At 38.5% G+C, this 72,089-nt stretch overlaps 1 protein-coding gene across 1 annotated transcript; it reads left to right on the forward strand.

Annotated features, from left to right (window-relative positions):
• Positions 1 to 4,936: 4,936 nt before the first annotated feature.
• On the forward strand, positions 4,937 to 43,685 carry EMC2 (ER membrane protein complex subunit 2). The gene is made up of 11 exons (XM_039548321.1): positions 4,937 to 4,991; positions 11,291 to 11,404; positions 12,047 to 12,111; positions 16,348 to 16,433; positions 19,268 to 19,325; positions 30,204 to 30,289; positions 30,461 to 30,520; positions 32,848 to 32,929; positions 34,047 to 34,157; positions 35,028 to 35,132; positions 40,969 to 43,685. The coding sequence occupies exons 1-11, from the start codon at positions 4,952 to 4,954 to the stop codon at positions 41,053 to 41,055; spliced, it is 894 nt and encodes a 297-aa protein (XP_039404255.1). The 5' UTR covers positions 4,937 to 4,951; the 3' UTR covers positions 41,056 to 43,685.
• Positions 43,686 to 72,089: the final 28,404 nt, after the last annotated feature.

Consider the following 72,089-nt stretch of genomic DNA (forward strand, 5'->3'; position numbering starts at 1 on the left):
TTAGATAAGTTACATGAGCTCCCTGTATTTTGATTTCCTCATCTCTAATTTTGAGATGAGAAACATGTATACAAAATCTGGTTATTTTCCTCAGTATGAGGTGATGCCTTGCTCAAGGAACAGCATGGAAGTAATTTCTGCCTCTGCTGAAGCAAGAATGTATTATGTACCAGTGACAAACTGTCACCATCATTTTGCCTTGGCAGGTAGAATAACTGGTTCCTCTATCTTTCTTTTTAAGGATAAAAACACAAATCACTTTAGCCATGAATAAAACATGCTGCCCTACAAAGAGATAACTTCCTCTCCAAATCCGGTGGTTGTCCAGACAAAATCATCTCAGGAACACCACAAAAATAATGAGATGTAGCTGAACACAAGGAGAGAAATTGAGAAAGGGAACAAAGTTAATAAATAAGGATGGGGGAAAGCACAGGAGAATTCCTTGTGAGACAGACATGCGGTTCAGAAATGAGAAGATTTTTAAACGGTCAGGATGTCAGGAGGGCGTTAAAGAAACATTCCGAGAGCAGACTTCAGCCCAGGGAGAGTACTCTAACTCCCTTAACTTCAGTACAATTTATTTCAAGTCAGTCAAAAAAGACCCCAAATGTATATGACACACTACTGCAGCTATGAGGAGATGAGTAACTGGGAGATGGGAGGTGAATGCAGGACGGGAGGTGAATGCAGGACGGAACATCTGACCCTCTTTGACAGCTGCCTGCACTGTCCCCACCATCCTTGAAGGAAATCCATGGGACGTGCACAGCTGCAGACCCCCAGTCCCGAGCCCCCCCCTCTGTCTCTCCCCAGCTGGCGGGTCGGGAGCTGGCACGCCTGCTGGCCCGGGAGAGGGGATTTCTCAGGTCCCGCCGCTGCTCGTCCTCTTTTCTTGTGCAGGAGAGAAGCACCCGTCCCCGCCGCCACACAGGCAAGGCATTTCTTTCTTCTGCTCTGCCCTCGGAGGGGCATTGCCGCTTGCAAGCACGGCTTCCCGAGCCCTGCTGAGGAGAGCGGGGCACGGCCGGGGCAGTGGGACAGAACTCGGCCGAGGGCTGCGGCAGCCGGGCCGTGTGCTGAGCCCAGACCGCTCCCTCCCGCACCGGGCAGCGCTGCGCGGGCACGGCCACGCTCCGGCCGCCTCCCGGCGGGGCTGGCCCGGTTCCTGGCATCCACCGGGAGGGAAAGGAGCTGCCCCGGCCTGATGTCCCTCCTCACCTCCCGCCTGACCCCGTCAAAGGCTTCTTCTTACTGCAAATTGGCTCACTTTAGCTATAGGAAACAGCTTCTAGGAACAAATTTCAGCCTCGGCAACATATTACAATTAATGAATTCTTACACTTACTTAATGCCCACAGGCACAGTTAAGACTCTGCAAAAGTATTCATTAAATACGCAGACAGGTGTATGTAGGAGACCAGTTTCAAGCTTGTGTACACTCAGCTGTAAACACGAACTTTGAAACATACACTACTTTACTCTGTGGAATCAGAAACTTGGATCTGTAATGTTTGTTCACCTCACTGCCATTTTAGACTCAGTCTCAGAAGGCTCTCAGGGTACGGTTTAGAGTATCAAGCCATAGAGGAATTGTTGTTTGACTTCTTAAGGATTGTTAAATTTGTCAGTTCATCAAGATGATTTATATTTCTTTTCCCCAGCTTTCCAAAAGTGTCCCCTCTTTGCCTTTTTTCATGACATGCTGAGTGATGTGATTCTGGCATGTTTTACATTTGTGATTGTCAATAGCCAGGAAAATGTATAGCCTAAGGTTAAAAAACATCCTCTGGCTGTGGTCTCCTCTTGTTCTTTAGCTTAGGAGTCAGAAATTTTAAATTGACTGTAAATACTAATGCTGCATTTAAAAATTAAGAATGATACTACTTTGCTATGTATGTTCCAATATATAATATTTTGTGCTGGTCAAAATGATATGAAAAAGCCTCAAATTTTTCAAGATTACTGAAAAAAAATTTATATGCCTTTTCTTACTGTGGTGATGCTGTGATAAAACCTAAAAGTATGTTAAAATATTCTCCTGTATATATTACCCATCATAGTAAAGCAAATGTATTAATTTATTTTCTTAACTGATTTTTTTCACTTTGGTAAGTTTTAAATTTGATGTAAGAAAATATCTGAAGCTCTAACATTAATAAATGAATGTCGAATAGGATCAGACTTTTCTCCTATGTCATACTTACTTGAAGGATGCCACCGTTGTTACACTGCTAAACTAACCCCCCAACATTACTGAACTAAAATAGGTCCTAGATCCTATTTATTAGGTGAAAAGACCAAATGTCTCTATATGTCCCATATCTCATGCAGAGGACACAGACTTCCATACTTTGCTATATTGGTAAACTGCAAATTAAATTACTATGTTTTTCTTCCTTACCAGGTATCGCTTGTCTGAGCAGCAATTCTGACTGGATTATTACTAAACTGACTGATTTGTTTCATAATAAAAGAGAGAGGATTTTTTAATAGCACACAGAGCAATAACAAAAAAAATTTTTTTCATTTTCATTTTGTTAAATGTAGAATTAGCTGTGGTACCTACAAAAAGTAGGTGGTAAGTTTTCTGCACTTTTAAATAATGCCCTCAACCAACCTGTGCATTTACAGCTTATTATGTGAGATTGGGATCACTACCTTCCCACTTAGTTCCTGCAGAAGTGGCAGGAAATAACAGAAGAGCAGAAAATGACAGATCCAGAAAAGAGATTTCACATGACTATTCCCTTTTTAGAGCATTTTAAGCTTTATTAACAAAACACTTTAAACTTTGAATTAAGTGATGAAGCTCCTTGGCATTAGAAAACAGCTTTCAAAACCACTGTTTTAGTTTCCAAGAAGCAAAAGCTTAATACCAAAAACATTTCTGTTTCCAACTATAACAGTATCTGGCATAATATGATATTGTAACAGTAATTCCTGTCTCTTGGTGAGTGTGGATGGCTTTCTGCTCCACAGTAAGAGCAGAGGTATGCAGTGGAAGGGTCAGCTTTGAGCTTGGCAGAACACAGCATATGTGATTTTAGGCAAGTCGTTCGAAACCACGTCCAAGAAAGGCAGCAGGCAACACTTACAGTGTGTAACTTCAGGACCTGGTCTCCTCTTACAGTTCAGGTGAAGGACTGCACGTCCTGGAAGGAATCCAGCATAACTGGGGAACTGTCTAAATCTAGCTAGGAGAGGGATCAGAGTTATCACTGAGAACAGTAACTGGACTGAGTGCCTGTGGTGGACCATCTCCTGCCTCTTGCCAAGACAAAGCTGTGGGCAGGTGAACAAGCACAGAGCTAGATGTGCAGGGAACAGAAAGTCCAAACCCCTCCCAAATGCTTCAAATACACATTTCTGAATTTTCAGATCCTTCAGCATTAGATAACAGCTGGTGGGGCTTTTAAAAGGATCAAAATTTTGGATTTATACGCTTTAAAGTTCTGTCTGTCCCACATTAGGAGTTCCAGCAGCACTGAACTCTCCAAGTTAATTTTTCTTTTTACTTCAGCCATATCAGTGTTACCCATAATGTGCAGAGCAGGTGTGTACTAAATTCTTTATGCATGTGGATCATAATCATTCCGTATTCATTCCTTTACTCGTAGAACAAGAATATCAGTTCCCTACTCACATACTATGAGAATAAATATATAAATGTTTTTGGAAGTGTTCAGATAATACAGGCACTGGCAATTTAAAATTAGATGGAAGTACAGCTATGCTATACAAGGTCTAAACAATATAGTCACTTAGAAGACCAAAAACCACTTTAGAGGGAAGAAAAATCAGGCACCTCCTGTCTTTCTAGACCACCATTTGAATTCCAGTTGAGGCGTCTTAGCTGTCAAAATTGCGATATGTAATTACACTGCAGATAGTATTAAGAATTAGTAGTTTATTCTAGTCAGAGGAGAAACATAAATACAGAAAGCTTTCTTGATACTAAGGTTCATTTGTTGATGGAGCTAGGGGATTAATTTTGAGTATGAAGTCTGAGGGATTTCCCATAAAAGATCTTGTCAGAATTAAACATCAGACAATTAAGTTTCTGGTGATATTTTCCAAAACCCAGTTTCTTTAGCATACATTAAGTTAAAAATCCGTAACTTTTTTTTTTTTTTAAGTATCTTCAGCAGAGCTACATCTATTTCTTAACAACTATACAGTATTGAAATCTAGAGCCTTATTTACTAAGAAACACTTCATCTGCAGAGCAGAAGCTGTGATGCCAGAAGTGGAGAGGACAAAGAGGTGAGTACAGCTGGCTCACTCCTCTCTGTCCAGCCCCTCAGGGCTTCTCCGACTCACGGTCAGAAATTTATCGCTGTGGTGGTTCACTGCCCATGGGGCGTCTGAGGCACAGGCAGATAACCCTTGACGGTTCATGCCCCCCTCCAGGTTCCCGGGGGCTTACACTGAACCCAAACCACACCAGGCACCTCTTCGCCCGGCGTGTGTTGAAGGTGTACAACCTCACGCCATGCGAACTGGTCCCGGACAGTTTATGCGGATGTAACACAGGAGATTAACCTGCAGCCCTTAGTGGCACCTGCACTCTGAGGTTTGAACCCAGCTGCCCGCGGGCGGCACAGGCACGGAGCACCGCGGACTGGCGATCACGCGTGTCCCCGTCGCTGCACTCCCGACGCGAGCAAGGACGAGCAGAGCCCAAAGGCCTGGCGGGACAGGCGCCGGCTGCCTGACGCTCCGGCCCTTCGGGGACTCCTCCAGCGGGGCGAGGCTCTTTCTGGCCGCAGCGACGATGACGGAGGGGTCGGAAGGGCCCCGCGGCGACCCCGGCAGAGCTGCGGGCGCTGCCGGCGTCAGGCGCCTCACGCCATCCCCGGGCGCTGCCCCGCGGGCCGGCCCCGCTCCGCCCTCCCGCCAATGACGGCCGGGGCCGTCACCGCGCTGCGTCACGGGGGCGGCCGCCAAGATGGCGAAGGTGTCGGAGATGTACGACGTGACTTGGGAAGGTAACGCCGCGCAGCCGGCGGTCCCCGCCCGGGGCAGGGGCCGTGCCCGGCCCGACCGGCCCCCGGCCGCGGGGAGGGGGCGGCGCTCCCGGAGCCCGTCAGCGCGGCGGGCCCGGGCCGGCGCCGGGCGACCGTACCCAGGCCCGGGGAACAGGGGCGAGGGGCGGCGGTTCTAGCGGCCGCCGGACTCCTCGGGCTGTGGGCGGCCGGGCCGCAGAAGCGGCGAGCTGCGCTCGGCCCCTCGGTGCCCGCAGGTCTCCGGCCGGTGACGCTGCCCCGGTGCGCGGTGGGCCAGCCCCGCCTCGCCTCCCCTCGGCTCCCCGTGCCTCCGCTCCGCGGGGACGGACCCCGCGTCCCCAGGGCGCGGCGGCTGCGCTGCCGTTTCCCGGCCTTCCCCCCATGGTACAGCGCTTACCAGGAATAATGGTCTCTTGGCAGGGTCAGCAGTTTGTGCCATAGTTCATATTTTGGTGGACTGAAAATTACGTGATATTTTCGTAAAACTCGATCACAAGCGTTTGTGGGGAAACTCCAAGAACTTCTGAAGTGACAAAAGTTTTTGAAAATCCTGCCCCTCAGGTCTTAATAGCTTTCGCGTCTGTTCGATCATAATGGTGATTTATTTTTCATACATCAACGCTGTCTGAGCTTTACTCGACATTCTCAGTGGTTCTTCTTTCATAACCAGTATTCACATGTGAGCTCAAGACAGCATTCAAGCCCCTTTCAGTCTCCTGTCAAGAATAAATGAATGGTTTATAATAATAATTTTGGCCATAAAGGGGGAACCTTTAGCTATATACCAGGCGTTACAAACATTATACTGTAGAGAAGATAATGCAGAGAGAAGTGGTGTGATCTTTGGTTTTCATTTCGTTACTGCTAATCTGTGAAGAAATAATTGAGTAGTAGAATAATTCCTCAGTCATGAATTGTTGCTTAGTTTGGTTTTGTAGCTAACAGGAGGAATATTGCATGGGATGTATTTTAGCAGAAGCCAGTAAATTGCCTATTGAAATAGCTCCCATGCTGTCTTTCCTGTACCTTTTTCTGTAGGATTGAAGCAAAACAAAATGGAATTTCAAAAATTCAGTTTTTGGCTCAAATTGCATTAATCTCAGGAAAAATTTTAGCTGTTATTGAAGAAAATAGTGCTGTAAGTGAATTAATAAGGATGAAGAAGTGGGCTTGCTTGCCAGTGTGTCGGGAAGTCAGTTAATTTTACTTTGATATTTGGTTGTATCACCATGATGTCATTAGACTGATTGGGAAAACCTTGATTGACCATTCTTTTATATCTTTTGAATGAAGCTGTAGTACTTGTGAAGCTCATCTTGGATGGAGATCATATGGATCATTACTGGTGTTACTAGATTTTCACAGAAGTTGCCTTAAACCACCTTGTGTTGAAAAATTGTCCAGTTTTTATTTTTCTTGAGCAGATGTTACAAAACTGGGATTTAGGGGTTTTTTTTCCTGTTGTTCTTGAGTATCAGTGACTGGAAAGAGAAATGAGCTTTTTCACAGGGTGGGTAACATGCACTGTGAACATGTTTCTGTACATTTAGCCCTAGATTGTTTTGGCCCAGGGCATTGCAGAGTTTATGTTTATGCTCTAACATAGAGGCCAGGTGTAGGATACTCAAGCTTACTGCTTCTGGATGTGGCTAATTCATACTGAGGTGAGCTTCCTGCTCTTAGAAATAACCTCCATATTCTGTTTCCAAGAGTTCTGATTGACATTTGTGGCATTGTGCTAGGTGTAGAGTGGGTGGGGTTGAATGAGAAACTTTGGAGGACCAGCTGGTGAGTTTTATCATTTCAACTTCTCAGTTGTGTACATCCAAATGAAAGTCTGGTGTATGTTGGTACAAGAGATTGTCTCCACTTTAGAAGCACACATTCGAAAAATTCTGTATTTTTTTTCTCTATTTTAAGAGACAAAAAATAAGGTGAAAATGGAGTCCTGCCACAGACCATGCGAGGACTCTTCTTAAAGAAGACAACTTTTCTCTTTTTTTCTGTGTGAGCTTTAACAGGTCCTGGTGCAATAAAGCTTTTCATAGGTGAGGTGATCTCAGCAGTGTTGTCACCTAGTTCCTAGCAAAGAACTTGAACACAGTTCTAGGAATTTTATGTAGCTCATTTTGAATCTTTCTAAAATGCCTTATTTCTGTGAAACCGAGTGTATGGTTGATATGTCCGTTATATACCCAGGCCTTTCTAAACAAGACATTTTATACTTACATATTGCTCAAAGACGAATCTGTGGTTCAAAGTTAGAAAAGAAGAACTACATGAAACAAATGAAATAGTTTGTACCTTGCTTTGCTTTTAACTCAGGTTCTTTGAGACAGAGGTAGGAGTTTAACCATAGTTAAGTGTTGTTAGGTACTTGCGTGGTACAGGTGGTTAGGAAAGATAACTGAAAATAGCTGTGTTTTCCAGCGTGGGAGCTGTTGTTTTTATTTTTTCTTTCTTTACTTTGTTGCTGTGTCTCAGGCTTTAAAGTGTACTTGGAAATCTGTGTAGCAGGAAAACATCCCATTTAACTTCATGGTCTTGATCAATGGGCTCAGATGATCCAATACCACAGGGTGCTGTGGTATTGAAAGACAAGCTTATATGTTCTTATGTAACATATTTTGCAGTAAAGCTTATTTACTTGAGACAAAGATAATATGTTGCTCCTTTTTTTTTTGATACTGTTACTAATTATCCTATAGAAAATGGCATATTTCCTGATTCCTTCATATGTAAAAGAATTGGAAACTATGTGGAGTGACAGGAAGCCAAGAACTGCAGGTGTAACAAAGGATCATAATGTATTAGGTTTGGACATCACTTGGTACCAGGATATGTGCAGCCTCTTACTAGGTGGTTCTTAAGCTATGTAGAACTTCATAGAATAAATATTTATATTTTCAGTGATACATTAAAGATGATTTTGTGCCATGAGTGGAAATATTAAAAAAAGCAAACACCTCTGTAACTTCATTTTAGGAGCAAGTTTTGGAGTTAACCTCTATGTGCAAAATTAGCATGATCTGCAAACAGGCAGCAGTTCAAGACCTCTTAAAATAACAATTGACTTTCACAGAAAATGCATCTGACATTGTCAGAATTGGACAGAAAAACCAGGTTTTCTTTTCTTACCCTTGCACAGCAGCTTAATGGCATTAACACATCACACCCTGCTAAAGTGAAGCAGTGACTTCAGGCTGTCATTCCCCAAGATTTTGGGGATCTTTGAGTGCTGTCACAGCAACTCTCGTTTCAGTCAATAATTCTCTTCAGTAGATATCATGAAAAAATGAAAAAGAGAAATATGGCATATTCTCTAAAATTAGCTTTCTTTTGATATAAATTGAAAAAGTGAAAAAAGTATTTTCTAAGATTTTTATAAGCTCTGAATGCCTCTTGCTTAAGTTCTTTGTAACATTAAATTAGTAATGCTACTGTATTAAAAATTGTACTGTTCCAATAGTGACATTTAAAAGTTTTTGTTACCGTGTTCATGTGAGACTTTTCTCAAGGAACTCTGTGTCATTTTTGAAAATATCATAAAATGCTTTATAAGATGAAGTTTTAACTGTGTATATGTAAGGCCATTTTCTTGCAAATGTGTGTATCTGGGAACGTGTTGTATACAAAAAGAGAGAAAATTCCTATTGAATTTAAAAACCGAGCACTTCCATCTTTAATGTCTCTAGTCATTGAAGTCCACTTTAGGTGACAAACTCCCTTTCTGTGACTAAGAAACTGAATTCATATTTAGTTTGCATGGAAAGACTGTAGGAAATAGAAAACAGTCTTAAGATTTTATCTCCATGATAATCTATGTGCAGTTAACTGATTTTTGATGTGGTTTTGTTGTGTTCTGTTCTGTCTTTGCTTTCTTTTAGCTATTCCTAATTTTCAGTTGTAATCAAAGGGTCAGATCAGTTTACTCTGGGTTTCATATATGGATTTATGGGATTACAGCAGGCAAAGGTGAGATGCTGGGGGTTTTTTTAAATTGAGGCCCTTTTGACAGCAGAGTTGCCAGGGTTAGAGGCAGCATCTGCAGCACTCAGCTATGACACCTGTGCCTCTGCCTGCACCTGCCAGATGAGAGTGCACAGAGGTGGGCTGTGCATGAAGATTTCGTGTCTGTAACAGAGAATCAATATACAAATGAGCTCTGGAAATATAATGGCTGCGGGGTCCCTGACTGACTGCCGTGGTAGCAGCTATATGCCAAGGTCACATTTTGGAGTCTGAAATGTCTGTCTGCCCCAAAGTGGTAATTTCCTTCATTTCATCAGGGGCTTTTAGATACCAAGGACTTGAAAACTATGATCCAATTCATCAGTGCAAGTGTAGGTAATTATAGGAGGATTACTTCATATCTGGTTGCTCAGGCCAAATGAGCTGACACTTTACCGGACACAAAAATAAAACACAGGTTGTGTCTCTTGGCTTGCAGTAGACTTCTTGCATGGTTTTAGGAAACAGCAGACATTGTCCCAGCTGCCTCTGTTCCTTTGAACTTGTAATGCTTTTGATCTACATGTGCCAAGCCTGCCAATTTAGAAGAACCCAAGTCTAAAACGAATGTATCAGTTGCTCAGCACCAGCCTATATGTGACAGGAGAAATTGTAATTAAACTTAGACATTTCTTTACCTTGTTTTTTTCTTCTAAAATTGCTAATTGCTCCTGCCCAGCCTTGTATTACATCTCCAAGACTTTTAAGTTATTATTATCTGACTCTTTTGATAGATTTCTTAGTAAAAAATTGATTTGACTAAGAAAATGTAATGTTTTGTTTATGTTTGACAGTTTTTAAAAACCTTATGTAATTTTACTGCACTTCTTAGTGTTTTCTTTCTTCTACCTTCTACATAAAATCAGTATTTCTAAAATTAATAAATCTTTCATTCATCAGCTGACATTCTATTCTTTGTCCTACAGGTTTTTTTCCATTGCTGTGAATGTTGAGCTTGTGTGATGAATGGTAGATGTACCTTCTGTTAATAAATAATTCAAACACTATTCCATTTGGAATCACACTGAAATGAAGGCATTGATAATTTCCAAGTAAATGAGTGGGTGGAAATCAGACAGCTTATTTATTTTCAGGCATTTAGCTTGTCAGCTTTTGTGAATGTTTGTGCACGCTCACATTCTTGCCGTCTAACGTTGAATTTCCAGGGACCATCATATGTCTAGAACCATTTAACTTTGTCCATGCATATGAAATGTAACCCTGTGGTGGTTTTGGTTGAATTTCAAAACACAAAATGTAGCACAATAACAGTCCTATGAGCAATCTGAGATCACTTCAGGTAGATGGAACAACTTTCAGTGCTTAATTTTTAACTGTCATTTATGTTAACTCTGTGTTTTGAAGTGCAAGAAAAACTGACAGTGTTTAGATCTATCGCTGTATTTGTTTTTCCAGCTGTTGTAAAGTTTTAAAAAAATATTAGCAACAGTTATCCTGGTACCTTCTTATTAGTAAAGCCACTATCTAGTAATGAAAACTATTTTCCTTCAGTTTTCTCCACATTTGTTCTTGTGTATAGAACATCTACACATATATAAATGTTTATATATATAAAATTGCATTCTTAGCAATTTCCTGATCTAGAAGATAAATAAAGCTCAGGCAAGGTAACTTCTAGTTGACTTGAAGAAAATGCCTGCTCTCCTCTTAAATGTACTCTTGAAACAAAAATCCTAATGCTAAAATAACAGTCTTTTCTATCTTGCCTAGGTAAACAGTGATATTTTTTTGGACACTTCCCTGGTATAGAAAGCCTTCACATTCATGTCTACCTTTCTTGAAGCTCCTTTCTCTAGGAGTGTGTCACTTCCTTTCAGAGTGGAAGTTTTAATGTTTTTTCTAAAATTTCAAGCGAAAATTTATCCACCTGTAGCAGAAATGCAGTTTTAGTGTTGTTTGTGAATGTGTGAAACTACTTGGGAGAAATCTCTTGTAGCCTATTCTACCTAACAATGGATAAATTTTATTATTTATTGGATAACTAGGTATACATTTTTTTACTGCATGTGTTACTGTCCTGAGGGATTGCAAACTTAGAAGTTGAACTGATTATTTTAGAGTATGAGTGCAGTTTGGGTAATGAGGCTTCAGAGATCTGTTCTCTGTAGTTTTTTAGTATTAGAAGTAACTTTCTTAGCTCTGTTGCTCTTTAAAACCATTCTTCATATGTGTATCTTATCTATCATATGCACATTCAAATTCCATTACTATCTGGAAATTTCAATTTTTTTACTCCCCTTTGCCCACAGATATGCGTGACAAAATGAGGAAATGGAGGGAAGAAAACTACCGAAACAGTGAACAGATAGTGGATGTTGGAGAAGAGTTAATTAATGAATATGCATCTAAACTTGGAGATGACAGTAAGTAAACAACCATTATTTTAAAAGTTTCATTGTCTGATTTGGTTTTCTTTTTTCAGTCTCTATTTTATTTAACAGCCTTTGTGTTGTCTTTCAGTATGTGCTGATGTTGATGAAATATATATTACTTTCTTAGTCTAATAGGCTTCCAGAATTCCAAGAGTTTATTTCTTTCCCAAAAGTGGGCTGCAGTGAAAACAGCTGTAAAAATTACCTGTTAGAACTGTTAACTTGCTGTACTAGTATTTAGATTGCAATGCAAAAACTTCATGTGCAGCTGTTACTTAGATGTTACTTGCCTGATTTTCTGTTCTTCAACACTGTGACAGAAATTGAAGCAAGTCTTCATGGGGATCTGGCTAGAATATGGCAGTTTTGTTGGGAAAAACAGAATTAGAGCTTTTTTGTCTTTCAAGATGTCAGAAAATACTTCGGCACTAAAAGCACTAAATTGCTTAAATATGTTTTTAATTAATTCCAGCAGTTTCTTAATTTGTCCCTGTTTCAGATGTGATTCATGAGAGTAGATGGGGAAAAATCTACAGACAGAATTAATTAATCCTGTTTACATGATAGGTGCTTCCTATTGTCTTAAACAAACTCCAAACCAATTATCTGCATTTATTGTCTCTTTGTGTCCAGTTTGGATAATTTATGAACAGGTGATGATTGCTGCCCTGGACTGCAGTCGAGATGATTTGGCATTGGTAAGTTTTCAAGTTGACTTTTCTTTCACACTGTATGTTTTCATCCTGGGTGTCTCTTCCAAATAGGTTTTTGGACAGTTACAGGATATTCTGAACTCCATAGCTTGGACTGGTAGAAAGAGTATCTGTCAAGAAATACACAGCTGTGAAGGAACTGCCGCCATCTACCTCCTCTAAGGCATAACTTCTGTTTATACAGATCACATCTCTTCCAATAGCCATGAAAATATTTACAGCTACTCTGGTATGGGCTAAAGGTCAAGAATAATATTAAAGTTGCCATATTGTACAGAGAATGTTTGTTTATTGAAAAACTCCCAAATTATATTGGTTTTCTGAATGTTTTGAGGTAAAATGACCCATCTTACATATCATATTATATGTCGTGTTGGCTACCATCAAAGAAAGTCATTGACATATTGGAGCAGATCTTCAACATGAATAAGAAGCTGGACTGCATAATGTATAAGGAAAGGCTGGGAGATCTGTGTTAAGTCTTGGAAAAGTCAAGAAGGGATTTTTGAATATGTACTGATGGGAAGGAAAGTAGAAAGAAGGTGGGCACATTTTCATAGATGTGCAGCAAAAGACAAGTGTGGGGTGTAAGCTGCAACAAAGGAAATTCCATTTATGTATTAGGACAAACTTTGTGAATGCTTTGTGACAACTGGCACATTGAAGCTGTGGAATCTCCTTTGGAAATGCTTAAAAATAGATTGGGATATGGCCCTGCACTCCCTTGGAAACTGGCTCTGTTTTGAGTGGGGATTTGGAGCAGGTGAACTCCAAGGGTCCGTTGCAATCCAAGTTATTTGGTGATTGTTGATAAAAATATTGTTAATGGATATTTGAGTTTTATTAATTTGGATGTAAATTTATTTGAATGATACAAATAACAATTGAGATAGAATTAGCTTATTTTGAACTGTAACTTGTTCGTTAGATTAAAAACAAAAAAAGCCACTGAAACAAAACAACCCAGTCAGCTTAGCTACTTCTTTAAAGACAACAACAGGAAAAGGCAAAAGTGTGTCTTGCAGGAAAATTTTAATAATCTTTTCACCCCTCCTTCAGAAAACAGAAGAAAACAGAGGCTTGTCTTGCACCCTGAAAGCCATCAAGCTTGAGCTTATTCTACGTAAAAAGCCATTTTCAAGGCCCCAGGTCTTTCACAGCAATTACTTCTCCAGTGCCTTGTTCTCTGTCAGATGACAAAATACCTCATAAGATCTTTGAGCTTCATGTGATGTCATTTGGGTAAAACGTAATGCAACGGGACAGACTAGAGGATGTGGTTGGGAGAAGGGCAGTTTGAAAGCAGGCAGAACTAGACAGGGTTATCTGGCATCCCATATATATGATATATATGATAAAGTGGAATATGCTGGAAAATACAGTACAAGACTTTGAACCTGTGACCCCACTGAACTTCCTTCTCTTTTGTCCCTCAGAAGAAAATACTCTTGTAGTATAGCTGTTTGTTTAAACAAAACCAAATAGACTTACTGTTTAAATAAATACATGATTAAATAAATACTGATTTATATGTAAAACAGATTTAGTCTTTATTTTCAGGGTCTTTTAAAGAAGACTTTCACAAAATTGTTGACGGAGCCAGTGTTGAAAGATAAGTTGTGAAACACTATTTGTTTGTACTAACCCTGGCAGGGAGTTTAAATTTCAGTGTCTGTGCCCTTTAAGGAATAGTGTGGGGGAATGCAACATTTTATATGCAGCTCAGAAACAAGATTAAAATCATAGGAGGAAACTTAGAGTTATTTTTTATTTTTTAATTTGATTGATTTATCATAAGTCATTAATTCAAACAGGTCGACATCATTTGTGGCATTTTACCACAGCTGTAGCTCCAAAGTAGACAAACAGCTTTAGAACTTCTGGTATTTTAGCAGTGAGCTTTTGACAGCTGTGATGCATTTTTCTTAGGGGGAGAGGTCTCATCTACTCCAAATGAGAAGCTGAGGTAGTTTTCAGAAGCATTTCTCTGTCTTTTGTTTTTTTCTTTTTCTTTCCTCTATTTATTACTTTGTCCTTTCCATCCTGCACAAAAAGCCCATGTGTAGTCCATGCCCCTGCTGCAACCAGCCAGTTGGTTCACACAGGTGGTTTAGTGCAGTCACCTGTTGTTGGCAGCATTTGAATTACCAGTGTTTTACCTGCTGAAGTCCAGGTTTATATTTCTCTGCCTTTGTCTGATATTTAAAAAGTCAGAAAGCAAATTAAGTGCAAGCTGAAGTTTCACATGCAAATTATGTTTGCCGTTGTAACTGAGAGAATTCTGAGAGAATGTCGCAAGTAGAGTATTGACGTGGTGCAAAACCAGTTCTCAATAAAATAAATGATTATGGGGATTACAAGTTCCATTTAAAGAGGACATTCAATGCTGCTGAGTCCAGAACATTTTGAAGATACAGCTGCTGTAATTTATTCTTGTGCTTTTGGTTTTATCAGTGTTACAGTGAGTTGTTTGTGACTTTCTTACAACTTTTCCTGTCACTTTGTTGTGTCCAATAGCTTAATCTACATGAGCTTATTTTGGCCCTCTGGCAGTGTTTGGTTGAGTAATGATTGTGTAGTGAGATCTAATGTGAACAGTTCTGGTCTTGTATTACTCCTGCACTTGAGCACTACTTTCATATTGTCAATGAGGATTTTTCAGATGTCAAAGTCCTCCTGCAGAATATGTAATTTTTTTATTATAAGTGTTACAATTTTTGTTGTTTGTGGAGAAGAACAGTACATGTATTTATAAAAATCACTATCCTTCGGGATCCACTGATCACTGGACCACAGGATGGATTTATTGTATTTTTTTTTAAAGTCTACAAGGTTGTCTGGGTTTTAAAAGCTGGAGTGAATCTACTTTTCTTGAGTTTTATGTAAATTTTCCTGCCTCTTAAGAATGGTCAGATTAATTCAGATGTCATGTAACATGCTGCTAAGTACATGTAGTTTTTTGTGACTAGAGGAACAGCAGTTCACCTAGACATCACTCAAGAGTGCCAGTAAACTATTTCTGTACTAAACCTGAGTCTTTCTATCTGAAATTGCAATGTAAGGATCTTGGTTCATTGCAAATTAAGTTGGTTGTGATGAAAATAGTCTGTTCTTGCTTGAGGCTAAGCATTACAACTTTGGTTACTGTTGCTTTTCTCTCTTCCTTTTCTATTTTTTAGCATCTATGAGAGATGTAAATATTCCCCTTGAATGTGCTTTAGCAACCTGTTTATCTACAGAAACAAAGAGGGATCCTACTAATTGTTACTGATTTGTACTTTTTCCTTTGACCTGTGGATGTGATGAGATGGAATAGATTATGTAGATAGGCCTCTACTAGAACCTTATGTCTGAAGAACAAGTTTCTAAGTTGAGTTGCATAAATAAGTGCCTAGAAGAGGAGGATTCAGTGTGAAGCTTTTAACGTGATGCACTCCACTGGTCTGTTTGAGAGCCTGTGGACTATCCTGCCTCCCACTGTTACGAGTCAGCTACAAACTCTGAAATGCTGTTTAGGCACATTCAAGATATGGTTACGAGTTAGTTTGCTCTGGGGAAGTTGTGACTCAGTCCCTTTTCGAAACATCCTCTGCTAATCTGGAGAAATCTGCCTGTGATGAATTCTTTTTATCCAGCCCAGGTGCCTCATTGATTTCAGGAGTTAAAAACTATGCCTGTTCTGCCAGCAGGCTGTACCCAAGCCAGTGGCAAACATTTTCTTTGGATTTCAGAGTTTTATTTTAAAAATAAATGCAGAGCATTGTATTAGCATAGTTTGTTCCATTGTGAAATATCCATTTATTAAAAAAGTATCACTTAAGCTCTTACTGTCTTTATTTTGTTTTTTTTTACTGTCTTGTGTTACTATGTGGCAACTAAATAGAATTCAAGTTTTAATGGTATCAGAGCTGTTTTAGTACATGAGTGTAATTTTCAGGGCAAATAACTATTCCCAAGGGGACTTGACAGTCTAGTGCCCTGTATGGAAGATACTTAAAATTAGTCTTCTAACAGACAGAATTTCAGTTTCTGACCTTGTTTTTATCAATTCATTTTATTGCTTATTTCAGAAATTGGTATTTACTTTTATTCAGAACTGGCATGCCAGGTTATTGAATTATCAGCCAAGGCCTTATTTTTTTTTTTTTTTTCTATTTTGTCTTCTTCTAGTTTCTGTGTAGATAATTATATTCACAATAGGTTTTGTGGTTCTTTGTGTAGTTTTGTCTTCAGGAGCTCAGGCGGCAGTTTCCTGGGAGCCACAGAGTTAAACGGTTAACTGGAATGCGATTTGAAGCTATGGAAAGGTAAAACCTGAATTTGAAAAAAACATACTTTCTGTCTGGAAAAATGTTTGCTCTTTCTTAAAAAAGATTTCAGCCATTACAGAATGGCGAAATAATGCTGGGCAGTTTCTTTATAGGAAGTAACAGTGTGCATGATCATATTAAGATTTTTAGACACTTGTGTTGCATTTTTGCGGGTACTATGCAGTGTTTCATTTTTGCAATCTTCCCATCAGAGATCAAAGATCAGAAGGATCTCTTACTTGACAGCAGAAGTCATTATACAGTAGAACACCGCACAGTTTTTTGGCAGATTCTGTGAGGTGTAAGTTTCATCTCACAGAAGCAGGGGAGCATACGAAAATCAGTGCCAGCATTTTTTTTGCCGTAATTGTTCTATACTCCTGATTACTGCAGGGTGCAGCTCTTTACTCTTGTTTTCTGAGCGTGGGGAAATGAACTTAAAAAGGATTAAATCTACAGAGTTTGTTATAGAAAAAAAAAATCAAAAAACATATGGAATAGAATGGCAGAACATAAAAATCAGACTGACTTTCTTGAAATATCCTATAGAAGGGTTATAGGGTACTAAGTTTAACAGAAATTACTAAAATAATGAACAGATTAAAACTTTGCAGCTTTCCAAATGAATGACCTCAGGGCTTGAGAATGAACTTTATTGTACACGTTTCTCCTTGGATACATCTGTATTGTCAACATTCTGTTTGATAGCACTTGGGTGTTGAGAATGACTTCCAGGGACTTTGAATGATAGAAAATCTGTTCCGTGCCACATTTTGCATACAAAGTTGGTGAGTTTGGAGCCTTTGGGCCATATTGATAAAAAGGAATTGGAAGTACACCCTAAATGGGTTTTGAAAAGCTACTTACTTAGCATATGTTCTTCATCCATTACATTCTTGCAAAATTAGCTTTGAAAGTGGTATTTAATAGGAAACACTGATAAATGTCTGTTGCTTGGATCGAGAATGAATAAATGGACTCCATTCACAGGAGCTGTCTCAGGGCAACCAGATGCTCTGTGTTTCGCACTCACTTTATATAAAATACACATTCTTGAAGAATTTCCATTAAACCTAGCTCTCTTGTCTTCATTTTATATAGGGTAGGAAGACAGTGAGAGAATGGCAGCAGTTCTTCCCCCTTCCTGAAACCTATTCAGAAGTACAATAGATCATAATTCAGTTCAGGCTTATGTGACTACATTAAAGATGTTATTGCATGGGAACTGATCTTTGTGGGAGATGACTGCTGCACAAACATTATGTGTGGTTTCAGCAATGAAGCACTATTGAGCCATAGTTTTCTGAAAGTGCTCATGAAAATTCTTGACAAAACGTCTCTGTCAGGTCAGATCCTTGAGATTAGAGTATCAGGGAGCAGAGAAATTAATAAAAGCTGGTTTCATGTCCATAGGTTTTCTCTAGAAGTCAGAGAAGAAAGAAGCTTCAGCTTGGGGTTGTTTTAAACAGGAGCCCCTGTGCAGGTGCTCTAAGCCATGCCATGGAGGAGCCTGTCTCTCCACTGACTATAAAGGAAGTCTAGGAAGATTTAGGCTGGAGGCATCATGTTTTCAATTGAAGTGAACTTCTTATTAAATTTTAGGACTTGTAGGATCTAGGGAGGATTCTGCTTTCCCCAACAGGAAGAGGAAACAGTGAAGAACATCCCCATAGAATGAGACAGCCCTGTACACACTTGCTAGTAAAAAGAATAATGTTCTGGAAGTTCACCCTGTGAAGCTGGGATTATGGCCATCAGTCAGTTTTTTAAAATGCATTTGACAAAGCAGCAAGTAACAGAGAACAAAAATACAGCGTTTTACAGTACATCTGCTCAAGTCTATAGCAGCCACCTTCTACTCGTTTCTGGTTTTGTGCTTCCTTTCGCACTAGTTCCTATACCTTGTGGCAGCTGGTCTGGACAGCTGAGCTATGATAATGTCAGCAGTGCTTAGGGAACAGTGAGAGGATGTAAATGTGTGTCTAAGGTGATGTCTAAGGAATGTGGAGCATCAAAAATCAATCAGCAGTATCTCTGAAAAGCTACATGTCAAACTCCACATGAAGACACAGTGTATGCCCTAGTTCTGTGGTGATAGCACAACGGCTGTGTAGTGAAATATGGTTTGAATTACTTCCTTTGTTTGGGCCATGTACACAGCTGACTGAATGCACAGATCTGTTTCCCAGAAGGTTTGAAGTGCTCACAGCACCTGAAGTAACCTGTTTCAAGCATAGTTCAGATCGCAGAGTTAATTGATAAATAAATAATAAAAAGTGGGAAATGGTGGAAAACATTTTCTTTCAAGATTTATGTTACAGTCTGGGGTAGAATCCTATAGGAATCTTTCCAGTTTGCTGTATGCAGCTGTTCATATAAAGTCACAACAGAAGAAACTTTACATGAAGTTCTAAGTTAAAACAATGAAGTGAAATGTCATTATTTTGGATGGCTTTTCAAATTTTGGAGTTTCTGTTTCTTGCGAGATGTGAAAGGGGGAGTAAGAGATGTGATGGTTGGACCTATCAGGTATAGATAAAGAGAGAACAGACAGGAGAGTAAGATACTGGGTGTAAAATACCTAAGTTGTTGCTGAAACGGTATTCCATGAAGCAATTCCCATATGTTTTTCTTAATTGGTGACATACAATACTGCTGTTGATACTTAGCACTCACTCAAAAGAATTTTGTGTAAATATAGTTTGCTTATTATATGTATATTATATTTCAGTTTAAAAAAATGCAGGAGGGTTATTAACTATTGCAAGAAGAGTCAAAAAGTCAGAAGTTCTGTCTTAACAGAAATAAATATGACTGATTTCTTTGAACAGGTATGAAGATGCTATCCAGTTATATGATAGAATTTTACAAGAAGATTCAACTAACACAGTAAGTTTAAAAGATAATTCTAAACTGCAGTGATGTGTTGTTTGAAACTGTGACTATATTTTCTGTGTTTCAGTGTGGAAAAATGTGTGTCTATATTACTGTGTTTTTTTCCTTTAGTTTTCTGTTAAAATAACCAATGTTACCTTCATTTCCTGGTGGGAAGATGTGATATAATACCTTCTTAAACAAGGATTTTAGGAGACAGATTATAACTAGCAATCTTTCCAGAAGTCTTAGTAGTGTTTAGAGTTGGGCCTTTGCACTCTTTCATTTCCCAGAGTATTCAGTATTTAAAAGAGTAATATAGTTTGCCATGTGTCTTCTATGTTCCTAATGCATAGTCTTGCTTAAGGATTAACTATTAATACACTCAGGTAGTGCTTCAATAGCAGTTATTTTGATGTATGTCTGGGACACTTTACTAGCTCTTGAATCAAAATGCGTAAAGCATGCCAGTTGTATAAAACAAAATCTGAGACAGACTGTACTGTTCTTCTAAGCATTTTTGGAATACTGTTTGTGAAAGCCACTGTGAGCTATTAGCTGCCAAAATAAAAGTCTAGAGAAACTTGTAGCAATATATTTTCATGGATTTTTTTTTTCCCACAAGGATAAAACTTGAAATATGAAGAAACTGTGGAGTTTCAGATTCTTGTATGACATACATATTTATTGGACAGTTAATAAATTATTATTAATCATTGTGGGTATAAGTGTTACTTGGTTTTGAGGAGCTGTCTATTGGGTAAACTGTGTAAATGTAATACTAATCGGCTATTGCAGATGTTTTGGCAATCTCAGGTAAATCTTCCTAGGTGTGTGTTGAACCTCTGCCTTTCTTTGGTCAGCTTATTTGATGAGGTCTGCTATTCAGGGGGGGAAAACCCACAGAAACACAGATAACTGGGATTAACTAGGCTATGCCAGAGCTGGATATAGATCAAGTGCCATCCCTTAAACTAAGTAAACCATTAAAAAACCCCACAAAACAAATTAAAAAGCAAGCAGTAACAATAAAAAACACCCCAAACCACTAGAAAGTTATTTTCGAGGCAACACATCTGGAAACAATACCAAGTTAAGCACTTGGACACAGTGGTAGGTTAAAGTCTGTCTGTTAGCAGCGATAGAACTCAACAGATCTTTTGCAAGGGTAAAAAGAACTATTGCAGTTCTTCACTCTTCTTTTTCACTCTCCCTGAAGAAGTAGAAGCTTGAGCTCAAGAAGTTTTGAGCACAAGCATAGGTGTCCCCAGTAAATGGTGGATTTTATCTGTGCATGGCCCAAAGAGTTTCAGAGACACTAAGTCTTCAGAATCATGTAGAACCAATATGGAACCCATTTGCAGTGAAGTCACAGAACGGGTCACCTTGGTGCGTGTTTTATGACCTTTTTCTGAAAAGTGAAAAATGGAGCACCGTATTACAGTGACTTTTATGGACCACAGATCTTCGAAGCGTGCATTTTTGGCAGTTCTACTCTTCAGCTATCTCAGCATAGCTAACAGCATCTGAGTGGTTTGTTGGATGACTTTATAAAACGATATATTTAAATAAGTGAAATGCGTGATTATTTCTTTGTTTGGATTTCTTCCGTAACCAAATCATAAAGATTATCCATAAAGTTGTAATAGTTAGAAGCATAAGCTGTAAATATTAGAACAGTTGTGTGGTTGGATTTTTTAAGATCTGATAATAGAATTGGAGAATGTTAAATGCAAAGGAAAAGCTCCTTGCTATATAGCTGTAGAATTGGTTGAGTAAGGCTTGCATGTCAAGAGTGAAAGTTAAGTAAAAAGTTTTGATAAATTGTCATGTGCAGATTTCTACGTGTCATTTACCTGTTAATTATTTCCATGCACACATGTGGCTGCTGTAGGAAAATATTTCAAGATTTTAGAAAAGCAACTGTTGCTGAGTTTGTCTTGGCACTCACCTTGCTTTATAGAAATTTCTTCTGTCTGCTGACACATGGAGTTGCTTATATACATTGAATGTTTTGGCAAGTGCTTTAAGTGAAACATAGACATTTGTTCACACAAATAATGTAAAAATCATGCCTTGCACTGACTGATCAAAAAGTAGCATGGAAAAAGATTTTTCCAAAAAATTACTTCCTTTAGACACATAGCAGAATTTTCCATTCTAAAAAGTAAAATTTGAACTCACATTATGTAATGGACATTTCCACTTTCATCTGAGGTTTTGTTGCATGCAAAGCACTGAAATTAAGGTAACAGTAATTATTTTATTTGATTTCTTATGATAGAATTCAAAATAGTCTTTATTTTTAAAATATGATCATCTCTAAGTTTTATCTCACTCTGCTCTTACTTGCTGAAAAAGATAACTCATTTGACAATGGAACAATGTTAATGTCACCTCAGAAATTTTGTGTCATTTTTCAAAGCATGTAGATGTTGAGTAATAGTCACTTTCTAAAGACTTTAATGATTAAAATGTGGCTCGTGAAATGCATAACTTGCATACATTTCAATAGGGTAAGAATTGGAATCTTTTCCGTTCTGGTCTATTTTGATTGAAGTCATGGCATGTTAGAGGTCAAGCTGACAGATTACTTTTATTGAGGCTGCGTAGTATTTTCTATCACAGGGCTCTTTTTATTAATTAAAATTTCATGTAGTGTCCAGTTAAAAATGTTGATAGTGATGCTGAACAGTTACTGATTTGTTTGTAGGTTTTCAGATAAAATGCTTGTTCTGTTTCTCTGAACAAAATAAAAGAGATTCATTGGTTTTTTAGTGGTGTTGGTAGAGAGGACTTTTTTGTTTGTTTTTGCTCTTTATGTATTTTGTTGATAAATCCTTATCATGCTCTGCTTTGGAGGAAAGCCTTCTAGGTAGACAATTTTTCTTCAGTTGGGCACTTCTTGAGGTGGTCTGCCCAGCAGTGCAGAGAAGATTGTTGATGAGAAAGGAAACTGAGTTCATGTGATCAAGACTTAGATTGGTGTCTAACCCACTCCACTGTCATCCTAGTGCACCAGCAGTTTCTCCTGATTATTCAGCTCAACCATCAAGAAGATTGCAGAGCACTTGGTCAACACCAGGGAAAAGTGAGATAAGGCACAAAGTTCTGCCTTAATTCTAATCCACAGAAAATCTGGTGTCTTTATTAGGATAATTTGTCAGCCGTTTTTCTTTCCACTTTTTCAACCAAGCTTTTCATGCAAGACACTCTGTATGCTTCCTTAGCTTCGGACATGTGGATAGTCTCATTAACTTCTTGGGTTTTGTAATATAATTGTGTGAATGAATAATTAAAATTTTCGTCGTAAGACAGTGTTCTGATCAACTTTACTGTTATGGGAGTGGGCAGGGACAAGTGTATGTGTATGGTCACGTGAAGTTAGCATATGGTCACATGAAGTTGCCCTTTCTCTTACTGTTTTGAGATGCTTTTTGTAGATGAGCTGGACGTACTTCAGAAGAGACACAGGAGGTTCAAGACCTCTGGGAACCCAGAATACTAGAAAGATTCAGAGCAAAATCATAGTACTTAGTATCATGTAAATAGGCAGCAATTATATACCATGAATATCTGAGTTCATCTCTTTCTGTGATTGTGCATTACTACCATCTGGACAGTATAGGTAACCCTTCTTTCCCCACCTCCTTGTCTACACTAAATAAGATGACAATAACGAGTGCTGAATTGGAGCATTGCTTATCTGTTTATCATCTGAACTGTGATATTTCCTTAAAACTGCTGCAGCAGCTGTGAATTCATTTTTAACAGAGACCTGTGAAGATCTTGCAGCTTTGTACATTCATCTACAGGATGCTCTGAGTTGCAAAAAGGAAAACTGCTCACCAAATGAAACATCTAGTGGGGAGAATTTTCTGAGGTGACATGGATGTTTCATTAAATATATTGGCAGCACTGCCAGGAAAGACAGAGCTAGACCTAAACTTAGGTGTGTACAGTAGTAGTTTTTAAGGGAATCGAGAAAGATAGCTTGGCACTGTCTGACGCAGGATGGAGCTCGTGAGAGGTGTGAAAAACTGCAGCTGCTACTTTGGTTAGTTCCCAACGAAAACTGATGGGTAAGCTGGAAATGCACTATGTGGTCCTAAAAGTACGGGTTTTTTGCTTTTGACGGAGCGTCATTTACCATTGCAGGGTTTTTTTGCTTCTTGTTCAGTTGTGATCAGTGAAGAGAGCAGAGTGCATTCCATTTTTCCCATGTTTTGTGAGTGTAGCACTTCCAAATGTTGATGGAGATTTTGTATCTTGAAATTAAGTATTTGAGACATAAGAACAGCTGTACTGCAGTTGTGGCAAAAGTCCGTTTTACTTGTCCTGTGTCTGACTTTGACTTATTGCAGATCCAGAGGTGTGTAAGACCAGGGCAATGACAGTTTGCTGTGGTCTGTTCTGCCACTTTCTTTTCATCTTCATGTTGCGGATTTCCTGTGCCAGAAGTGATAACTCTGTTTTTAATGGCTCTTCATGAAATTTCTGCATAGATTTATTTTAAATTTGTTTAAGTTTGCCATGCCTACATCTACAACATAATTGAGAAATTAAATTTTGTAATTGATTAATGGATTGGGCAAATCTCCTGGGTTTTTTTCATTCCCACACCTTCAATCTAACAATTTTATTTAATGCCTCTGAATTTGTCTGTTACTGTCAGCAGTTGTTTTCACCTTATTAATACTCATGACTTTAGGGATCTTTTGCACTTTTTTCCCCTCTAAACTAACAAGTCCTAATGTGCAGCAATTCTTGTTGCCATTCTGTGCCTTTAACTCTGCTGCTGTTCTGAGTGTCAGTTCTGTGTTTTTTCCTTTATTTGGGTGAGAAATGAGAGGACAGAACAGCAGTCAGTAATGCAAGAGCATTATGAACTTAAAACCAACAAAATGATGCCACAGATGTGTCTTTTCTGTATTCTTTTCTGTATTCATTTCTGTATTCTTTTCTGATAATTCCAGTATCACCGTATTTTCAGTTTTGGGTTTTGGAGCAGGGTTTTTAGATTTTTTTAAGATGGCTTCTGAACACTGAACTGATGTTTTATAGAACTGTTTATTGCAAGTCCAGTATCTCCCTCTTAACTGGATAAACTCAGCTTTTTTGTGTACATTAAGTTAGTATTGTTTGACCCTATATGCAGCCAGTTATGTAGATTAAGTTTCAGGGTTTGTTTTATTGTGCTGATAAAAGTATTTATTATGATTCATTATTTTGAATGCTATTTTTTGCTGTTGTCTTTTGTTCTTTATACTTAAAAAACTCCTTATCGACATTTAACTTTACATCACTATTAATTCCCTTGTTAGATCACTTATCAGGAGTGCTAATTAGTAGTTTTTAGTACAGGTGATTCTGGGATTCTCAGTGCAGAGAGCCCTTTCCTTTTTTACTTATTTATCCATCCCCTATTAGACTGTGGTAACTCTAGTTTCCTTCAGAGCTTTCAGCTTCAGGGTGAGACATCTTGTTGAAATTATTTTTTAAGTCAAAGATGACTTTTACATGGATCTTTATTCATCTACACTTAGTGACTCCTTGAAGAACTCCAGTAGATTAGGGAAGCCTTACTTTCCTCTGTGTAAACTGTTCTTACTTTTTGTTGGTATATAGCATTTTTCCTGTTTGCCAGTTCCAGGCTTTAGCTTTTCAGCCTTTACAGCTTCTACCAATTTGCTCCATGCTGGTGTTAGTCTTTATAGGTTGTTTATTGGGTTCCCCCAGAATTCTGTAACAAGTCATGTTTTGCTTTGACATTATCCCTAAAGGAGCAGCTTCAACCCAGTGGCTCTGTGCCTGCATAGGTTTGCAAGACTTAACTGTCTTTCGTAACTGACTTTGAAAAAAAGTCTGAATTCTGGTAAGAATACGTTCTTTATTGTGGTTGTTTTTGATTACGTGCTATTTTTTGACATCTGTGTAATTTTTTCCGTGCATCTTTGTTGTAGTTGTTTACACTTGTTTTGATTTGCATATTGCAATTTCAAGAAAAATGTTTCAATGTATCAAACTCTTAGACCAAATGCACATTTTCTAAAATATTAAAAAGAGAGAAAAATTTCTTTTTAAAATGAAAAGTATCATTTGTTTAATGCTGTAGTAGTTATAAAGATAAGAAGTTGTTCCTTTCCTAGGGGTGTTAATCCCTGAAAATTCTCTTACTAGTACTTTCTTTGCAACCATGAAATTTAGAACAATGTTAGACTCTCTTTTGGTATGTTCTACTAATGAAATGCAGAAGTTGATAAATGTTCAAGTCTTCGCTTCATTTTGAGTCTACTTAATGCTAATTAAAAAGAATCATGACAAATGGACGATTAGTTCTTATGCCAGATTAGGAATTTTTAGTCTTTCAAAGAAATACCTTAGAAAGGTTCACTCCTTAACAAATTTGTACATACTGAAGTACTTTTGTCCAGACGATACTGTTTCTGTAAAGTATTACTTTAAGATGCTTGTATGTTTCAATTAAGAATTGTGGATTTATAGAATTAGCCAATAACCATTCTAGAGTTTTGCTTTAAACTCTGGAAAATTGATGGGGGAAATCCATGTCATAGTATCTGCGCGGTCAAACACTGCAGATCTTGTTACAGCACTGGAGGTTTTGCCTTTTCCTTTTTACTTAAGGTGGAAGGAGAAAGAAGATTGAGTTAGTTTTTGTATGAGGCTTGTTCTAGAAAGCCTTACTGTTGTGATGTGAAGAACTGAAATGTACTCTCTAAATGCTATTTTTTAAATCTTTATCAAGGTAATTGTTTGTGCCTATTTTAGTGGGCTTCTTAGACTTCAAAATAATTTTAAGTCCCTGTAGTTAAAAATAAATTTCTCAAGAATATTCTTGGTTGCCTTGAAATTAATAATTCAACAGATTTGTACTCTGCATTTTGCAGTTTTTTAGTATCTTGCAGTAGGTCCCTTAAAAGTGAGTTTGTATTTTGATATGTGAGGTTTTTGGTAAAAAGGACCTTTAACATAATAAAACATGAAATTGCCTGGTTTTCTTTTATCAGCTGGTTGTAAGGCAGGTAATAAATTGGAAGTATGATATAAATGCTAGGTAAAGCTTCTGTAGAATTGGTGTGAGTCTGGCTTTACTTAACAAGTAACTATTTTTGTATGCTAAAGTGGTTATTAGTGTTCGTTGTGGTTCTGTGCAGTAAGGCATTTTGTTTAATTCGTATGGAAATAAAGAAAAATTGATCCTATGAGTGTAAATTGTCATTAATTATACTGCTGTCCTCCGGATGCTCGGGAAACTGTGTGAGCCCCAGCTCACAGAGCAGCACTTAAGTTGACTCACACAGTGAGCTCATGGGCAGTATAAATGAGAACAAGAATTAGAAGTTTGCAGCACACAAACAGGCCCATGTTTTGGTTGTAATGCAGACCTTTTTGTATATATTTTTCTTAACGTACTGACTACTGGAATTACTGAATTTTACTTTTATTTACAAAACCTGATAGACTTTATGATTCAAAGAAAAACTAGGAAGTCAGGTGGGAAAGTAGTTTGTGAATACCATTAAAATTAAAAGCAGTAGTAGTATGTTTTCATGTCTATATTTTTTCACCTGTCATATCATGACTGTGAATCACTTCAGATCTACTGAACACTCTGTGCATATCTCTTGGCTTTATGATTTTATTCAGGTGATGGAAAAAGTTAGAATTTGCTTTAAAAAAACACTACATCCTCACTGAATTCTTTGCAGTCATTTTAAAAAGACTTTCAGAAATTCTGTGCTACTAAACAATGTTTTGTTCTTCCTCAGGATGTCACCACTGCTTTGAGTGGCTGAGCCTCTCTTTTGTAAACTCAGGGTTTTCTGTAAATAAACTTAGCTCCCAGCATTTCTGAGGGTGAAGAGAGTGCAGATTCCAAACCCAGGTGCTGCTATATTTTTGGTGATAAAAAAAGGGAAGTTTTAAATACCGTTTTTCCTATGTAAAAGTGTAATTTTGAAGAAATTTCATGGGATTTGGTGCAGAAGGGAGCTTCTGTCAAATGTATATGTAATTCATTTAATACCTAAGTACTACCACCAGAATATGTTAATTATGTCTAATGCTTTTGTCCTTGTTATTAGATTGCATTAGATTACATGTTTGCTGTAGGTAAACATCAGCTTCTATTTGGGACTAGAAATAGTTGTAGCTTTTCATAAATGAATGTCTTGAGGCTTCTTTGATTTATGTTACTTGGAAGTGCTGTGGTTAAGAAATAAAGCAGCCATGGAAAATGTGTTTCCAGACTCTTTTGGAGGACTGACTTGGATGCAATTGAAGGAGTTGCATTAGAAACAAAGAGGAGAGTGACTTATGTAGACTGTTCCTGTTTGCCATTGCAAATTAAGTTGTCATATGCATTGATTGATTTTATACGTTTAATAGATTATTTTAGTTCTCAAGGGTTTACTTTAATCAGGCTCTTGATTTCTTTAAATTTTGAAAATAACTGAGTTGTTAATCCAACAGCTACGTTTAAAAAGCTACATTTATAAAGTCAGTAGTCTGTTACCTGCAAAAACCCTTCTGTCTTGGTTGGCTGTATGAATGCTTGATGCATTCCTTTGGCTGTGCATGCTGTTATCCCCACTTTCCCTTTTTTCATGTTTCAGGCTCAGTGGGCAGGTCACTGGGCTGTGTATAATGACAGCTTTGGGTAGTGGGTTAACTCTGCCCTGGTGTTCCCACCATAGCAAGGGGGTGACCTGCTTTACAAACGCTTTGAGAGCTCCATAAAACGTCACAGCGAACAATCACCGGGGTTTTGGTTAGGGTTTTTTTGGTTGTTACTCTATGGTTTTGTTTGTAATAGCAGCATGATAAGCATGTGGGATTATTCTTTTTGAATTTAAAGAAAATAAGTTTAATTATGCTGTTACCTTTATTTTTTTAAAAAGCAAAAATAAAATAGAGTGTTACTGTTACAGTGGTAAATGTGTCAGCAGTTAAAATTTCCAGTTATGGCTTTTAGCCAGATGTCGCCCAGTAAAAGTAGAATGGTGTATGTAACTTCACAGGTTGCAGTTTGACAAAGAAGCAGTGGAAGCCACACTGCTTGTGTTCTAATTTGGCCCCTGATGAATGTTCTTTCTGCCTGTGTCTTACGTTTAATCAGAAAAGTCAAATACTTTTTTCCTCACTTGAGTTATTTTCACTGAATTTTCATTGAATACGTGTTTGTGAGGGAGATAAAGGAGATTAATTAAAAGGAAAGAATGAACTTCATGTCAAAAGCATTTCTACCTTTTCTGTTTTGATGCTTGAGCTAGTTTATCCCTCTCTTCTTTGGGAAGCAATTGATTAGTTCAATTGGTGATTAAAGTCTAAAAAATTATTTAGGAGAGTATTTATGTTTAAAATGATGTAAATATACAAGAACTCTTGCAGAGCATATGTGACTGTGAACTTGGGTACATCATGAATAAATTAATTTCAGAGCTATCTGAAATTCAAAGATTAAAATTGTTTAAGATTTTGTTGAAAAGTTGTCTGTTCATGTGCTGTCAAGGCTTCTGAAAGGTGATACCCAACTGTATAAACTCTTTATAAGATATGAAATAGGATGAGAGCTATGAAGGGAGTAAGCAGTGGGACTTAATTACCAGAAAAGTGTGCTTTATACTTTTGGTCATTATTATCTCATGGAGAAATGGCATACAAGAGTGTGTGTACAGGCAGACATCATGTACACTAGACCATCTGTTGTGTCATTTCTGATCACAGTGGTTGTGATCACTCAAGAGCACAGGGATTAGAGGTGAGGAAGGAGGCTGATGGCGTTCCTTCTTTAAGTTATGTTATGCTGGAATTGTATTTTTCTTTTGTTCTCTCAGATTTCTAATCTGATGACTTTCAGGGTGGCTGAGGTGTGCTGTTTGCTGCCAGCTGGGAAGATTCCTTTGTTCTGAATCACACCTCAAGTGTATGTTGATACTCAGTTGGTTTGAGCATGGTGCTGATAACATCAAGGTCACAGGTTCGACACCTGTGTAGACCATTCTAGTAAGAGTTGGACTCGATGAGCTCCTTGTTGGTCCCTTCCAGCTCAGAATAATCTGTAGGATTGACGACACCTACAGGCCTGAAAACTGTAACCAGCATCATTCAGAAGCTGGAATATTGGATTGAAGTACAGAATAATCAACTATTACAATCCTGTATATCTTATCTGCTTCTGGTCTCTAACAACTTCTGTGTACTTCAAAATTTAAATACATTATAATTCTTACAACTCATTTTTATATTGTTTAAATTGAAATACTTTTCTACCCACATATCAAAGTACTGCTCAGATTTTGCCATTGAATTGACTATTTTGTATTCCCTTTACATTGCAGAGCCTACTTTGTGCTCCAAGAATGATGAGAGACTTGTTTAGGAAATTGTTGTGTATTTAGCATTAGTTAAAGATGGCATTCAGCACTCCAACAAGAATATTTTTTAATGGCTGAAAGCCATACTTAAACAGAGTACAACTAAGATGCATCTGTGAGATTTTCTAGGACTCAGTCACCATTTCTCCTCTATAGTCATGGATCTTGTGAATGACAAGGTGGGGTCATTGGAACGGCTGAAGATTAGCATCCCCTGCTGTTTTGTAATTATCAGAATCTGGACAGTCATTTATTTGAATGAAATAATGCATACAGTTTGTGCCTCCAAAGAAAAGCATACATAATGCGATTGTAAGAAGAGGTTTTCAATCTCTCAGTGGGATGTCATAGGGTATGTTTATAAACTTCAACCTAGCAGTGTCTCTGCAGTGGAATTCCACTGGTATTGAGATAATAATTTGCACAGTCAAATTGCTTTCCTTACAAAAACCCAGGGAATTATGAGGCCTAATCCTTTATTAATGTCAACCCATAGGCAGCAAGAAAGCGTAAGATTGCCATTCGAAAAGCCCAGGGGAAAAATCTCGAGGCCATCCGAGAGCTGAATGAGTATCTGGAACAGTGAGTGTCTTGCAAGAATACGGAATGTGTTTTTGCCATTCTGATAAATCTTTTTAATTAAAATGGAATTTGCATTTAATTTACGCTTTTGCTTCAGTGCTAGTCATTTGCAGAATCCCTTGCACATTCTTTCTTTTTTTTCTTTTTTCCTCTCTTGTCGTCTCTGTACAGATTTGTTGGTGACCAAGAAGCTTGGCATGAACTTGCAGAACTTTACATCAATGAACATGAGTAAGTTGTTTGCTAAGTCCACATAAAAACTGTTAATTTGAAACCCACTCTGTGTAAGTCAAAAACCTCAGTGATTTTTTTTTTTTTAAGGACTAGTGATACAAAGTATGCTGTCTCATTTCCAACATGACAGGCCTCAACTGGAAATAATTACCAAGCTTACGTGGCTACCAAATACTTTAAGAAGGCATTTGATTTTCAAACAGAAAGAGTTTACTTAATTACCTGTGTGTTTCAGTAAGTTTTAAAATCTGATGTTTAAAAAAGTGGTTTGAGTGCAGCAGGGAACAGCACTTACTTCCCATCTTTTTTTTTGTTCAAGTGATGTATTTTACTTGTTAGAGATGGTAAATTCTTTACTTCTAAAATCAATTGATCACAGCAACTGATATTCCAATTTTCTTTTAGCCTACCTCTCCCAGAACTTTTAGTAACCTTTAAAAAAAACTCCACAAAGCAAAACATGGATCCAGAGTTGGAGGCATCTGGTCGCCTGGGTACAAAACCCAGTGCGATCAAGAATGCTGAATGTTGTAGTAACTTGCTTATTGGAATTTAATGTTTTTGTTAGCTTTTTTTATTGCTGTAGTGACAGGAGGAAATCCCAGTGTGAGAGGATTAGCTCCAAGCCTTAGTGCAAGTTTTCTAATATCACAGCATTAATTCAAACCTCCACCCAAAGGCATATCTTTTTTTTCCCCTCTTTCTTTAGTTCTTCAGCCCAGCCTGAATTATATCACATTGTTTCCTTCTTTCCTTTTCAGAGGGTAGTAGAAGAATCAAATTGTCAATGAAGAAATAGCTGTTCTCACTGTGAGGGAAAAGTTGTTCCCCAGTCACCTCTCTTTGCACCCCATTCTCAAAGAAAATAGTTATTAAATTCCTTTAAATGATGACTTCAGAAATAATCTAGAATTTTGATACCTGGATTTCCATTTGTTCGGGGAAATCTACCAGCCACTTTTCCAAGAAAACAGCTACTAAAAAAAAATTAGCTAGAAAGATACTTAAGCTTGTCAGATCTGTCAGTACGAAAGTGAATGAGAGAGTGGTGCAGACATACGTATTCCATTATTGGGTTGGGGTTTTTTTGCTATAATCTTTATTATGAAATTGTGCAGTAAACTCCAAGAAAGGAATTACTTTTCCTTGTATTTGTCTTGGTCTATAATTCCAATAAAAAGCAGTATGTAGAAATTCAGTTCATGGAAGGAATTCACAGTGCTCACTGTACTTCTATGAGCATCATTATTATTGATAACAGGGAAAAATTGGGCTTGTGAAATCACCATGCTCTCATTGTTCATAAACACACTTAGATGTACAAGGTTTACGCAGTCCTCAGTTCTACCCTGTTCTGCAATGAGGATTCTGGCTTCTGCTTTTGGAGAATGAGGTGGCTGCCCTTTTATCTCCAAATTGATAATTGTTATAGATACACAACTGTCATAATATGCATTAGAGAAAACCACAGCGTATTATTTTAGGATACAAGATTTTACAGATAATATGGTTTAATATGGTCTCATAATTGCTAAATTGCTTTTACTGCGATATTAGGTATCTACCCACACTGTCCTTATAAACCTTGTGTCTCTGAATTTTGGAATCCTATCACGTAAACTAGTGGTATCGTGTATCTCTAGACGATGCAAATTGTGCAGAAAATTCTATTATTTGAAAGATCATGAAGCCGAGATTCTTCTCAATAAACCTGCATTTTGAGCTTGACTTCTTAATTCTTTCTGAAAGCTTTCAGAAAAAAAGCCTCAAGGACTAGCCTTTTCTTTTCAAATGATAAGGATTTGCCCATTTGGACAGGTCTGATGCCATTTTCCTACATAGATTTGATCTGTTTGAGTTTTAGAACTGTTCTTAGTATGATTTTTTTGATCTCAGTTCTGTGGCTGACTGTTGTCAGGTAAAGTTAATTGACAGTGTAAATGCTATGGTCTGTAGTTGGGTTTATGAATCCTCAGGTAGCTGAATTTTCTTAGGAAAAAAATGAATTATTTTGTAGTCTCAGCTCAGTATCTTACAGTACCTAATACCTGTTTCTGCTCATCACGCTGATAAGAAATGGCACTTACTAATAAGAGAGAAGTATATTAAATACTCTTCGTGAGCTGTTCCTTATATACCTAGACTATTAGATTTTGTGTATTTTGTCTTGGTTCTAAACATCATTTTAAAATGAAACATTTTTATTAATTGTGAATTGTGATTTTATGGGGGGAAAAGTAAGACTTTTATTGTGCTGTAAAAAAACGGAAGCGAAGAGCTGTGTACTCTTGTTTCATTTTATCACTGTTTTTTGTATTCCTCAGCTATGCAAAGGCAGCCTTCTGCTTAGAGGAGCTTATGATGACTAATCCACACAACCACTTATATTGTCAGCAATATGCTGAAGTAGGTATTTCAGAAAAATCGATTATGTTTTATTACATTTTCTGTTTTTATGTTACAGAAGTGGTGAAAATGGTTTCTTTAATTTTTCCCTAAGAGATTTAAAAGAGTACACGGAGAATGTTAACATCTCATAGACCTGAATATGTTTTGAAAACTGTGTTTTCTTACTCAGTGTGACTAAGCTAAATATAAGAGTTAGGGCAGGAATTATTGAAGATAAAAGCTAATTTTAATTGAACTCTTCTTGTTGAAGTTTTTATGCGCTTTTCAAATTAAGTGCATGAGAAGTTAAATTTTTCTACAGCAGTGCTTCCTAGGTGGTTATGATATATTGCCTGTTACTGTGGACTCAGATCTTGAAATCCACATTCCAAATTCTGCCTGAAAGGAGCACTGGGGGAAGAGAGGTAAAAACTAGAGGTAAATTTAGAAGTTTTAGCTCAAGGCTTTAGCCATTTGAATTTATCTTTTTTTTCCAGATTATATTTTTTTTTCCTAAATTGTACTGTTAACTGCTTAGAATGGGTTTAATTTGTTTAGTTAACGTGGATAAAATTGGGTTGACATTAAAACTTGAAAGCCTTAGTAGCTTTCTCATAGAAAGACTTCGAGGCATATTTTGTTGATCTAATATCTGGAAAAATGAATGGAAAAACAGTGGAGTAATACTCTAAACTTTGTGTGCTATTTTGAATACATAATGAAAGGCATTGTGTTGTTTTGTGTACTGGTTTCATGCGTGCTGTGGAAACATACTGTCAGTATGGATTTCTGGTAGTCAGAATTTAGATTTAAATTTGTGCTGCTTTTCATAAGAGACTATCCCAAGGTTTCAAGTATTTATAGGTGAAAAGTAATCACTCTTTAATCTTGTAGCAATACATTAATTAACTTAATGCTGGGGTTTTTTCTCCTATAGTTAAATATTTTAAAATGTATATATTGCGAAGAACTTGAATTTCTCCCAGGCCAGTATTTGGCCTTTGATAGGACTCAACCTGATTTGAAATGTCATGTGAAACAAACTTGGAGTGAATTTTTGTAATATCATTGCTTCAGAGTGAATTCCTGAGGTATGAATGACATGCAAGTTTCAGGAGCTTATAATTTTTTACAGGTTAAATACACTCAGGGGGGGCTTGAAAACCTTGAGCTATCAAGAAAGTATTTTGCACAAGCACTGAAGCTTAACAACAGAAATATGAGAGCTCTATTTGGACTTTATATGGTAAGCATGATTATATATTTTCCATGTTATCATTTTGAATTATCCTTTGCCATTTGCTGTTTTGTTTTTTCCCCCTGTTGTTTTAACTTAATAGCTCAGATTATTAACACTGTTTTAAAATACGAAGTATTTTATGTACATTTGGAGTATGGACAATTTTGTGCCAGTAAGTACTCCTTACTTGAAGTGCTCTTAACCTTTAAGTCTTGCCTGTATTTTCGAAAGAATTATAATTATTGGCACAGGAAGGTAATTTCTTGAAAAAGGATTTAAAGACATGCTCCTGTCTAGAGGATGATGAACTGCTGAAGAATACCAGCACAGTAGCATTGATTCCTTGCACAGTGCATTTATTTATATAAGTAAAAAACTCTCTTTGGTTCTTAAAGTAATATTTTTTATTCTTTCAGGTAAAAGTGGACATACTTTATGTAGAGTCTTACCTGCTTTTAAAATGTGTTTTCTGATGCTACAGGGAAAAATGTCATGTTTTTAATGGCAATTTGGACATACAAGTGATGTATTTTATATTGTCTATGGTAACAAATTGAATGCGGAAAACTAATTCATAACTCTCAGTTTAGGAAAAGCAAATTAGATTAGATGATCATGTCCAAGTCTAGTTCTTAACTCAATACACAACTGAACTGAAGTTTAATGTAGCTTTAAATAGAACAAACAATAGCTTAAAAAGTTCAGCTAATTCTTACCTGGATGCTGTTTGCCAGTAACTTTAAAAATTTTTTTTGTCTTTTTCCACTGTCACTGTGCATGGGACTTGGACTGTAAGGATGCTGAATGTTCTCTTATTTCATGCACATAAGTTTTATAGTTACACTGGGTTTTGTTTTTATTTTATTGTATTCCTAGTCTGCCAGTCATATTGCTTCCAATCCAAAAGCAAGTGCAAAAATGAAAAAAGATAATATGAAATATGCCAGCTGGGCAGCAAACCAAATAAACAGAGCATACCAGGTTAGTACTTCACCGCTTTATGATACTTTTGACATGCTCTATAGTTCTTTCCTGCACTTTTATCAACTGCTGATCAAGAGGTTAAATAGGACATGTAAATCAGCATAATCTGCTTGGATGTTTTATGTTCTGCTTCAGTTTGATTTCCAGGAAACCTTAATTAATATAAGGTTGATATTTTACATTTATTAATTACTATCATGTACTTAATAACTTTAAACAGATTTTTCCTACTAATATTAACTGAATGTACACTAGTGTAATACTGACCTCCAAGACTTGGTTCTACAGCTATTTTGGTAGAACTTGGTGTCTCTTTAGAGTGACTTTGTTACCCACTTCTGTTTTACTAGAAAACAAATGAAAATTCTAGAATTTTTATTTTCCTTGAGTTTACTCTGACCTTTCAAAATCGTATTTAATTGCCTTAGTATTTGTGACTGAAGTTGGTTTTGTGTAGTTTTGTAGAAAAATGCTTGTTGAGTTGTGAAAACATAGACTTTGTAGGCCATGATCAAAGCTTGCTGAAGTCATTAGGAGTCTTTTCAACTTTTTGAAAAATTAGGTGTAAACTTTTATATTTCCTGTTGTATTATAAGCATCTATTTCTTTCTCTAACTATGAATGAACACATGTTTTAGCTCAGAGGCTCTGCTGTCTGTGCATCCCAAATATAGTATGCTGATTTGACTCCCTTACAGCTATTTTTAATGATCTGCTAATCAAAGTTTATATATAAGTAATCCTGAACATCAAAATCATACTGTCCAGTTCTCCCCACAGTTTTTTCTTTGAGCAAAAGTATTGATACTAAATGCAAAGACTTTGTATACATGTAACACTTCTTTCTCTCTGCAATATTTCAGTATCGGAACCCAATACTTAATTTTTTTTCTTGTTGCTACTGTTTTACAGTTAGTACTACCAAATGGCCTTTTTAAAAGTACCATCTATTATGAAATTAAATTAGATTTTCCTTTTACAACTAGTGCAGTTTTCCTAATACATACTGCATGTCAGTTCCTTGCCAAGAGTGCAGCTTCTTGTGGCTGATGTGTTTTTGATATATTCCAACTTAGAGGTATTTTCCATTTCTCCTAATTGGCCCTGTAGCTTCTGACTGTACAGTGAAGAGTATTGTATCCCTGGGGACAAAATGAAGAATTTTATACCTATGTGCCTAAATTTTATTTCTCTTCTGCTGTTTAAATCACTCTGCTTTTCATTAATAAACCATTTACCTGCTCACAATGGTAAGGTGTGTATGAATTAACTACTTTGTCTGATGTTTCATAAATAACCAGGGCTTCTTTTGACTTGAACTATGCCTGACATTCCTGTAAGCACAGCACTGACAGAAGACTCAAGTATTGCAGAATTCAAAACAAAACAAAACTTCCAAAAAAAAAAGGAAAAGAAAAAAACCCAACACAAACCCAACCAAAACAACCAAAAACTTATAAAAAACTGTCAAAGAATGGAATACACTATGGATTCATAGTTGATAGAACAAAACAGGTTTTAAAAGATGTGTGAATTTTTTGTGAAAATCAGTATTCCATGTTTTACATCTTAGTAAATGAACTGCTTAGATTAGAGTGGATTTGCACATGTTTTAAGTAAATATTGTGATTGGAGTTCAAAGTACCGGTAGAGACTTGCAAGCACTTCTGGGAAACAGCCCCTTTTAAGGTTGCATCAGGGTGGAAATTCAAAACCAGTAGTGGTTGTGGACTGGCCTAGAAGACCTGGAAATAGGCAACTCCTGGTTCTAAATATAATGGATGTTTAATTAAGACAGTTTCTAGTTAATTGATGCATATCCAGATAAGCATACCTGGTTTTTTTTCTTTTCCTTTTTTTCTCTCCACATGGCTTACTGTTAAGATTGTAATGTCTCTAACAAAACATGACTTTTATTGGGATTGGTGTGGTGCTGGGGGCATTTTTGAGTGTGTGGGGTTTTTGGGGGGGGTGATTGTTGGGTTTTTTTTCTTTTAGTTTGAATTTTTTTTAATTACCCTTTCTGTGGAGTTCTTTTGGATACTACATTAAGCATTTTTGGTTGATGCTTACCAGAACAGGCCATGTTAACACAATTAACATGCATGCATACATATATATATATATATATATATATATATAGCATACTTTAGCTGCTCTTGTTAGCTGTTTGGGGTATAAAGTGAAGAACACTGTGTATGATTAGAATCTTAGGGAAAATTCAGCTCTTGAGAAAATGAAAGTGCTCAAGCTCAAGCCAGGATCTGGCAAGTAAATGGGGTGAACACCCCCTTCCTCTGCCCAGAAGAACCGCAAGAAGCTCTAGAGAGTACAGCTGGGCAGGGTAGCCCCAGCCCAACCTTCCTGACCTTGTTACATGGCTGCAGAAGCATTTGGCTACTCCAGTCTCTGTGTCAGAGACTCAGAACATCCAGCAGCTACAGCCTGTGGTGTTGGGTGATGCTGTAAGTGGCAGTTCCCCTATGAGTCAGTGTTGATTTGTTGCTTCCTCGGTGAGCTGAGCAGTTGGAAATTGTCACCATTTGGACCTGAGGATGAAGTCTTGGCCACTTGTGCCAGGCAAGCAGCCCTTACAGTGTTCCTGCCTTAGTGGAGGGAGGGTATGTCTAGACAGGTTTGGTTTTAAGCTGGATATATCTCTGTAAGTCCTCCCCACTTTCCATGCATTATCCACCTGTAAAGTGCAGTAAGAGCCTTAAAAGCTTGTTGGGTTTAACATTGACTTATTTTATTGGTTGGACATTCTCATACTGCTAAATGAAATTTTTCTGGTGGTCATGTTCAAGACAGCAAAATGCATTTGGAATCCTGATTTGGACATCTAGACAAATTATGTGAAATTGTGACTTCAAATTCCAAGTTATTAATGCAAAAAGTTACTTTTGAGCAATTGTCTTGCAGTGAGATCATTCCCCGTTTTCAGTTTGGATTTGAACTTGAATTATCAGCAGTTTTCTCAGTAATTTTGGAAAACTGCCTTTATTTTTTCAAATAACTGGCTATAGTTGCTTTTTTATTATTTAGGGGTTTTTTTTGTTTTTATATGCAATTCACTTGAAATATTTTTACTAGTCCCCTTCTTTCAATTTATTCTGTCATTCAAGCAGTGTGCTTTGGCACTTGATTTTTGCTTTTTCTGTGCATTCTTCTATGAAATCAGAGAAACTTCTTAGTTTATTGTCATTTAAAAAAAGCAATGTTTGAGTATAAATAGAAAACCTTATTTCACCAATGTCAGTTAGACTGTGCAGCACTGTCTTTACAGGAAAACATGGTGATAAAGAATAATTTAAAAAATTTCTGAAAAGCACAGATATTTGACACTCCATCTAGTTAATATACTTATTTTGATGTTAAATATGTAACCATCGTTGCTGATTAGTACTTCTCATCTGTGTCTAATCTAGGAGAAATGTAAACTTCTTCAGGAAGACAGAAAGGTTTTGTAGCTAGGGCTGCTGTATGGAGCTGGAATTCCTGGCTGCTAACACATACTCTGAAAAAAAAAAAGAGGTCATTATTCTCCAGGCTTCTTAAATTTAATTGACTGGGTGGAAAAAAACCCAAATAAAATTTAATTTTAATCTTGTATTTCAGAAGTTAGTGAAGTAGTCACTATTCAAAGAATTAGTTTTAAGTTTATTATTATTATAAGCTTACTTTTGCCTTATGACTGGGAAACTGGATCATTCCATCTGTGCAGACCCCGAGAAGAACTTCTGTCTGTTCTAACTGAGGACATGAGTCATAGTTACCTTACCACCAAAACAAAATAAGGCTACCTGGTGCTCTTCAATTAGGTAATTGGTTTAGCATGTCCTCTGGTAGAAGCATTTCAGCAGAGGCAGGCGAGTTTGATTAATGCTCACAAAAATCTTCAATGTGACCCTACTTGTAGTAATTTTCCAGATACATGCTTCTTGGGTACATTGCATAAATTCTTCTGTGTAGCAATCTACGTATTATTTATGGCTGGAGAGGTGATTTTGTTACTAACCATTTGGGAAACAGAAAATCAAATCATGACTTAAGAAATGGATTCCAGCTCAATCAGTCAAATTGCTGTGTAATGGCTGAATAGACAAAATAATTGTTTGTCAGGGCAAATTTGAAGTGATTACATTTCCAAGTGTACTTCTGGTTGTTATGACGCAGAGTGGTTTTATTTGTTCAGCTTAAACTACATGTCAGTATCATGAAGCCAACCGCTCTTGAAATTAGCAAGTAGCATTTTTTTAAACTAATGTCATATGTCAATTTTGCTTCCAGTGTCCATGGCGAGAATAAGAAAAAATTTTCTATTTTGAAGCTTTTCTCTGCATGCTTTCTGTGTGGCTTGCAAAGTGTGCTTTTTGACCACAGTATATTTAGGCTTCTGTGCTTTTTATTGAAATTTCTGAATGCTTTGAGTTTGAAGCAGGTTTTCACTTGAAACTTTTGACTTCTGTTTTTAACTTGCTTGTTTTTGTGAAAGGATTTGGAATTCCCAAGTGTCTGTTTAATGTGAACAAAGAGAGGATATTTTATTCAATCAGGTATAAGCAAAAGTTGCTGCTTTCACGTTGGAGTGTTAAGAAATCTTGGATTTTCCTCTGAAGCTGACTATTGCATGGCACTCTGGAAACTGCACAACCTGAGCAATGGGTTTATATATACTACTAGAATCAAAACCTGGCACATCAGTTAATCACCTGGAAATAAAAAACGTGAAAATACAGTGTTTTCAGTACATCTCTAAGCTGTAAAGTGTTGTCACAGTAACAACATTTCTCCTAACTATTTAATTTGAAATAGCTTATCATTTGCTGTGCCAAAACTATGTTTTTAAAAAACTCGGTGCTGATTGGGAATCGCAATGCTAGATTGTAGCCCCGGGGTCAAAAGCAGGTTAACAGGTCCTGCAGCTTGTTGCTGGTGTGATATTACCTGAGTTTGATGACTTAATCTTTCTTAACAGGTCATGAAGAGTTTGCTAAATTAAGTTAATTACAAGAGAGAAGGGACACATTATAAATCAAGGACTAACTATGCGAGACACCAGTGGTATTTGAAATAAAAAACTTCAAATTGAAAATTTATTGAGTGTTTAGATTTAAGTAGAGAATTTAAGTAGAGAATAACATTTAAGTAGAGAATAGACTGTTTTACTAGAAGCAAGTTTTAGTTACCATTTCTGTAATTTCTTTACCACCCCTTCCAACCTGAAATGCAAAACGTTTTAGTGCAGGTGTATTAAAAATGGTTAGGAGTTTCCTTTGACTAAAGACCAACCTGGTCAATGAATCCCCTGTGTTAGTTATGGCTGATGAGCGATGGGAATTGTCAGTATCATTAGAAAAACCCTTGAGCTCAACATGGAGTGGTCAGCATTTCCTGTCCTTCTGCCCCTTCCTTTCTAAAGTCATTAGTAGTATTTATTAAGCTGTATCTTGCTTTCTTATCAAGACAGACTTATTTCAAATGTTCTCTGAAATTGCCATTTTAATAGTAGGCTACAGTCAAGTACAATGTCATCACTCATGGTTACTTTGAACCATAAAATATATGTTGTCTGGATTATTTCATAGTAAATCTTGATAAGTAGAGCTTTTTCTGTCTTGTTTTAACAAAAAGTAATTTGTCTTTGCTTCATAGAAGGAGGGTGATATAGTTTGTATTCTGGTAAAAATTCTGAGTTTTAGTTTTGTCCTTTTAAGTTTGTAGTAAATACAGTTAATTACCCGTATTTGATGTTTAGAACTGTTATTTTCACAGGTTTTAGACATAGAATTTCAGAAATATGACAAATAACCATCCTTTCTTTCCTGTTTAGTTTGCAGGTCGCAGTAAGAAAGAAACTAAATACTCTTTGAAGGCAGTGGAAGACATGTTGGAGACCCTGCAAATCACTCAGTCTTAGTTTGGCACAGAGATCTAATATGAAATTTTCCAACTCAACCTGTGGGTTATGTTACTCTAGTGCTGTTAAAAGTTAATTTTGTATTGATTAACATGCTATATAAAATAACATTTTATGAAAAGTAAAATGCCTATTTATTGCTGCTATAAAGAAATGCGATTATTACCCACTGAAATGAATAACTTATCCACATAAATAATATAAAGAAACGACGTGCTGCACATCAGTCTCCTCAGATTTTTGTATGTACAGTACCTGCTTCTAAGCCATAATTTGTAGAAATAAACTTGTTAAATGATTAAAAAAATACGGAGACTTACTGAACTTGCATATGGAAATCACAAATTTTCATATGTAGATTAATAACGTATGCTAAATATTTTTCTTACTTGCATATTTAAGAGTTAAAGCATGCTACAGAGGTACACTCTGGAAAATACATCAAGGAGTGATTATGAGTACACTTTATTAGAGAAGGTTTGTTACGGGTTTTTTTTAATGAATTGATATCTAGTACTGTAGAAATGGAGAAAATTTGCTCATGGACTTTGCTTCAGAGGTGCTGTGATACTGGCTTATGGCTAAAGACATTCTTCTCCATGGCTTTGTGGGCAAATGCTTCTGTGTCCACATAATTCTTCAATCAGTATATGGATATTCCCTCTTTTTTATTCCTTCTCTGTGTCCTTTGCTGTACTTGTGTTTCACATGGTGAATTTCAGCTGAGGCTCTGTGCTGGTCTCTACTGGTTCTGTGCCCCTGGTGTGGGCACCCCTTTGCTGTGATGCTTTGGCTTCTCCACACTGAGCAAGAGGTACTGCACTGAAAGGGTGACACGAGACAGCTTGTTCAGCTGCCTTGTACTTACTGGGGGATAGTGTTTGTTACACCATCAGCATGAAGCATCTGTCACACTGCAAAACTGTATTCTATTTGTCTTTAGGCACTTGTTTATTTACTCAGATAATTAGTCAAACACCCTAATTAAAGCATTTTGCACTTCTGATCATTCTGGATGTTGTTCACATGTGTACTGTGGCAATTGAGTTGCACAGATGTCATTTCATTTACTACAGCTTCAGTAAGATTGCATAACAGCAGTAACATAGCCTTGGCAAATTCTAATAACAGCATTGTAGTGTTGTTTTCATGGCTGTTACAACCATCCAAGATTATTAGACTTTCAGATTTTATACTGCCTAATCTATATAGATGGGTAGGTTAAAGGCTGTGTATTAAAATGTCCTTGTTATGATCATGGACTTCATGTAATAAAACACAGCTGAGTTCCTTAAAAACAAAGCAGCAACAAAAACTTCCTTCAGAGCTTGAAAATTTGTATAACTGAGCTGTTTTTTGCATGAGACTGGGCCTTTAAGAAACATGTAGGATCTGACTCTTATCCATGAAGTAGGTTGGAGTCCAGTAGTGTGATAGAATGGGTGCCCTGCCATGAGAATTAATTGTATGTGGAATAATAAAATAGCTTAATTCACTGCTGTTGTGTTACAAAACTGCAAATACTGCCTAGTATTATATTCAATCATCTAATTCTAACTTGGGGAAATAGTGCACATCCTTTCATAGTAATAATTCACAAACTGGCCTCAGAACAGTACTTGTGGGTAGATTATATATGCTTTGGGTGGAAAACCAGGAAAGTATCATAGTTGAACCTGTGTATTTCTGTTGTAGTCTTTGATTGTATGAGTGTGCCATCTAGAGTTTTAAGCCCTCATTAATGTTTTTTTTCTGTTGTACCTGCGTCTCCTATAATTTGGTTGCATTTTAAAATGAAAAATCATGGGAAGTTGTACTGAAGGTTAAAATTACTTGGTACATAACATTTTACCTCCAAGGTATTAAAAACCAGTAGTGCAGTATTTTTGTGTAGCAGGCATCTGCTGCTGAAATGTGTTGTAGATAAAGTTTTGTTCAGAGGCAGCGTTCAATATAACTATGTCAGACTTGGGTATTTAGTATATCAGTTTCTCTATAAGGAAATTTGTTCTTGTTTTCACTTATTTGATGACAATTTTTGTGTCATTTGGTTGCTTAGCAGCTTCTCATTTTCATTACTGCTTAGCATCTCTTTGAAATTACTATTTAGCACTCCGATTTGTGCTTGTATTTTGACAAAAATTCCACATAGTAGAGCTTACAAGTTAACCTTGCAAATATTTCTGACAAATTTGTGTTTACTTCAAAGGTTAAATAAATTACTCCTATGAAAATGCATGGGTGGTCTCTGACAGAGCTACTGAATTGCAGCGATGGAAACTGAGAGTATTTTCCATATTCAAACTTAAAAATAAAGTTTAAAAATCCTCTGTCTGCAGGAGAAGCAACTGCATGAAATGCCCTGAGCTCTCAGCAAGGAAGGGCTTGCTGAGAAGAGTAGCTGTCATATAATATGATCTTTGTAACAGAATTTTCCAGTTCTAGTAAATGATTTTGTAATGTTACAGATGGTATGTTTCATTAAAGAATAGGTTTTCAGAGAATGGGTTACTTAATTAACAAATGAACTTCATTATGTTCTGTATTGTGCTCTGACAGTGACAAATGCTACACAGAAATATTAGCAAGCATTCAGTCTCCTCTTTACAAAATAAAAGGCCATGTTTTCATACTGTTTTCAGTTGACAGCGAAAGCTTGGGACCTTTGCAATGCCAGGCTATGTAGTGATGAGCGTGTCTTTATTTTCTCAACCATACTTTGGTAACAGGCTTGACAAGGAGATCTCAGTGTTACCCAGTGAGGTAAAGGTTATTGAAGAGCCACCAAAACCTCCAGTTCTGCCTTTGTGATACAAGTTACTGACTTCTTCAAAACCTTTTGTCCAAATGTTATACAATTCGTAGCTGCAAAAAGCACATCTTGTTTAGAATATATCCCTAAATCTCTTCAGTTCAGTGCCCAGAATATCTTGCAGTTGCTATTGGAAACTCTGTTATTAGTCAACGGAGGACTTCCTCTTGGCAGGGCTGTATTTGTAATGGCATCCATGTTTGCTAGTCACTGCATTTACAGTGGAACTTGTATTTCAGCCAGCTTTAGAAGGGAGGGGAAAAGGAAAGCAAATTAAACTTGACTTACTGGCATGAATTTGTTAGCTTCTTGTTACTTGCACTTTCATCTTCCAAGAACACCAACTGTAGCTACAGTCAGGTTTGCAATAATAATTCTTGTAATTTAAGAGTTTATATATATTCAGCTTTAAACCCAAAACTCTATTATAATCTAAACCATAGAGATCCCAGTGAAACAGTGCTGTGTGATGTGCACATATCCCCATATGCAGCAAAGGACTACTCCCACCCTCCTTCAAGTTGGTGTCAGATTAGAAGAGCATTAATACAGTTTTTGACTGTGGTTTTGTCTAGAAAATTAACACGGCTTAGTATTTCTCAAAATATTGCGTAGTACTTGCATTGTTCAGTGTATGAATAGAATTTTAGGGCTATTACTTAACTACGGCAGGTAGTCTACTGTACTACTGTCTACAGTAGGTCAACAGACTAGTTGAGTCTACCCAGAGACTAGTTACCAGGAATAACTGGGTCATTAATCTACCTGCCTTTTAAAAATAAACAGAAAAAAACCCCCACAAACAACAAAACCGAAAACAAACCCAACCAAACAAAAAACCCCCACCAAAACAACAACAACCAACCAACCAGAAAGACCAAAAAAAACCCCAGAGAAAAAAGAGAAATCAACCGCACCAAAGTCACCTGGTAAAGTTGTTTTTCAGCTGCTGGATGTGAAATGGAAAATGTTTATCAGTGCACTTCATAAGTGAATATATTTTGCCCTGTGGTGAGGAAATCCCCTGTACAAAGCTGTGCAATCCTTTCAATGCTTATCAGGCAGGAAATAAGGCTGGAGAGAAGCACACGGGCCTGTTCAACCCAGTGCCACAGTAGGGTTTCCACTGGCAAGTTGCAAAGAACATGCCATTCATGTGCACTCAGCATCCCAGAGCTGAGTAGTCATGGTGAAAAGTGCAAAATAAGCCTGGCCTGGCTCAGCCCAGAGCCTGCGGAGTTGGTGCTCAGGTCCGTGTGCTCAGAGACCCGGCACAGCACCTAAGCTTTGCTCAGCTGCCACTAGGGCTGCACATTGCTGTGAGTCTCCCTGCAGGATCTTGCTCCTACTAAGGACAGTCCTGTCCTCTGCTTTACTTTCTCTCCTTAGCATCTCCACAGCTGGAATCTTGCAGAAGATCTGTTTTTGCTTTGGGACTGGTGTAGAGGTGAGGGTACAGATGGATCAGCTTGCTGGAGTGATCCTGGCTCTGTAGGTTTTGCACATTATTGGCTTCAGTGCACTGAGTGACCAGTGCACACCTAAAGGTCAGCATGTAAGCCTTTGCCTTGTGGTGAGTCTGCTCAAATCCTTTGTGGGTGCTTGACAAAGAATGGCTGAGGTTGGATGTGATCCATGCTGAATGACCTGCGAGTGTATGGAAAGATCTGTTATGGTGACCTGGCGACTGCAGTTTGGGTCTCACAGTCACTGGGTCTTTTTGTGCGTCCTGTGAAACAGTGTGGGATGAATCACTTCAGGAAAACAGTTCCAGATGGGAGGCTCTTTATACAAGGTCAAAGGGATGGCTGGAGGGAGGACGAGCCACCTTTTCAGCTTGTGTGAGTCAGCAGAGGTCCAGTAGCTCTCTGCCCTGTAGAACGTGACAAAATTTGCTGCACTTTTGCATTGCCAAAATAATTCTTAACAAAGAAAGAAATTGTGCAAAAATGTTTCTCTCCTCATCCGTGTGTACTTTAACTGCTTTTAATGCGACCTTGTTGATGTTAGGGTTCCTCATGACATTGGGGTGGCACATAGGCATCTGCCTCAAGGCAGTGGAGAAAGACACATTTACAGTGACTGCTCACATGGGAAGTTTCTGGTGGGCTTCCATCATGGCAGGCCACAACCTGTTTGCACTGGCAATAGAAGCACTGCTTGTCTCATTGGTGGGGCTTGCTTAAATAAGATTCCTCTTAGGATCAAGGCTGATTTTCCCCAGAGAATGAAGGATCTTTTCCCAGATTTATAGTTTTTCTGTAGCAAGCTTTCAGGTTTTGGACATGATGTTTAGAAGTGAAACTTTAAACCAGGCAGATGTAATCCTCCCAGGAAGAGACTGCAAAAATCAACACTGAAGCAATTTCAAAAAAGTGAGCAGCAAGTAAAATTAACCATTGCCTCTGTTTATTTAGGTAATTGAGCTTGACACAGTGGTGTGTCTGACAAGTTGGTTTGTGTTTTTTATTCCATTAAATACAGATACGACACTCAAAGCTGTCACTGCCCATCTGAGAATATTTGCTTCAGTTTAGACTTTGGAAACCATGTAAATGTGGATAGATCACGAGGTGGGCAGCAGTGTAAGAAAACTACCCAGTAGAACTCTATCTTTTTCCCTGGACAGCTGTTGCAGTTTATTCTGTTTAAGTTAGAATCAAGAATGAAAACCATAAAAAATTAATAGATCTATTAAAAGTCAAGAGCTGCTGTGTCTGTTCAATTCTGAAATCAGTGTTGTTATTCCTTTTTTTAATTACATGATTATTCTATGGACTGCTTGGCCATTATTAGCAGGCTTTATTGTAAGCTGGAAATATGTTTGAAAGATTCAAAGAGAGGATGAAAACTCTGAGAGATCTATAAATACCCTTGTATTTATGCAATTGAGATAAATTGTATATAAAATGAACACAGAATTTCTGTTTTAAACATATCAATAACATTTAGTGCCTTGTAACAATATTGTAATTGTAGTCATGCCAAGCTTTTTGATCAAAACTTCCCAGAAATGTGATGTCTGTATGGAGCCAAAAGCTCTAATAAGCTTTTAAGTAAAATTTGATTTAGTTAAGTGTAGGCACCACCCAGACTTAGAAAGGAGCCTTTGCTAATACAGATAATTTGTTCCTCTTGGGAAGCTCCCATGTTCAGGTAATTCTGAGCCTGATGGCCATATGAAAGAAACAGCTACAACTATTAGAGTGGTTTCAAAGAACATCAAAGTTTTTCCATATACAAACCATCTTCTCAGTAAAGCAGAGATGTAGATGTGATAATTTGGGAGCTTCCTTGGGAGCAAATCAATACATGATACCATCATTGGAATTGGATGGACAAGCCAGGCAAGAGACTTATGTCTGTTTTCCTTTAGACCCTTTTTTTAATGTCCAGTGTGCTGCAGAAAAAGCCTTCTGTCATGGAAGTTTGGTGTTTCAGATGTCTAACTACATAGCAGGAAGTGAATTTGGGGGGTATGAGCCTGACAGGCTGGCAGGTGGCTGGGGTCAGTGCAAGGAGCAATGTCTTACACTGGTTCCAGGTTAACACGTGGGCTTTCTGTGCCAAGGCAGTAGGGCCTGGTACCCCATCTAACATCTGTGTTTAGGAGGAGAACAGTCTTTCTCGTGTCTTTTCAATGCCCAACCTTCGTATTCAATCTTCTGAATGCCTGTATAACATGAACAGTGCTTTTAAAATGAATTCCAGTGATTTCCCAGTTCAGGGGAGATCAATAATTCAATTTATTCCTTCCAGCTCTAGGCATCATACATACAAATATTTTGTTCAAAATGAGATCCTGGGCCCTATTTCTGGATTCCTATTTAGACAACAAAATTAGGGATGGAATTCTCCAAGTCATCAGCTCCCAGTTGGCTTTGCTGTCACTTTATTGATTCCAATTTTTTTTTTTAAATCAGACTACATATTTAAGTGCTTAAGTGCTTAGACATGGATTTTATTCTTAAATTTAGGCACCATTTTTAAAAAAAAATTATTTTGTGTCCTTCATTTGCCAGACTCCTAAGTGGAAGCAGAACAGATAGTTGTCTGAATGGCGCTGTGTTTGTAAGCAGTTGAAGAGTGACTTTTCATAGATGGCCATCTGCATCTAAAGTAGAGAAAGAAAGCAATGAAAGTGATTGCTGACTAATGCAGTAAGATCAACATTTTAAACAAAATGAATGCAAAAAAGGCTACAGATACTGGAAATTGTAGGACTTAGTGAGGTTAGGGGTCTGCTTGAAATAAGGAAGGTGTAACAAAGTCTGTGCACTGCTGGGTTCTGGAGAAGCCCTGTGGTCCTTTTTCTTTGTGCCTCCATGTCCATTCCCACAGTCTCTTGCCTGTTGCGTCCCACCAGTTACATCTTTTGTGGTGGTTCTTTGGGGCAGGCTCCTGTCAATGTACTGTGGCCAACTGTGACATATGAGGATGGAGGGATGATGTCGGGGTGGTGGTTTTTCTATTGTTTTGTCCTGTTTCCTTTTCAGTAGTGGGTGAGACTTGAGAGTGTGTTCTTTGGCAGTGAACAAGAACTACCAGAAGACTGCCATATATTGGCTGCGTTCACTTACCTCTGGTCGCTTCAGATATATGAGCCAGAGAAATCCAAAGTGTCAGGAGGATGTCTGCTGTTGTGACCCCAGTCATCAGAAGAAGTCTGTGGGACCAACATTTCAGTGCCAACATGGGAGTAGGAGGGAGGGGAGCACAAATACTCCGAATGAAGAAGACTAAATAGTTGGGAAGTTAACTACTGAGGACTTGCTACAATGCAAGGATTTCATTTTACAATAAAATTGAGGTTTGACTGCTGCTTTTGTTCCATAACAGAAAAAAGAAAAAGCCAACAGGAACCTTTTCACCACTGAAAAAGCCATACCCACAAAGTTTACTCCACACTGGATTACCAGTAACCTAATGTCTGAGTCATTTCCCTGTGTGGTAGGAGGTGAGGGTTTATGTCGTCTACCTGATTACAAGAGAATTTGAACTTGTGTTTCTTGTATTCCCAGCAAGTGACCTATCCATCATGTTGTGGGTCAAGTCTCTGGCCCAGAGATGGTAGGAAAAAAAGGAGAACTCAGTACAAGACAGCTTCTCTTGGCAGCTTGAAAAGAAAAACTTTGCCTTTCTTTCGTGGTGAACTTTATGTATCAGCAAACTACTGAAGTGTTAACTGAGCTTGAATAAAGTGAATTATCTTTCAGACATACAGATGCATCTTCAGATCATTAAGATTAACTCAGCACATTGCTTAGCTCAGACATCAACTGACATAACTGATGCTGGCAAGGAAGGTGCATGCCATTGCAAAGACAGATCTTAAAACATAACTTAATTTTTCTTACCTGCTTGAGGTTGGTGGGTTTTCATTTTTTATATGATTTTAGCAGGGTTAAGTAGATAAATTTCCTTATTATGCTGATCTTTCTACAAAAGACACCTGTAAATTCTGTTCTTTGTTTCATTAGTAATGTCTTATCTCTCAAGTCGTTCAGTTGGACTATGCAGTCCTTTTTCCCCTCCCTAAGTAGTTTAAAATATCTCTGGTGAAGTCTCTATGCAGAAAATAGTTTAACTTTGCTGGGAATTACCTTTTATTGGTTATTTTTCTCTTGTGCAGTGGGAGTTACATAAAGACAAAAATCTTGTGGGCAATGGTATAGTTCTGTAACCAACATGAAGCAACCTCCCATTTCCTGAGTTTTGTTACTAACTTGGCTCTGCAACATGGTTTAATTCAGTAATTTAGGGTTTTTCTCCTTCAGATTCCTCAAATGTAAAATACAATCAATGAACTCTTTGGTTCCCCCAAAAAATCACTGCTCATAGGTGTTGCTATGAAATTAATACATTGCTCACCAGTTTTATCCTGCTTAACTTCATAAATGTTTTATTAGTAGTTGGCTGATCAACAAGCTAAATCTGTCTGGGGAAAGAAGTAATTTCTCCCAGGTAACAAGAAATTTATGTCATGTGGGTCATTCCAGTCAGTGTTTCGAGTGACAGGAAAGTGTAGGGTAAATTTGGCAGAATTCATGTACATTTTATACTGGCTCCAGATGTTTTAAGCATTCTACGCATTCATTTTAAAAAATGGTCTTTTAATAGTTGAAGTGGTTATTAGTTTTTCTGCTCAAACCGAACCTCAATGTGAGTAGTTGATGGATATAAATTAGCATGTCTTGCTAACCTAAAACTTTTATTATTTATCCATCTATATTTTCTATAGTTGTCAAGAGCTTTTGATCCTGTAGTCTTCATTGACTATATAAAAGATAATCTGCCATTTAGATTAACAAGAGAAATATATTTGAAATATATTGTAGGCAGAATTTTTATATGGTCTACTGCAAAACGATAGATCACACAGTAAAGGGATGTGGAATAAAGTGTGAAAAGGGTTTGAAGAAAAAATGAGAAGTGGTTCTGAATGTTAGTGGGGTCACAGCTAATCCTGAGATTAATTATTCTGTATACTGAGAGTTTGATCAGCTCTGATTTAACTCAGCAGGAGTTTTTATTTTGATCTGAATGTGAACTTGATTTTGTGACTTTTAGGTCAAATATTATATTCCATTAAAATACTAATTTATATTTTGTAAATAATTTTTAGACCATGTTCATTTATAAATCATAGGTTTCTCTACATTGAAGGTGCTGCACTGCCAAACACCTTGTAATGAATGGGACACGTGACAAGTCAAGTGTTTAAAGTACATGATAAAACAAGAAACTGATCAAAAATTTTCTCTTATTTTTAGACTATTTTTCCACCACAAGTCTGGAAAGTAAGCAACTGATTTTTTTTTTTTTTTTTTTTAATTGTCATTAGGAAGCTCTGGTATAATTTATGTTAAGTGGTTTTGGCCTGTTTATGTGTGCTGAAATTTGCCAAAATTGGTAATGTGACATTCCATCTTCAGCAAGCCTATAGAGCAATAAATAATGACACATGACTGTATGTGAGTGTTGTTAGTTAATTTTTTTTTGTGGTGTTCATGAAATGCAACAATCTTCCAACCCAAATTCTGCAGCATTAGGCAGCAAGTTGTACTCTGAACTAAACCAGATGCTGATCAGCTCTGTTCCTATTATCGACTTGGGGCAGAGATGGTAACCAGACCTTATTTGCAATGTTAACATTTGGAACAGATTAACAGCAGTTAGGCTGAAATGAGAAACCTCCACTTTACTGAAAAGGTTCAAAACATGTAATGCTGTAAAAGTCAGGACGTCTGTAGTATGTTAGATAGGAATAAATAAGTTAACTGTAAGCCGCACTTTCTCCTTTGCAGGATGTGTTATTTCCAGTTTATGAGTGACTCTGAAAGGACATGTTTATGAGGTATAGTCAGGCTTAAGTCCTGACAAACCATCTGACAAACCAAACCTGGTGAGGTAAATTCTATCCAAACTTGCTGTGCCTGTTCATTGTGAGAGAGCCCTTCCCAAAGCCAGCCTGTATGGAAGATTTTTGTCTGGGGCACACATCCCACAGGCATTTGGGAAGTGCAGAGACCCACAATACTTTTGACGGCCTTCTGCTACATTCAAGCCCAATGGGGAACTTGCCCCAGAGGTCCTGTCAGAGCACATGGAACATGTGGTGGCCCGTGCATGGCATGTTGGACTTGGATATTCCTCTGTGCCTGCTTGTGGTATCTCAGAGGATTCACTGGGAACTGGAGGGGTTCAACAGGAGTGTTAGCCCAGGCCTAATGCTTTTTAGGCTGAAATGGGGCTAAGCTTCACAACCTCTTTGTGAATATTGTATAGATATTGCTGCAACCATAAGCTTCTAAAATGTGTTATTTCTGTTGTATTACATTCCTCCTCCTTTCTTGTGCTTTTTAACTGGGAATATTGCTTTAGCTGGAATTGAATAGCAAGCTTCAATTCTAAGGAGAGTATTTCTGCAAAAGTCAGATGCTTTTTTCTGCAAATGTCATTTCTTCATTTCTGCAAATGTCACCTGCTGCATGGGTTTTCTATGTGTCTGGTTTGAAAATAGTATTCAGGTTTGCAGAGAGTAAGTTTTTTGAAAACTCACATGCAAGGCTTCTATTTAAATGTAGTTATTCAGCACTGTCAGTACAGATGTTGAGAGAGATGAAGTGAGGACATTAGCTACCCTGGTAATCTGGTCAGGCTGTTCATACAGCAGCCACGTCAGCCAAGAAAATCTCCAACCATGGAGAGCTGTGCTGGGAAAAGAATCAGCAGCAAAGTGCTTTGTTCACAAGTGGAGGAGGCTGTATTGGTGGTGCTGAGCAATTGCCATGGTAAGCTAAGTGGGAAATTAAACCTGATCTGCTCTAATTGCATTGAGTAAACTATTCGATGGATTTCATTTCAGTTTATGTTGACTTGGAATGGGTTTTGGTTAAGCGCACGGTGCGGTTGGAGGCACGCGCTGGAGCTGTAGCTGTGCTTGGCTGTGACGTGTGTAACTTTCTACAGGTAAAGTTACAATCCTTCCTGTAGGAAGTAGCAACAGCCATTCCTGTCTTTTGGGAAGGAGCAAATTTGTAATGACAGGGACTCTGCCATGTACTGCTCTGGCCAGGTGACCAGCAAGGAGGGATGTGTTTGGCCTTCTCCTTTGTTGGGATGGGGAGAGGACCCATCCCAACAAAGGCAGAGCAACAGCAGCACTGGGACAGGCACTGCAGGGAAGGACCTAGAAATCCACCAAGACATGGAACCATTTACTCCATGCAAGCTGGTTAGAGATATGATCTAAAACATGTCTCACCGTGGGCAGCAAATGGAGGGATTCTGGAAGCACGGGACAAGTGCCTGTCTGACGCTCTTTCCATGTGTGGTTGGTACATGCTGCTGTACACTTCGACCCACGCCACCCAGGGTTTTGCTCCTGGCATTCAGTCACAAAAAAAAAATATGTTGCCTCCTAGCTTGTGTCCACCCAGCATGGATGTGAGGCAAGTTCAGGTGAATGAGTGGGTTCAGGCAGCCTTGGACCTATGCTGCAGAGGTCCACTGGTATTCCCTCCAGTAGCTGCATCACATAGCTCCTGAGTGAATCAACTTATAGGTCACCCAGGGATGTGGGTGTAGGTAAACTTCAAAAATTTTTTATAAAAAGTATGTTTGCCTTTTTCTTGACTTTCTAGGTATTTGGGCCTTATGAAAATTGATCAGTTACAGGTCGAAGTGAAGCCATCCCTGGCCATGGTGTTACTTCGAAGTTTGTCTGAATTTGAGTTTGCAGCTGGATCTCTTCTGTGCTCCCTGTATTTCAAATCAGAAAGAATATTGTCAGATGATGAAGAAAAGCAGAGAGTACTTTGCAAGTAATAATATTTTCCATGTAAAAGTGAAAAGGTAGTGAAATACTAAGCTGTTAGTATTTTAAACCATGACTTCTTTTAGATGGTGTATACCTGGAGAGCACAAAGGAGGGATTAATTTTCCCCCTCAGGTTAGTGGCTATTTTATGGAAGGAGTATTTTATGGTACAGGCACTGCAGAAACAGGCAGGTGGGGAGCTCTGAGGCATGGTGGATGTTGCTACCTCTGCTTAAAAACTTTGATCTGAGACTGAATTTAGAGTATCCAGCATAAATACACAGTGCAAGATGGTGAAGCAGGAGTAAAATTCCAGCAAATAACTGCAGCTCAGCATGTCAGTACACACTGCCATGTGGCTGTGGTGTTAACATCTCCCACGCTGAAATGGCTGCAAAACAGTTTACAGAGTGGAAGCATTTCTTCAAGTGAGGCAGAGTTTTGAGAAGAAAACTTGAAGTGACACTGTTGCACAGAAAGTTTTGTGTGCCCAGTCTTTCATATTTTCAGTCCTTCACCTCTCTGCATTTCTTCTCTCAGACATAGCTTTGCCCAACTTTCATTTCAGCATCCACAGGACTGGTAACCAGGTCTCATTTCTGATAGTAAAATTTGGGTCATCCTTTACCTTGGTCACTTGAAATGTTTTGCTGGGCAGTGGCATATTTTCATAGGCAACCTTCTGCTCTGAAGACAAAATCATACTATTTCTAACTTTTGCACTTTAACTTCTCTCTGCTTTACCTTTGCAATGAGCATTCCTATTGTAAAGAGTTCCTTAGCCCTTTAAGCCCTTTTTAATATAAACCATTGCTTTTAAAGGTCCATTTTGCCTGTTGTAAGAAATCTGACATATTGGAATTAGTGACAGAATTTTAAATATGGAGCTGATATGCTGTAAAATCTCAGCTGCAGTTTGCATTAGATTTAGATTTAAAGTGAGAAAAAATGTAATTGAGGGATAAAAATTCGCAATACTCATAGCCTAGGAATTATGTTTCAGACTTTGGAAGGAAAATGGTTTGGCTTATTTTTTTTCACTTTCAGGAACACTATTATTTTCCAACTTAATGGTTTCAGATGCTGTTAAATGAAAAAAATATTTCTGGAGTAAGTGAATTTTGCAGGTGCTTTGTCCTGGGGTGTCTCTTGGAGTTTTACAGTATGACTCTTTGTGAAAGCAACAGGTCACAAACCTTCGTGAAGTGGCTTCCAGCCAGCCAGAGTGACAGCTGAGGTTGCTGGTGTTGCAGCCGCCCTGGTGGGGTGTGACTGACCTGCCCAGCTCAGCGTTTCACCATGCTGGGGGGTGGCTGCAGCAGGGGACAGCACTCAGACATCCCTTTGGGAAAAATGTGTTGTATTGCATACAAAGAAGAAGAAAAAGGATTCAGATCTTATAGTCTCAAGGACTAATGGCTTGGCACATTGCACAAATGTGGCCCAAACTTAACCGAAGTATTGACTGGACTTAGTTATCACAACTGGCACTTGGATGCCAGTTTGGGCACCCAAACTACTGGAAAGAGGTTTGTTCTCATCAGGAGCTCCCCATGGCCATCACCATCTCACATACTTTTTATTTGTTTATATATAACAATATATTATTCTTACTGTCTCAGGCATGCATTTGGGTTAGCTATGAGCCTAACTATAAAGAAAAAGCACATTTTTCATGGTGATCCTAAGAGGAAATTCTTGTCTTTTTCTTTCCCTACAAATGAAGAAGCAGAGCCCTCTATGTGAACCACACTGCCCTACCTTCCCCTCCTCAGGGGCCCAATCCCACGCTGTGCTCACACCTCCAGTCACAGCAGCAAATGGCTGAAGCACTGGAATTTGGTGGAGTGAGAGCTCCTCCATTAAAGACCAGCATCTCTCTTACTGTCACTCCAAAGCAGCCAGGATCCCTATCCTGGTACAAGCAAGGCAAATTTGATCAATAGGCATTTTAACTGCTCCTATTAAAAAACAAACGTAACCTACCACGTGGTTGTGAGGTCTGAGGCTTCAGCACACTGAGCTGTGAGGTGGAGGTTATCTTGGAAAGCTGAGGTTCAGGCTATCCCTTCCAGCCTCGTACGTCTTGTAGTCAGTCCCAGGAACAGCCAGCTCTCCTTGGGGAACGGTAACAATTACCTAAACATGTAACTTATTTTAAAGACAGCCTATGATTTTAGTTATATGATTGCTTTCTTGCCTTTTACTTGTTTCACCAAAGATCAATTATATTTTTTTGGACCAAATCTTCTGTTTTTCCAACAAAAATATGCACGTCAAATGACAGAAGAATTGTTTTTGGTGGTTTTGTTAAGATCATGAACTGCCATTTAGTTTTTCTTAAAAAAAAAGAAGAAGTCCTGTCTTGTACTCAAACACATTAATTCCTTAATTTCTTAGATGCGACTCTTTGGTTCACTCCACCTCTCTTTAATTGGAGAAGCCTTTTTAGGCTTATGTTCTTCCCTGCTTACACAGTGTCATTGCAGCAACACCCAAGGCATTGGGTGGCTGAGGTGCTTTCTGGAGCATTTCATACCACAGTAACAGTTTCTGATGTCATCTACATGTTTTCTGTGTAGGTAACATCCTCAGGCTGGACCAGGCTCTTAGAAGTGTCTTGGTTTTGTTTTATTTTCAACTTGTTAAACATGAAAGAGAGGTAGGAGAAATGTTAGTCAAAGATGCAGGTTTTACAAGTATTTCTCATTCACTTGATGTAAAATAAATTCTTTACAGCATAACTGGAATGTCTTTGCACATGTTCCAGGATGGTTGCACCCAGCTCTGAGAAGAGAACAGGGCCTTTCCAAGTAACACACAGTTAGCTCTGCCAGCTTTACATGTAGCCTTTAGTCAGAGATGTATGTAATTTCCATTTTACAGCTGTCCAGGCACACTTTTGAAAAACCTAGGCCGTATACACCAGATGTTACTTAGTTCAGTGTGGTCTACCTTGGACCCATTCCAAACCTGCCTGCATATAATTTTCAAGTCCCAACAGCCCTGCAGTGCTAGAAGATAAAAACTGACCATAACTGTACCCTTTCATATTACTTAGAGCTCAGTTTAATTATCTGAAACACTACCAGATATATAGTTCAATCAGGAATTCCACCTTAATATTAACTACTACCATATCCATTTTTTTTTCTAATTTGAGACAGGTTTTGGATTACTAGGTCTGAATTATGCAAAGTTCAAATCAGCGATTAATATAATTACCTAGAGAGGGTTTTTTTCTTAAATTGTGAATAATGGAGTGTGTTTATATGGCCTCATTAAGAAAGGCAGTCCATGAATTTATATGATTTTGTTTTATGTACAGATGGGTGGGGCATATGTGTATGATTTGGACTTGATATTTAAAAAATATGATTTACAGACCTGCTAAGCAACTTGCAGTGCTGATGATACCCTCTCAAGAAATGAAGTTTTTCAAGTTTTTTGAGTCACCTCTGTTTAAGCATTTGCTTATAATCAAATGAATGCTGAAGTGCTTCCCTGAAGATGTCAGGAACCAAAGACAGTTTTAAATCAGGGCCTTCAGTGCCTGTAAAGTTTCTTTCAGAGCCCTGTTTCTGACTGTAGCCTGACTCTGAAGAGCTATATAGGTTTCCAGCCCTCTTTTGTGGGATTTGTGTGCTTTGTAAGCCTCAGCCCTTGCCCTGGAAGCATAAGGATAAGAAATATTCTGAAGTTATGTGGAGAGCCCCACTTTCTTTAGACAGTATTTTCAATGTATTGATTATTATCTGATATTAAAACCATATTTTAATACGAAAAAAATAGAAAGCAGTTAAATAGTTTGGTTATTTTGTAGTCATTGCTGATTTTCTTAGTATTTCCCTTTATTGGTATGAATTGACTGTGATAAATTTATCTCATTTGTCTTTGCTGAATTATTTGTCTTACAAACTGTTCCTTTAGTTTTGGATCAGGAAAGAGTTTAGAGAAAAAACAAACCAAGGAAAATACTGGTGACTATTTGTAAAAAATTACGATTGATGCTCAAAATGTGTAATCGATGGAAACAGGAGCCACTTGGTTATGAATTAATTTTATCAGCACACATAAGCAAGACCCATGTGACGAATTAGAATAAACAAACACATTTGATTTTGATATGAAGTATTAAGCACGTTCCTTTTATAAGTGATCTATGTCTTGGCTGTTATTTCCCTGAATGATGCATTACATTTCAAGTAGTGGTACTGCAGGGTAAAGCTAAATCAGATAAAAGTGTTTAATGAAGGAAGTAGATATTTCTGTCTCACTCTGTGAATAGCTGCTTTCCGTCAAGATTTTTAAATAGAAATAACAACAGTAATAAGAAATATTTCCAGCTAATATAATATCTTTTATAGTTTTCTTATAACCTACATTAATTAGACCCCTTGCTTCACATTTCTCCTTTTTGATTCATATTATCTTGTTTCAACTTTCTTTTCAACTTTAAATGTTGTGATCTCCTTCATGAGTCAGAACTACAGAGTACTGAAGATTTTTACCTCTTTTTGTCTTGCACTTTAAGAATACATTAATTTCCCAGACTGCCCTCACATTTGTGACTACGGCTCCCTGCTCCACTTTCTCAGTGCTCCATTTGAGCTCCTGCTAAAACTGAAAGCTTTGGGAAAAATAAATCTAAGATGTCAGTGACTTAAAGCCCAGTGCTGTAAGTTTAAGATGTTTGCCTAATATCACATCACCAAAATGGAACAGATAAAGATGAAGTGTAAAGTATATGTAACGTGGCTTGCAGTTAAGTGCAGTAATTGGAGAATGCAGGCAGCAGATCTGGGAAGGTGATAAGGTAAGCAAAAGCTTCTTGGGAAAGGTAAACTGTCTGAAGAGCTGACAGTGATATGCACTGACTGGAAGGAACCCAAAATTGTTTTAGCCTTTAAGCATCCAACAGACATTGAAGTAATTGAGTAATCATACACTCTGGGTCCAGTATTCCTGTCACTGATACCCCATGCGTCTCACTTATTGGTGTAATTTAAATCTGATAGCCACATAATGGACCAAATTCTCTCCTCTACTTTTCAGAAGTTGTCCTATTGGATTCAATATGAAGAATGTTTGCTTAAGTGCAGTAAGCAGGATTTGTATCATGAGGCTTATTTTGCTTCTCAAAAGTGGTATTCCCTGCTGTATGTACTGTATAGCACCATAGAAGACAAAATACTTAATTCTAAAGGAAAATACCTGAAGCATCATAGATTAGTTTAAATTCTCAAAAAGGTGTAGGCTTTTCTGTTTCTTCCAGTGTTTAGTCACTTTTTCTTAATGTTTACGACAAAAATTGTCCGCAAGTCTCCCTTTTGGTGCCAGTGTTTTGAAAGCGAGTCAGATTCTGCACTGTAAAAGATGACGCCTGCCCCTATGTATTTCTTGGAATGACAGCTTCTACCTTTCAAAGGTCATTTGGGTTAGAAATTCTCATTAAAAAATACTTGAATACATGCCACATACCTTGTCTGCTTATTCAATCTTAATATTCAACAAAACATTTCAATATTGCTAAGCAGCCAGATCGGAATAAGCCCATTGGAGCATGGGAACATCTTTTAGTGCTGGTTTTGTATACAGCACCTCATATGCTGAGGCTCAGGGTGCACAGGCTGAACTGTGGTGCAGGTAATAAATACTAACCATCAGCAGAGCTTTAAGGTGGGTTCTGTGCAATGAGCATACAGCCTTGTGGAACAAGCCAGGCCTAATTTGTTCAGTAAAATGGGTGATGGGCTTGCACATGTCTCCCTAGTACTAAGGTGATTGATTAATATGCATGAAGTGTTATAGGACAGGTTAAAAGCATCTGGTCAACCCCACAGCCTGCAGCAGGTAGAAAGCCAGGCCCACAGCTTAATGCAGAAACTTGGCCCTTGTAGAATTTTCCCAACTAGGAGTATATATGCCATGGGGGAAGCTTTTCTTGAGATTATGTGAGTTAGTTAAGCTTGGGATTTGTTCGGGAGGTTTCTTTTGCAAAGGCCCACCTCTACATGATTCCTTCCACCCTCTCCACCCTCCCCAGCAATAGGACTGCTTTCAGGTTGGCTCTAACACAGTAACACCCATCTGGTAAGCTAAATTAATCTGAACAAATCCTAGTAAACTACATGAGACATGGCACTGCTGTGCAGTCATACAGTGTAACTGGTAGTACACTTTCTAGCCTGACCTGGGCTGTGACAACCATCATTTTTCCATGGAATATGTCCATGGAAAGGGCATCCCCAGCTGTTTGGGGAACTGGTCAGCTGAGGAAGTGTTCCAAAAGCCAGAAGAGATGAGAGCACCCTCTTGGAGGAGAGAGGGGCAGGGTACAGCTGCATTAACATGAGCTGTGCTGTGCAAAGTCAAAAAACACTCTGGCACATCGTATGCAATAAAATAAGCAACAGATACGTGTGCATTTGGGGACAAAAATTGTCCTCTGGTTATAACCTGATTCTGTTCATTGAGACTCTGTATTTAGCTGTCTTGTCCCCTTTATATTATGAAGCAGCCTGCCAGGGTCTGAGACTCCCCTCCATCATCACTTCTGCAGATAGCAGCACCTCATGGCTGTCACCCATCTAACTGACACATCACCTCCGCACATCTTTCAATGTTTTCCCTCCTGGAAAGAGGACTGAGTTTTCAGAGAGAAAGAAGGGTTGAAGATGCCTAGCCTCTCTAAGACATGGCCTTTCCTATCTAACTGCACTGCTGAAGCTCACCCTGTAGCTTTCACCAGCTCATGTCTTGATCTCTGCACACTTTCTCTAGGTATGATAAATGCAGCATTGCTGTTTGCTTCCATCGAGCATATTGCTGCATGGGTGATCCTTCAGTCTTGTTGCTTTGACGGTGACACTCTCTGACATTACTCTCTGTAATCCTTCCCCGATTCCTCTTTATCATTTCAAAAATAAGCTCCTTTCCCTCAGTTCATAATACCTTCTTATTCTTCATCCTGCCCATTGTTCAGTAAAAAGGATCAACTCCACCTTCCATTATGCCTGTGATAGTTTTTCAGCCAGACACTGCCAAGCTCTCTCCCTTGCTGTCCTGCTGCACGGGCAGGGCTCTATCCACATCCCCATTCATCACAGCCAAATGCACATCTTCATTTTACCTGCTGCCTGTGGAAAACTAGATGAATGTGAAGTGTCACTGATTATCCATACCTCATATTTACACTGTCTTGCCAATCCATACCAAGCCACTGCCTTTCAAATTTGATTGAAAAAATGAGGTTTGCAAATATGTTTAAGCTTGTCAGAACTATAAATTTTAATAGGACATATGAAGCTCAATGTTTTTTCTGAAATTGGGTTTAAATTCTTCTAGAGGAGGGTTGGTATATTATTTAAATCAGACAGGTCTAGGAATAAACTCTAAAGTGTCATTGTAGCACAAGAGTATGTTTAAAAAATAATAGTACTTGTAAAATTACCTGATCCTACTTCATTCTGCAGGAAATATACCCTATCTTCTGCTGCCTCATAGTGTTTGTCTGTTTTTGTATGTACTGTTACACTTTGTTGGTCTGGAATAGAAGCTCTTGACTACTATTTCTGATTTCAAAGTAGGTGTTGATTCCAGCAATTTCCCAATATGTCTTTTTTAAAGTTAAAACAGAATCTGATTAAGGATATGACTGAGAGGAAATGGTACATATTTTCTCTTGTTTCATTCTGAATGCTGATAGAAAAAAAAAAATCTAGAGCCAGTCTACCCAAAAAATTTCTTTTAGAAAAAGTTACTTGAAAAAAAGGTGATTTTTTTGGGAAATGGTTTTCTTGCTGCTTGCATCCTTCTTTTGTAAACATACAATTAATTTCTTCAATGCAAATAATGAACCCCGAATCATACAACATGTACGAATTTTTGCTAAAAATGGAACCAGTAGCCTTAGAGATTTGTAAATGTTGGAATAATACATGAGATCGTCTTTCCCAGTGCCCTGTAAAGCTTAGACTTTTCCAATGAGAGATGTCAGCTAAGGTGATTATGCTGTGAGCAGACTAAGCCTTGGGATTTCACAGCAGATCTCAAATGTATCTAGTAAGACTAATTAGCCCATTTTAAACAGGACTTTGTTTTTTTTTTTTTTAAATAAGAGCACATTTATATTTTTTATAGTATTTCTATAGGACCAGTTCAAGATAATTAAATGGAAAAACAATGTAATAAATTCTTGGAAACAATCCCCTATAAATATTGGTTTATCATTTGGCATTCTCCTCTCATTTCCACCGGATACCAGTGGGATTTGTATATCCGCTTCCTTTATGTTTCTAATTAAGAAACCACGTCAGATTTGTGGAAAACCTACACAATCTGTCACTTTGACTGCTGAGGAATGGGCATGCTTCCCTGACCCCTATCCCCATCAATCTGAATAGATCCAATTTCTTTGATTTATATTGAATAGAATTTCATTGGTGGCTACTGCATAAATCTAAAAAGGCCTTAACATTTTGTTTCACCTAAACAATGATTGGGTGGAATGTGTCTGTTTAAAAGTGACCTTGCTCCAGTATTTGAACTTCGGCTTATAACAGGGGAGAAAAAGATTTTAGTTGTTTTTACTCTCAAAGACGCATGAAAGTCATCACTGGGTTTTCCAACGTATTTGATTAAAGTTTTTCACCCAAAGTATGACATTCTGTCATGCTTAAAATGCAATTTATTCAGAAAGTGCCTTAATAAGTGTAAGAAGACTAATTAGAGTAGGGTTATTGCTATTTTTTAAAACCATGCTTCTTTATAAAAACATGCCTTGTGCCAGCACTACATAACTGACAAAGCCAAGCTGAAGTGCTTTAAAAATTTGAAGGCATTTGGTTTGCTTCCTTACAAATGTTGAGATGAGCAGTTTCTGTTCTCTGTGCTGGACTTGCAAGAGGCTTGGGGCCCAGTGGCAGGAGGGTTGCAGGGCTGTAACAGTGCCTTGCACTTCCATCCCCACAACACATTCATAAACCAAACAGCCCAAGGGCAGGCACCAGACCCAGCCTGTGCCCAGACAGACTCTTTTCAACCCCCCACATTCCTGCCTACTGGGATAAGTCCTTCCTCCCACAGTGTGACCTGACATTGCTGGGAGAGTGCTCTGTGGAGTAGGAGCAGCCCAACAGCTTCACACCATGGACACCTGCCTGCTGGAGCTCGAGCCTCGCTCCTGGCCCAGCTTCATTGCCCCAGATAGCCAGTGGTCCTGCTTTGGGTCCCAGAGACAGAGACAGGGCTTAGCACTGAGGAGGGAACAGCAGGGGTGATGCACCTCCTCTCAGCTGCTCCTTGGCTGGCCCCATGTCTTCTGACACTTGCATTTTGAAATGATACTTTACATCCCTTAATCATATTAATATAATATATATTATATTGAAATAATAATAATAATATATAATAATAAATAATATTATAATAATATATAATATATATTATATATAATACATATAATCATATAACTTGTTGGCTTAGGTGGGGCGTGAGCGCACCCAGATTGTGGTGTGAGTCCTAATGTGATGCTGCCTTAAATCCTGCCTTCATTTGCCCTGATCCCAGGAATGTCTGTGAGGGACCTGACGGGTGAGCAAGGATGGTTTGGTTGCCCAGGACTGAGTGCCTGTGAGCACACCACTGTCACCTGCAAAGGGGAACCACACTGCATTTTTGGAGCAGCTTATTGTGTGTCCAGGTATCTCTATCCAAGTGAAATAGGCTGTAGCCAGGGCTGTCCCTGCCTCAGAAAATTTTGGAGGGCCCCTTCAGCTAATGCAGGAGATGTCACAGGCTGGATACCACCAGCAATGCACAGCCCAGAATTTGATGGTTCAGGTGGAACTGCCTCACCCAGGCACATTTGCATCATTAGCCATCACATCATGTACAGTATTCACAGACAGTCACAGACAGCAAAAGCATCTGAAAGATTCGATGTTTCTACCTTAGAGTTTTAGCCACTACTTACCTCACCCCAGGGACCACATTTAGCATCCACAGCAAGAATTAGGGCTCCTCTTCCAGTTTTGGGCCCAAAACCCATGCTTGTTTATTCTAGCTCGCCCTCCAATTGCAGAAGGAGTTGGGATGTCTGCAAAGACAACCTGCTGAACTCCAAAACCAGTCAAATCAAACTATGGCTCAGTTTAGCATAACAACAGTTAGTCTCCTCTGCATTGATTTGAATCACACAAAGCCAGCTTGCCATGAGGCATTTTTTATGAAGCCTTCCAAAGCACTTATTTTTGCTTCTAAGAGAGAATATTTAGGTAAATCTTTGGTATTTCTGAAGACTGCTTTTTTTCTTGGTGATTTATTCAAATACAGTGGTTTTGCATACTCAAATGCTTTCTTTCTGGTCACTGTGGTGCTAATTCCCATTCCAAAGCACTGACAAATATGACTTTTGTTAGTGCAGGGTGTGCTGCAGAAAGCATTTTCATAGTGCAAGATTTCATTACAAGAATCTGGAAAAGTTAAAGCCTTTCCACTGTTTTTGAAGTAAGTAGAAAATGGATCACCGCTGGGTTCCTCAGGTTCTGGGAACAAGCTTCCCTGCCAGAGGTTACTTACCTGATATTTAGCATCCTATCACTCTCCTTAACTAGGGGTACTGCAAAATTCCTCGTCTAGATTAACACATTACATATAATTAGTTATCATTCTGGAGTCCTGCATCATAAACTGCTCTGTTTAAGATGTCTGAGATGATATATAAAAATCTTTATTCCAGAGTTCTAAGTAAAATCTCCAGCCACTAAACTGGAATGTAATTTTAACCCTTATGTTTCTTTAAGCCTGATAATTCCCTTAGTGTCCTTCTACATTGGCCACATGTCTTCTCTGTGTCCAATGCTGCTTTGCAAACATACACATGATTGAATTTTGACCAGCATCAGATCACAGGCTTGACCAAATAGCTGCATGAACATGCCTTCATATTATAAATATAATTTCTATATTTCAATCTTTGCATTCTTTAATCTTTGGCATCAGACAAAAAGAGGACAGAAGCAGTAAAAATGAGATGTAAAAGTTTCTTTGAACATGCTTTGTCTCCAAACACCTGCAGAAAGACCCAGAGCAGCCCACCTAGGGCGATACAGCAACAGCCAGGAATGGCGCAGAAGCTCTTGCAGATGCTTGGGAATGGTGTTTGAAGTTGTTAAGAAATGCGCCAAGTGTGCAATCTGCCTGACAGATGCTCAGCTGCCAACTGTGCCTAACGAGATGCTAACGAGGGTAAGACAGGGAGAGGAGCAAAAACACAAACATGAGACAGACCCTGTGTACCACCGTACATGTGTCCTTGTACCTCGTGCCACTGCTTGGTCTCACCTGGGAGCCACTGGATGAGCCAGCAGTGCAACTTCCTGACAGTTTAGGGTTTGTGCTGCACTGCCCAACCCTCCTGCACGAGGGCTGTGTCATGGGCCTGGGGGCAGACGCAGCAGGATGGAAGATGTCCTCCTCCGAGGGGCTGTAGGGCACAGGTTACCAGGCAGTTACCTGCTCCTTGGTCCCAGCCACAGGAACAATGCTTCAAGTGGAATTTTGCAAACGGCTGGAGAAAATCCAGGGGAAGCTCTGTAAATGCTCTGCCATTTTAGGTACAGATGGAGCTTTTGTTAGTGCCTCGGGGCTGCATGATAGGGGATGTGAAGATCTACTCTTTGTTTGCTGACAGAGCTCTGAAACATGTGGATAAGCATGGAGATTACTTTCATCAAGCTAAAAAGTCCACGGCTGTGTAATATATTCATACTCCTGAGACTGAGGAATTATCTGACACTTTAGAAGGGAAGAAATCATGTATTCAGGACAGTGCAAGTGTTCTGGTGGAGACTTACATTTAAATGTGCGCAACAGTAATAAAAAGGGAAGTCTGTATAAGGAATACAAAAACTGTATGTCTGTAGTCTCCATGTAAAAAATGAAAAAGGGTTTCCAGCTTACCTGTGGCTGGAGAGAGCTACACCTGAAAACCATTGCACCCCTGTTTGCCCACTACAGACAACAGCGACACTTGACCTTGGAACCATAATGTTCCCAACCTCTATGTTTATCAAACATGTGCCAGCAGGCCACAATAAGAAAATGTGAAGTCTGGCCATGAAAACATTGTCTGACCACACTGTTGGGAATCACTGAAGCACAAATAACACCTCACTACCTAGTTCTGCAGTTCCCTGTGCCTATAAAATACAGATAGCAGCAACACAAGAAAAACAAGCATTGCATGTGTTACTTGGTCTTAAACTGAAGAGAGGCTGGGTAGCTCTGTGGGGCATGGCAGCAGCACATGGAAGCTCATTCCCCACGTGGGTTAGATTGCGTGCTGCGTGTTCCTGCTGAGGTCAAGGAGCTGGGCAGGCTGTGGATCATGCCAGGTTTCTGCAGTGGCCGCCACAGCCACTGTGGCGGGATTTTCTCCTCCTATGAAGTTTATTTGCTGCCCCTTTCCATCTCAGGAGGAAATCTTCTTCCTTATTGAAGGTCTAGTGGAAAGCTTCAACACGCCTCTGGACATTAATGTAAATACGTACCAAAGATTTTTGAGGAGAATGATACATATTTTCGTTCAAAAGCGTTTTGACTGCATGTTTTTAAATACAGAATAATTGAGATATTTTAAGTTTTAATCACAGAAGTTGGGCTTCTGCCAAATAATTTGCTATTAGTTACCTCTAGGCCTGGGGGATTCAAGTAAAGCACCGGAATAATGTCACATGTGAGAGAACAGATCATGCAGCTGAGAGAATGAGAATTAGGCCATTGCAGCATGCAAAATATATCAACATAGAATCATAGAGTCATTAAGGTTGGAAAAGACCTCCAAAATCATTGAGTCCAACCATTAACCTAACACAGACAGGTCCACCACTAAACCATGTCCCTCAGCACCACATCTCCATGTTTTTTGAACACTTTCAGAGATGATGATTCCACTACTTCCTTTGGCAGCCTGTACCAGGGCCTGACCACTCTTTCAGCACTCCTCTGGTGCAACTCGAGGCTATTTCCTCTTTTCCTGTCAATTATTACCTGGGAGAAGAGACCGACCCTCTCCTCATGTTTCCCAATGTATAATCCCCGCTTTGAGCAACAGTTTAGACAAGGTGACTGTCACAGGTCCTTCCAAGCTTTGTTAGGGCTGAGCAGTAATCAGTAGCTGTGAAACGGAGAAACAACATTTTATTATTTATTTATTTCAGATAAATTGGTTTTATTTCATATTCAACATTTTCATTTAATATCTATATACGTACCTACAGAGAAGCGCATCCACCTCTGCTTCTGTTTTTTCTTGACTGATGTAAAGTATACAAATCAAGGGGGGAAATACTTTTAATTGCTCTGCTTTTTAGCAACTTTCACTGTGTTTCTCACTTCAGCCTCTGATCTCCTGTTGGAGACATAGGGACTAACGTCTTCCCATCCATGGTCCCACTCATAAGAATAAAGGCCATGTGTGTATTTGTTATGAATATCTACAGTACTCAGTAGCATTGGAGAGAGGAAGGCTGAAGATGACCTGTTTTTTAGGAAAGTTGCTGCTTGTGATTCACATGGGAGTTGTGGGGTCTGTGGCCTTAAGAAGGCTTAGAAAAAAATGATGTTGAAGAGAACCTCATCATCTGCAGAGCTAAACATTAGTGTTGCAATTGTTTTTTCTATCTCTACAAGCAGAGTTTCAAAGGATTCAGGGGAGTCACAGATGTTTCTCAGCCTCACCTTGTCAGTATTTTGGGAAATTGAGCAGTCTCAGTACTTGGTGTGGCCTCATGGCCAAAGAAGCAGGGCAGAAGCATAGCATGAGGCTCCTCCCAGCTGCAACACACAACCAGCTGACCATGGCCTCAGGTCAGAGCCACTCAGCAGGATCTGCTATTCCTGAAGTCACCATTTGCCCTGCAGCCTATCCCAGCCTGCAGTGAAGAGACTGGGTGTCTGAGGAACAATAGACCACGGGATAGCAGCACAACTAGGTCCAGGTATGGAATCTGGCTGCAGGTCAGGCCCTTGTCAGGGTAAGACCCAAGCATGTACCTGTGCCTCTCCTGCACCAGCTCTGGTAGAAGGAAAGATGACTGTGGTCTGCAAAGAAGATATGGTTTATCTAGACCCTACTTGCAGTGAGGCCCGAAAGTGGGCTGTGAGGTGTTCAGCCCCCAGTGAAAAGCATGTTGTTTGAGCTGCCCTGTGGCTCAGAACTGTTTAGGTCTCTGAGGCCTGCAAAGCAGAGGTAATGGAGATGGTCATTTATGGGACTGCAAGGTCAGAAGACTGTTCCTCTGCTGGGGTGCAATCCAGGAGTGATGAAAGGCTTTAGCCAGTGGTTCATTCCACGGACCTGGCAAGCGGAGGAGTGTTAACGGTAGGGTGAGCGTGCAGTGTGAGTTAGACTGGTGATCTGGGTATCAGCACAGAGCAGACACTGCCTCAGCCAGGTGGAGCAGTAGGGCACGTGACACTTCACAGCAGGGCAGCTTTGCAAGAGAACCAAAGGACTTTAAAAGTCTTTGGATGAGATCCTGGCCATGTCTCGTGATCATTACAGAGATTAGATTGACAATGCTGAAAAAAATCCCAACGACCCATGGCATGTTAGTGGAGTTCACAAAATAAAATATAACCTCTGCCTTTTCCTCAATGGCTTCATCTCTGTGTCTCCCTGCACACAGTATTACAGGAGAGCCTGTCATTGCAGCATCCTTCAGCATAAATGCTGCCCTTTCCTTTCGCATGTCACTTGGCAACTGAAAGTGTTACTAAAAACAAAACCCACTCACTGTTCAATAATTTAAAATAACAGTGGTTAGACTCAAGTATTTATATAAAATAGGAACCTAATGTTTGCTTGAAAATCTTATACGTTCTTCTAATTTTATTTACAAACTAAAGATACCAAATTTCTGATTTTTTTCAGCTCTTGTGCTTGATTACTGTTCACTCTTTACTCCTGACACACACTTGTAACTTTTCAAAAGCATTTTTTCTTAACAATGGTTTTCTTAAAAATTTTCTCTTCAGAAATCTTGTGTGCAAAAATATTGTACACCCATCCAAGAACTTAATCTGATGCAAATTTTTCCAGGTCCATTGACTTCACCATATGATTTATTTACAAACTAAAGATACCAAATTTCTGATTTTTTTCAGCTCTTGTGCTTGATTACTGTTCACTCTTTACTCCTGACACACACTTGTAACTTTTCAAAAGCATTTTTTCTTAATAATGGTTTTCTTAAAAATTTTCTCTTCAGAAATCTTGTGTGCAAAAATACTGTACACCCATCCAAGAACTTAATCTGATGCAAATTTTTCCAGGTCCATTGACTTCACCATATGATTGACACCAGATGGCCCACCATGTTTGATACTACTGCATTAAGGTATTAGCATAAGTATAATTTGCTTTGTACTTTTCTTTATCAGTAGTATTTTCTTTCTATCAGCTTCAGTTGACTTTTGCAACCTTTATTCAGGGGGATGAAATACATTCCATGTGAGTAATCATGTTCCATGATGGATAGATATCAAACTGCTACCTACTAATATAGCTAAAACTTGTTTGGTGAAGGATTTTTCAGTCTTAAGCTGTATTTTGAAAATATTTGTTATAGGAGGAATTTGTGACTGTGACTGTGGAGTGTTCTTTGTGTAAGAATATCGTGGTTTTCTCTTTTATAAGAAATGTGTCTAATTTGAAATGGACAGCTCTATAGTAAATGCGGGCTATGTAAAATCGTACATTTCACCTACTTTTCCCTTGGGCATGAGCCCTTTCTTCATTAATAGATATAGAATCATAACTAGGTCATTTTAGACTATAGATAAGGAATTCTGTCTCTTATAGTAAAGAGAAATACAGTTAAAGTACCTTCATAAATAGCCTGTAGCTTTCCAAAGATGGGTTTTTGGTTTGGCATATTGACTTTGCATTTATGAGGCAAATGTAAGAGAACATCTGGTTTGTTTTATCATTAATTCTGGGAATGTCCATTAATAATGCATTTTTGGGAATTGTTTTTGTTATTCCTGGAGAGCACTGTAATGAACAATCCTATGCTTGTTCTGCCGAGAGACACATTTCAGTTTAGAGGTTGTTTTGCAGTCTTAATTATATTAGTTGCTATCTCCCTTTTTACTGCCAGAAAGTGTGTACTATTAAAATGAATTGCTGAGAAAGATGCCAGTGAACATTGTGGAAAACTAAACTTCATAATAGTTTAAAAAAGAGGCATTCTGCCTTTTAAAATTTTTTTTTCTAAAATTAAATTAAAATATTTTTTCTGTAATTCTGGCCTATATTAATGCAACCTTAGGAAAAACACAGTATTAGTAACACACACCTTTTTTTTCCCAGATATCAGCCTAGCTATGAAACAATTATGAGTGGATAAATTGTTCTTGCTGTTGGCAGGAAAATGAGACATCAAACACCTCAATGTTCTTCTAGAATTCCTAGTCCTAGTGTAGCCGGATCACGTAACTCCATAAATTGAAGCAAGATTTTCCCAGGTCAGTTAGGCAAGCAGTGGTATATGTTGGGTTGTGATTGAAGGCCCCACTTATGGCAGCTTGGCATGGTTAAGGAAAATCTGGAGCTGCCATCAAATCCCTAGGTGAAGGAGCTATGGGACTCAGCACTGGAAAAACAGGATTGTCCAGCAGTTCAGAGTACAGTCAGGAAACACAGATTCTACTCCCCGTTTTGGTCTGATGTCTGATCCATGCAAAGTGTCTCTGTTTATAGCATTGCAATTATGGAACTAGTGTGGAGCTAATTAAAATAACGTGGGATTCTTTCCCTTAACTTCCTGGGTGTCAGATCCAACCCCCACACATACTCTGGGGATTTCTACCTTGTGTCTGTTGTGGGGTACACACACCCAGCCTTTATCCTCTTTTCTTAATGATTTCGTTCTGTTTATTTACCCAAGAAAGAACCTTTTCCATAGGTACCAGCTGAGCAGCAGGGGGCAGGGCTGCAGTGGAGGCCTTGGCTGTGGCACGGAAGATCTGTGTGCACCCGTGGGAAACAACAACACAACACGCGACTGAACTCCAGTGGCCATGCCTGGGCTCAGAAACAGTGTGAAAGACCAGATCCAGACAATTCAAACATCAATTTTTTAAAGAACCAGGGATTATTTTTTTACACTGTTTGTTTAAACCCCGACTCAAATCAAGACCCCTCTCTCCACTGCATTTTTCCTAGAAAAAGGGGAAAGTTTCTCCAATTGTTTATGCATTCTACCAACCGAGCAATGTATATGGCATCACTTACTGTACTGAATTTCTAGTTTTCCAGGACCAAGTATAGTAGCCTCTGAAGAGATCAGCAGCTGGGGAACATTTTGGATATCGAAATTCCTAATGACCCCAGAGTAGTATTCCCAAACCTCTTGGCAGTTCCAAATTTCATGCCAAAAGTTGCAGGCATCTGTCTTACATTTTGAACATTTGTCATCAATATTCTTACTTAATTTAAACATCCGCTTAGGGGGGTCATGTATTCTCAATGAATAAAATTAGCTGCATGTAACCAATCTGTGAATTTGAGTTTAATCATAGAGCTCCGGTCTGGTTACAGATGTCTTTGTCCAAGGACTGTAGTTTACTACCGAATGCCTTCCCCATTAGCTCTGGGATTATCAAGCAAGGATTTATACCGTGTAGAAACCTTTTTCCTTTCTAAATACATAACTGAATGCTCTCACTGGGGGGATTAAATTCAGGCTCTCTGAAAGACCTACAGCTGGTTATCTCCTTTAGCACTGACTTTGCAATCCACACTAAGGTGAGGGGCAGGGCATGGTCTTGCTGCCTTGGGAGCACAGCAAAGATCAAATTGCCAATGAAAGTCACAATTCAGTTCCTGCTCCCTCTTGCTCCTGGGGGAGGAACAAGGTTACCACCACCTATTTTTCTGGGTCAGTTTGCTGCCTGCTCCCACCCTCTCAGCTGCACTGGCGGAAGCTTTGGGGATGCTCAGTCAAAGCTCCACTACCTCTTGCTCCTTCACTTCAGCCTTTGTTGCTCCCTTTGCTTGTGGTGCCCACTCACTGCCCAGTACAGGTGCAGGAAGGGGGTGCACTGCTGAGCCTGTGGAAAAGGACATGATTGTCCCTCTCTGAAATATCATCTTTATGATGTGGTAATTGGTCACAAACTCCTCAAATCCTTCTTTGTATCATAAATATTCTGCACAGATGTGATTTCCAGTTTGCCACATAGCGCAATTTAATTAATTCATCACTGAATTCCATTTTAGCAGAATTGTAGCTTTGATGTCACAGCAGTGGCAGTGTGCTAGCAGCACATAAACTACAAACATTTTAATTAATGTTCTTATTTGCATCATATCAACATAACGAAGGAAAAAGCAGAAACAAGATCTGAGATGCAGCCTCTGCTTTCCATCCTGGTCTAAATAGTGTCTATTTGTATGATATTTAGATTGTAGCATATGTAAACCATCTGTTCAGCAGATGAAGCTGCAGTCCATAAGCTAGACTCTCCCACTTTCATCACTAAATCTAGAACCAACCCTACTTAAGGAAGAAATAATTCATACGACTCTTGGAGCTGAAGGGTTTGACTGTTGTCCTCACATCCTCATATATCCAGAGTCCAGGAATATGTCCATTGAACTACATGCAAAACCATCTGATTTTAATGTTGAATTAGTAAGAGGATAAAGGATAAAATGGATCTGTTTCTTTGCTGTCATGATATATACAGGTTTTCTTTCCCCTGAAAGACACTGGATTCCAGAGTCAATACTGAGTTTCCCTGTGAAGCAGCACAGGTGTTACAGCGGGGTTTACTGTAACACGCATATCAAACCAGGAGTCCCGTGGAAAAGAAGTATATATGGACAGAT

This window comes from Corvus cornix, chromosome 2 (genome assembly GCF_000738735.6).
Source record: "Corvus cornix cornix isolate S_Up_H32 chromosome 2, ASM73873v5, whole genome shotgun sequence".
NCBI classification, from domain to species: Eukaryota; Metazoa; Chordata; class Aves; order Passeriformes; family Corvidae; genus Corvus; species Corvus cornix.

What these genes read in the sequence shown, in the direction of transcription:
- EMC2 (XM_039548321.1), top strand. Translation starts at nt 4,952, where the DNA reads ATGGCGAAGGTGTCGGAGATGTACGACGTGACTTGGGAAG. An exon ending in CGATTTGAAGCTATGGAAAG is followed by an intron (nt 16,434 to 19,267) that starts GTAAAACCTGAA and finishes TTCTTTGAACAG; the next exon opens with GTATGAAGATGCTATCCAGT. An exon ending in CTTTACATCAATGAACATGA is followed by an intron (nt 30,521 to 32,847) that starts GTAAGTTGTTTG and finishes TGTATTCCTCAG; the next exon opens with CTATGCAAAGGCAGCCTTCT.